This window comes from Humulus lupulus, chromosome 5 (assembly GCF_963169125.1).
Source record: "Humulus lupulus chromosome 5, drHumLupu1.1, whole genome shotgun sequence".
Taxonomy (NCBI): domain Eukaryota; kingdom Viridiplantae; phylum Streptophyta; class Magnoliopsida; order Rosales; family Cannabaceae; genus Humulus; species Humulus lupulus.
In genome coordinates, this window is record NC_084797.1 from 160,662,991 (window position 1) to 160,735,079 (window position 72,089).

The window sequence follows — 72,089 nt, forward strand, 5'->3', positions numbered from 1 at the left end:
TGGACTGGATCCACGGGGGGTCTGACTTGAAGTAGTGAGAACTGTTTATCGTTGATTATAACCCCAGTTTCATGCCTCGGTACGGGGTTCTTGCACCCATTGAGATGATCCCTCAGATCTGGGTTTGATGGATTATCATTCCCTCGGTTATGGTTCAGGTGTTCTCGTAAATCCGGGTGATCCCTTCGATTCCCAGTATTTCTATGTCCCTGGTCATATATACTGACCGATCTAGTGTCTCTCGAGCCTTCATTGACATGGCTCGTTGCATGGTTGTTTCGAGATGGGTTCCTTGCTAGTTGCCTCGTCTCAATAGTGTGAGACCGAGACATTTGGCTTCTCATGGGTTGGGTACCTCTATGCTCCCTAGCAGTCTCCCCATTTCCGCGCCTTCGCCCAACTCGCCTTTCCCTATCACCCTGGGTCGGTTGTGTGTTTCTTTGAGTTGGTGAGGGATACCTTATTGGCGATGGTGGGTGCCTTATGGGTGATGGTGGCTGCCATCCATTACAAGGCCTAGAAGTCCTTGAGTTTGTTCGATCTAGTTCAGGAACGTTCTGCCTGTTACCAGGATTTTAGGTCCGAGCCTCTGTGGGGGCTCGATTATTCCCTACTCTGGCTGGTACCTCCGCAGTTGGGTTGGCAGGAGCTCCAGCCTGGTTACTTCTACGGGGTATTGATGGAGCAAGCTGTTCTACTGGCGACGGAGGTTTCTTCGTTCTTCGGGTGGCAGCATTTTTACGTGGTCGCCCTCGAGGCCTACGTGGTGGAACATGAACATCCCGCAGAGGCGGAGCCTGGACCTTTGGCGAAGGTGGGGCCTGAGCCGCCTGTGCCTTAGCAGCTAATCTGGCAAGCTCCTCGTTACGTTTCTTGGTTTCTGCCAACTGCTTATGCAGTTGATGATTTTCGAGCTCAACTATCGGGACATATCGTTCAGAATTGTAGTACATGTCCACGTCGTCCCTGGGGGCTGGTGGTCCCCGAGAGTCGGATGATCCACTCCTCTCATCAGGGTCCGAATTTACCATAGGTTGCTTTTCAGGGCGTCGGGGGTAGTCAACTTCATCTAAAATTTCCTCCTTAGGAACATTGGGATCATTCGCTGCCATTGTTGATTTAGGGAGGCTTTTTTTTTACTGAACAGAATCACGCATGTACTGCTTAATGCTCTCAATGAAAGCACCAAACTGTTGACGCTGTTTTTCGTCAACTTAAATTGTAGAGCAATTAAACAATAAAACAATGAAGCAAATGAATAATGAAGAAAAACAAGAGGATTTTTACGTGGTTCAGCAGTTAATTCTGCCTAGTCCACGAGTCTATGTTATTAAGACTTAAGAGTTTTCTGGAAATTCTTCAGAGATGAATTCCACAGAATTTTTCTCTCCAGAAATCAGAAAGTCGGTCCTTTACAAGTGGTGATTCCTTCTCTATTTATAGAGAAGGTTGCAAAATTCATTCCCACATATTTCGGGAAGATATTCTGTAAATCAATTGAAATAATGATATTAAATGCATTATCTCCTATATACACGGAAACTTCCCATGAAGTTCGGGAACAGATAACATATTAAATGATATCCCTTAAATATTGGGATTGCATAATAATAAACATGTTCACACGCAATGGGCTATCCCAGGCGATTCATCAGATCTTCGAGATCAGCAATTGGCATTGAGTCTGTCAAGACTTATGGGCCAATCACGAGCTTGTCACCCAACTTCACGCTATGCTCGGGATAGGTAGGTGCTGACGAGGCTGTCACACCCGAGCTTGCACTTCCCGAGCTCGAGCTATCCCGCCTGAAGGCAATTGATGAAAAATATATTTAACTGTCATGCCATTGCCCATCGCGAGCTCAGAGAATATTCGATGTTACACATCCTCGAGGTTGTAGTTTTACTTCAGAGAGGTTTAACGGTTGGACCATACGATGTCTTCATACATTTCGAGCTCACACCTGACGAGCCCAGTTTTCGGGGTCATAACTTCTTATCTCGAAATCTAGGTGTAACAACATAAATGTAAAATTACATATCTGAAGGAAATAAATGAAATGTTGCGACCAGACTGGTCGCCCATAAAATATGATGTATGTTGAGTGGATTCTCTTCTGGTCGATAGTCGAACAAATCATACTCACTTAAACAGTCACGTGTATCCCACATGTATGTTAATTTTGCCACATCATCAGGTAGTCCTTTTTTGGGTAAACTGATACAAATTTAATAAAAATAATTAATAAATTCTATAAATAAAACTAAGCAAATGTGCATTGCACGTTGTTTGTATCTAATATATATATATATATGAAAATTTGGTTTAAAATTTTAATTATTTTTTTTTATAAAAATTCGGCATAAATAAAGGTTCCAAACATTGGAAGGATCCAATATGATCTAATAGATTAGTAGGGGGTTGCATCCAATGATAAAGTCGATCCAATCCAATGAATAATTGGATTGGATTGGATCGATTGAGTCAAGTTAATTGGATTGGATTAGTTGTAAAAGATAAACATCGAATTAATAATTAGATTGAATCAGATAAGCCTAAAAGCATTAGATGTGAATCGATGAACACCCCTAACAGTGGTTATCCAATAATTGTTAGCCACTTGTCACCATCTCAATCAATAACATACATCCATCAAGTTTGAGCCTTTGTGAAGCTCTAGGACCCCACGTGCATATCACGCTCTCAAGCTCAACTGCACACAACTATTAGGATTGGTTAAATACAATGCCCAAGTTGTTTTACACAATGTGGTGTAAAACATTTAACGTTTTCACATAATGAAGGTGTGAAATTTGAGTTTTTGTTGTATGCATTGAAAAATTAAATTTTTGGGTCTAATGTTATACAATGAGGTATCCAAGTATCCCCAAAAATTTTGGGAACATTTGAAGTTAATTTGAAATGAAAACGAATATTTGTCCAAGCCTAGTGGTGACGTGTCGCCTGTGGTTTAAAAGAGGCGACACATTGCCACCTCTATACGGGCAGTCCCATATTTTTATAAAAAATTATGTGTTTTAAAGCTGTAATCCTATTGGTTAAGCCTAATAACAGTGCTTACACTATAAAATAAATAATTGAGGGTTGTGATGCCTTGATCACACTTCTCAACTCTTTCTAGCTCTCCAAGAACTCTCATTTTCTCCAAAAGACTCATCAAAAATTGCTTGACTTGCATGAATTTCCACGCTTGTTCAATCCTAATTCTCGTATTATCTTTGTAGAAGCTTCAAGAAACGTGGGAAGGCTTGGAAAAGAATTTGGACAATGATTCTCATCATGTACAAGATTTGATTATAACATTTTGGTTTTAAGACTTCAACACATTTGGTTTTGGTTTTTGATTTTCACATCATTTTTTGTAATTTCTTTCGTGATCTATTAATGTATTTAATTCTTAGATTTGTATTTTCATAATGTTGTAATCTTACTTTTCCAACAATTATTTGTGGTCTTCATCATGCCAACTGTTTGGTAATTGCTCGGGACTATGTTCGAGTATCTGCTCAAGGCAGATCTCCCACGTGCTGCTATGTGCAATTGTTGCCAACTGCTTATGCCTATGTGCAACTGTGTGCGCGCACACATGCACATGGATTTTCCTCATAGCTCGAGTGCACTTTTCCCAAAGGTAAACTTCCATAGCCTAAGGAAACATCCTTCACACATGTCTATTCGACTTCTTCATCAATCGTACGTGCAACATACTACAAAGCCTTCTAGCCATATGACCTTAAGAACAAGGCATGTCATTGAATCTCATCAATCCAATTGCACCATAACTTCTACGAGACCATTGGACAACCCTAGAATCATAGACTTGTGGCTATGGTTTTTGTTATAGAATATATTATTCAAAGAAAACAGGGAAAACCAAAATACAACTCTATGCAAAAAATACAATAGACAAGGTAATTGATTAAAGAAATGTTACAATTCAATTGCACAAAATACAAGTAAATAAAAAGATGTAGAATAAGAATATTACAAACTCAAAACAATGATAATACAAGTAAAATAAGAACAAGAAGAATAAAGGAATGAAATAGGAACAATAGAAAGAACATAAACTCTCACACAACCAAAGTGTAGAGTGTAGAGGAGATCACCAACTTGAACAAGGTTCAAGACCTTTGTCCAAAAGCTTATTTCCCTTATTCTCTAAGCGCTAAGGGATCTCACAAGGAAATAATTCTTTGGAATTATCAAACCTCTACGGTGTATTTTCCAGCCAAGTGCTTTATGGATAGAAACTTGTGTGTCTTACAAGTGAGCATTCTATTTATAGAGTTTTTGAGACATCCTTTGAATTTAAAATTCCACCAACCTCATGGTTGTTACCAATGTTTAATTGGATGTTTATGGAATTAAAATGAAAATTTGGGAGTTACTTGGGATGTTAAAACCGTTCAATTTGGAGAAAAGACAAAATTGGATTTGGCTGCCAGCACCCAGGCCGCAGCTAGGGACATTAGTAGTCCTGGCCGCTGGTCCCAGCCTCCCAATTTTTCCAAAAACGTCCCATTCTCTTCCCACATGATTTTGTAACCTCCATACACTTAATGAGAGTTAAAAAGATATCTTCAACAACCATATCACATAATAACTTTGTGAAATTCAATCTCAAATGTGACTCTCAATCTACACATTATTGGGTAATATTTGGGAGTTATAAATTTGTAACTGATTTTATAACTCCATAATATGTTACACTTGGACACAAACAAGAACTTAGAGATCAAGCATGTCTAGATTTATTCATTCTATACCATATATAGCTAATGTAATTTAGAATGTGTAATTCCAAATCACATAACTTGTATCTATATATTTTAGTAAGATGGCCAAATTAATCAATCATTTTCAACAAAATGAATTGATTAATTTTGGATCATCACCCCCACATTTCTCACATAAAGTGATATTGTGATAATAAAATATTACTTTAGAATAGAAATCTCTTCATTTCTCTTAAGTCATTTATCCTTCAAGATAAATTTAGAGTTATTTCCAAACTTCATCATGAGTCATTAAGCCACATGATAAACTATCAATAGATCAAGATAAAAAAAAGCCTCAATGTTAGTTTACTTGCAAAACCAAGACACATCCCTTAAAAAGTGACCTTCACTTGGTTTGCTTTCTTTCATCTATTACACAAAATTAAATATTTGAACACAAATACCATGTGAAAATTAATCACTAATTTTCACTTTTAGTTGTATAAATAATCTCAAAATCACTTAAACAACTTTTGGGCATTTTCTAAAAGTCTTTGAGATTCTTTTGAAAAACACAATTTTGACATTCATTGATTTTGTCATCAAAATCAATTTGAAGATGTCAATTTTAAACACTTTAAATGAAAGAAAAATAAACCTCACTGATTTATTTAAATGCTTTGATTACTCATGGTTTACTTTAAAATTATCTCCTCATTGAGATTAATTTTAACATATCATCATCTTTAACCATAATAAATAAAATTCTCTTCAATCTATTTACCATTGGTGTAAAGATTCAAAATTGCTTCTCCAATTTTGTAATGTCTCCTTATCGAGACATTGAATGTTTAAGAATTATTGTCACTATATAATTCTCAAATATTTTACTTTTTGACCACACTTTAGACTCCAAGCCTTATAGGTCAATATGACATCCCATAATTTTGTTGGGGTTTTATGCCACAATTAAAACCCAATTTCTTTGCAATCTCATTTTATTATCAATAAAAGAATATAAATCAATTTTTGACATTGTCAATCACTTTGCTCACATGTTTTATTTTCATGATTATTTGTTTAATATAAACTTCTATTAAATTCCGAGCATATCGCTAATCATATTTATAGTGACATAATCATAGTAGAATATAAATATGATTATATGTTCAAAATAAGGTAGTCCTAAGATTTGTCAGTTCACAGGATTTACACTGTAATGACCCACTAATCTAGACTATTTGGACCATTAACGAAACTATACATAAAATCCTTAAAAGAACTTACATTTGCGAAAATACCATAATTTTATTAAGTAACTTATAAAAATAAGAGTTACTTACAAAGTAAATACCAAAAAGGATATGGGATCCCATTGTCTTTAAAACAAAAACATAATTTAAAATAATAAAACATTACATAATTAGTGCGGAAAATACATATAACAAAGACATAAAACCGAAACTACATCCTCGAATCGATTAACGCTCGGCCCCTTGACTCCATTCATCATCGATACACATCCTCCAAGTGTCACGAATCTTACCGCCTCTAAAGCTTATTTTCCTGCACATAAAACAGAAAGGAATGAGCCTAATGCCCAGCAAGGAAAATCTAACACATAGTCATACACATAATTTCATAAGAAACATAAAGACTTAACATAATACATATAACATACACTTATTATAATGGCCATTATTACTTGGGGTCCCATAGACTAAACAAGCATATGCCCATGGGATTAGTGGGGTCCTACTAGCTAAGTAGGTCATATGCCCATAACCCATTTGGGGTCTTGTTAGTCATATGGGTCATATGCCCAAGCCTACAAACATACACATATACATATCATAACACTTTTAATAACATAAAACATATAGATAACATAAGCACATAACATATTGATTCTAGCCTATTTTCCTTACCAAAGTTACCGGGATTATGGACTGAGTTGGGACTTTTGGAACACTCCTAAAACCATAAGAAAGAGTGAGTCTAAAGAAAGGAGATGAAATGAAAGAGATGGAAAGACTAAACCATAAAAAAACATACTTACCGACTTATATGCTTAAGAGCTTGGATTCCCTAACCAAAATAAGAATAAGGTTAGGGGACTGAGTAGAAGGTTTTGAGAAAGGAAATAACATAAAATACAGAAAGGAACTAGAGTTTTGGGTTTACCTCAAAGATTGCAAGATCAATCTAACCTTCACCAAAATACTATAGAACTCACTTCCCAAAGTGTTTGATAAGCTTATGATGTTTAAGCTTATAGTTTTTCCCCAAACCAAGTGTTTACACTCTCACACTCACTTAACACTAGCAACTTCTGAACTTAGAGCAAATGGTGAATAATGGCTGGGTACTAGGTCCTGTTTATAGAGTTTGGGAATGAAAATATCTTGATTTTACTTGAATAAAAATAATGGCTTTTTAGGTGAAAATCATTTGAATAATCGTTCAGCAGAGGCTGAAGACTCGTTCAAAAGATGCTGGACTGTTGAAGGAGTTTGAATGGCTGAAAGGAAAAGAATTCAAAAGTATTTGAAAACATGCTGGTGGAGGCGATATATCGCCCCCTATAGGCGATATATCGCCTGGACCTTTGTTCCCGAGGCGACCGTGCATCGACTCGTGTTTTCCGTATCTACGTGCTGCGATATATCGCCCCCTATAGCTGCGATATATCGGCATACGCTGAATATTTAAACACGAATTTACACATTTTTAGCTAAGTTTGAATGGATTAAATAGCCTTGACTAAGCCCTCAACGTACTCAAAGCTGCTGACTGACCCTATAACATTCAAACTTTACCCTTATTTAATTTAATCCTCAAAAATACTTAATCCTTAATTACCATTCATAACATGTGCTTAAAATCCTATTGGTTGATGTCTAAACCTTATAATATAATAATATAATCCTTAATATCAGTCACATTAATCAAACCTTAGGTTATACTTAATATTCTTAAACTATAGGTTAAACTTAGAAAATCTATAAGTACTACTATGAGTGTCCAAATAATTCCCGGTCTGAACCAAAAATCCAAAGTAACAAAGATAACACTAAATATACTATAATACTACTAACAATTAGCTAAGTAAAGTTCTTGGACTCTACATACACTGACTTGCCAATCTATGATATGATCTACTTAAACATCGCAGTGTTATGTTCTTTCTAGAACATTAGCAAAGTAGATAAGATTGGATGTATTTGTTACATCGGACTGGACCGATATTGACAGTAGATAAGATAAGTAAACATACCATCATTATCTATTCTAGTCATATCATATAGTTGACCATATGTCAATTCAATCTCAATTCTGAGTGGTTAGTATTCTAACTGATTGTATTATTTGAGTTCTTTGACTTGTTCGTTACCATCATACGCTACGGACTAGCCCTTACTTACATCTTGGGAACTCGTTAGTATAATTGAGTGAGAGTGTTAATCATAGATATGAGCATCTACAGCTTCTGATGAAGAAGTGAAACGATGGTTTCCTTTTAGTATGGTTCAAGGTACTAAATGATAGAGATCTCATTTCAGTAATTAATATTAGTTTATTGAAATATCATTTACAAGGAACTAAGTGTTTTAAGGATAAAATACAATGAGGGGTAAAACTGTATTTTAGTCCCATCTCATTGTAGACCGTCTATAGAAGATTGAGTGAAAATTATGGTTGTAACAATAGATAATTAATAACGTATCTATATTTGTTATAGAGCATTCTATGAATTCAAGAGTGCAATTATGAGTCTTTAGTGGAGTCACGAGGAATTAATAAGTTAGTAAATTTATGATAACTTATTGGAGCTTGATTTCATAGGCCCATGGTCCCCACTGTACCTTGGATAAAATCTTATAGATAGTCTCAATTAATTGATTTAATTATCAATTAGAATTATCAAAGTTGACCAGGTCAATTTTGGATAGTTTCACAGAGTTATGTAGTTTAGAGAAGAAAAGAGAAATTAGGACAGATTTATTAATTAAGATAAATTTGTATCTAAATTAATAAATAAGTTTAAATCAAGGTTCAAATTATAAATAATTAATTTAATAAAGGATTTAAATAATTATTTATTTAATTAATCAATAGAAAATAGTAGATGCCTTGATTTTAAGCCCAATGGACTTATAATTAAATGGGAAATTTCACGGGACTAAAACCTATGAGAAATTCGACTTTATGGTTGATATTATCTATTATTCTATTGATTTTTTAATTAAAATAAATGACCTAATTGAGCCTATAAAATAAATGCTAAGTGAGAGTTGAAATCGGATTTGTTTTGAGAAGATTAGAAGAACTAGTCTTGATGCTATAGGTTTTAGATTCTCTCTACACCATAAGTCATTCTCTAAGCCTCAAATTTTATCTTCTATTCTTCTTCTCTTTGTATCTATCTCATGTCTTGAGAATTTCCCACTCTAGTTTTGGTGATTCTAAGGATACTTTGGAAGGTTGTGAAGAAAATTGAAGAATGGTTCAGTTTCTTGGTAATACCCTGCGACAGAGAGGATACAAGGGTTAGAGAAACTGAAGGAAGGACTCAATCATTCCGCTGCACAATAATCCCGTATGAATTCAATTTTAGAAACATGTTCAAGGTTTTTTTTATATTAATTTGTTTAACATAAGATTTACATGAAAATAAACAAGATCCTGCATAAGTTTTCTCAACAACTGGCCTCAGAGCCTTTGGTAATCTTTATTTTCATGCATGAACATGGTAACATTGAATTATTTGATGTGTTAAGTAAGTGGATGGATTTCATGATTTTTATGATGCATATTGAATTTTATGTGATTATTAGTATATTTGAGTTATTTTGTTGTGTTTTCTTTGCAAATAATTTTTTTTTATATATAAATGCTTTATTTGATGTAAAACATGGTAAAAATTATTGAGAAAACATTTTTGGGTTGAAAAATTATACAAATTTTATTGAAATAAATTTTCTTTTGGGCAGTGGTCGCAACCTAGGTAACAAAGGCTAGTGGCCGCGACCAGGACGCAAAAAATGCCCAGTTTTGTCCCGTGGACGCGGCCTGCGATAATTTTTTCTTAAAATTTGATTTTTGAATGTGTTTTTCAATATGTGAATATAAAAATATCAGATCTTTTCTATTATTTAAAAATATCTTTCTTGAAGTATGATATTTTTGTTGTTTGATCTTTTAAAAAATAGATATTTTCTACAAATATTCAAATTCAAATTTAAAAATAGGTTAACTTATTAATTTTAAATATTTAATTTATTAAATTATTATTATTAAGTTATCAGATATTACATATATTTTTTAAATACTTGATATTTTTTTGAAATCTTTTATTTGAAAATAATAATATCTTATTATTCTATAGATTTTAATATTTAAATAATTTGAAATTTGAAAATTTGTTGACTAGATATTTTTATAGATATTTGAATTTGTTTATCTGTTTAAGATATTTTTATTCAAAAATAGCAGATGATATTTGTTTTAAAAATTTATAACTGAATAAATTTTTAATAATATCATGTTTTTCAAATCAATTAATAAAATATTTTTTAATAAATGAGATTTAAATTAACTTTGGTTAATTGTTGATAAATCCTATTTAAATTAAATTAATATTTTTCAAAATGACCTAAACTAAGTTGATTGTTGATAAATGAAATTTTAAATTAACTTTTGTTAATTGTTGATAAATTTCATTTAAATTGATTTATTTATTTTTGCAAAAATTTAATTAATTAGAACTTTTGGATAAATTCTAGAAAATTAATTGTGGTATTTTTGCATAAATTCATAGACTTGCTCATATAGTAACATGATTAGGCCCATCAAATTATAACATGTCTGTTTGCACTATATGTGATATATTTGCAATTGGGCCTAGATGCATATAGTGGCCCATATGTTTGCTTAACATATGGATTTTGCCAAATAAAATATTCATAAAATGATAGGTTTTATTTGGGTCCATTAGAAAATGTAAAGTTTAAATTCCTCTCTTGTGGGTGGGTCCACTGGTAAAGGCCCATTTGCTTTACTTGAGTATAGTGGGTCTAATCAATTAATAAAATAAATGTTTAAATTCATGTCTTTTGGATCTTGTATGGAAGTAAGGGGACTGAACCCAGCCCTTCTCCATGCAAGCCCAATTGTTAAGGCCCATTTGCTTAAGTTGGACTTAATTGTATAAGTTCATTATATTAGTTAAACCTAAATATTGATTAGAAACAAATTAATTCTAATTTAATTGAATTTGTTTCAATGTGACACTTTAGAATTAATAGAAAATTATTAGAATTTGTTTTTAAAAATTTAATTTTACAATTTTTTGGAGAACCATAGTCATTAATTTTCGAATAATAACATTAATAAAAATATTATTTTTATAATGAGCTTATAGATAATTATATGTCAAATTCTACTAGACTGACCCCTACGGTGACTACTAGGACTAAATCTATTCATTATTGAAACCGTGGGTCTAGCTCATAAAATAAGAGATTTTTTTCTTATTTTGATCGAATAGTAGGTTGTTAATAATGGTGCCCATTATTAAATGAGTTTACAACTCTATTTAACTAGTGGTATTTTTGACTCTCGCCAACCAGGACAAGGATAACATATATTAGTTAAAAACCTAAAAAAATAGAGATATGATAGATTTTTGTATTTTTTTCTCATATCTTACATATTTTTGGTATATGTTGTGCTTTTTCTTGAAATTTGTGTGAATAGAAGTTTTATTGAGCAAAAGTGATTGATTTCTATTTTATTGATAATTTGTAGTATCATTATGGTTGTGTCTGCTCCCATCCTTTCTCAACTTTCGATGGAGAAACTCACTGGAGAAAACTTCCTTAAATGGAAGCAAAACATCAACATTGTGTTGATTGGTGACAACTCCAAGTTCATCATTATTGAGGAATCCTCGGAAGCTCCAGCTAAAGGAGCTATAACAAGTCTGTGAGGGATAAGTATAAGCGTTGGTATGCGGCTAACAATAAGGCTCGGTACTACATGTTGACTAGTATGGTCGAGACTCTCAAGAAAAAGATGGAGAATGTCGAGAAGGCCTATGAAATCATGGATCAGCTCCAAGACATGTTTCGTGCCAAGTCTGCACAGAATCATTTTGAGGCCACCAAGAAATATGCCAATGCTCGGAGGGCACCGTCTCAACATGTTCGTGATCATCTGATCAAAATGACAAACTACTTTCAAGAAGATGAACTGAATGGAGCAATAATAGATGTGGAAACTCAAGTCTGTTTAATCCTCAATAGTCTCTCTCTAGATTTCCTTCCATTCACCACCAACTATGTGTTGAATAAACTCAACTATGGTCTGACACAACTCATGAACGAGCTTCAGACTTTTGAGTCTATCATGGGTGGACCGAGTAAGGGAGGAGAAAAGAAGACAACTACTACCACTGCTGCTGATTCAGCTAAGGCTGAAGCTAACCAAGCTTCATTTTAGAAAGCCGGAAACAAGAGGAAAGATGGACAAAACAAGCCTGTAAAGGCTGCAAAGATGAGTGCACAACAAATTATTGGAAACAAGATTTCCCCAAGTTTCTAGTAGCGAAAAACAAAGGTAATGATTATAGTTCATTTATCTTAGAAACATGTGTTTTAGAGAATGATAAATCTGTTTGGATTATTGATTCTAGATCTACTAACCATGTTTGTAACTCTTTACAACTTCTTGAATCGTGGGAGGAAGTGGACGAAGGCGGCTTAAAACTTAGAGTAGGGAATGGAGTGTTCGTTGCAGTCCAAGCTAGAGGAAGGGCTCGTCTGAAGTTCGGAAATAAATTTTTAATTTTGAATGATGTATTTGTTATTCCAGTTTTTTGTAGAAATTTAATTTCAGTTTCCATGTTGCAATTAGAACAATTTTTTATGACTTTCACAAGTTGTAATATATCTATTTCTTTCAATGGATCACAATTGTGTATTGCATGTTTGGAAAACAGACTTTATATTTTGCAACCTAACGAACCCCTCGCTCTTAACAATGATTTATTCAAAGTAGCTAAACCTAGGACCAATAAATGGCAAAAGACCAATAACGATAGCATGATGTATTTATGGCGTTTGAGACTAGGTCACACTGGCTATGATAGGACTCAAAGACTTACAAAGGATGGGCCTTTGAGGGAACTCACCTTAGGTGAATTACCTGTCTGTGAATCTTGTCTAGAAGGAAAACTGACCAAGCGTCCATTCTCTGCAAAGGATGATAGGGCCAAGGAACCACTTGGACTTGTTCATTTGTGGACGTTTGAATGTACAAGCCAAAGGTGGTTTTGAGTATTTCATCACTTTCATTGACGATTACTCTAGATACTCATGTCTTTATCTAATGCATAGGAAATCTGAAACATTTTCAAAGTTTCAGGAATTCTTAGCTATGGCTCAAAACCAATTAGGTAAAATGTTAAAGATCTTGTGATCTAATAGGGGTGGAGAATATTTGAATATGCAGTTTCAAGATCATTTAACTGAACTTGGGATTTTATCACAACTTACAACCCTAGGTACTCCGCAACAAAATGGTGTAGCGGAACGCCAGAACAGAACTTTATTGGAAATGGTTAGACGCATACTTAGTTACTCAACTCTACCAACTTCATTCTAGGGACATGCAATTGAAATCGTGAATGACATTCTCAATGTTGTGCCATCCAAATCAATCCCCAAAATACCTTTAGAACGTTGGAATGGTCGTGAACCTAGTTTACACCATTATTGTACCTGGGGGTGTCCCGCCCACGTCCCGAGGAAAAGGGAAGGAAAGATAGAATCGCGAACCGAAGTTTTCATGTTTGTTGGCTATCCTAAAGGTACTCAGGGTGGACTTTTCTATAGTCATTCAGAAAAGAAAGTGTTTACTTCTATGAATGCTACTTTTCTAGAAAATGACTATGTCCAAAACTTCAAACCGTGCAGCAAAGTAGTTTTAGAGGAGATGGTTGAAGAATCGACTCCAACCAATGTTCCATCATCATCAACGTGAGTTGATGATGAAATTCCTACTCTTCATGTACAACTGACGCAAGTTGATTTAAATGAAGAAAGTACCACTGTTCCTGAGCAAACAATCACAGAGCCTCATCGTAATGGGATGGTTTCTAAAAACCCAGTTTGCTATGGTTTGGATGGTGAAATCAATATGGTTGTTGGTGACACTGGTGATGATGATCTGCTATCTTTTATACAGGCAATGGCTAGCCCTGAAAAGGAACTATGGCTCGAAGCCATGAAACATGAAATAGAGTCCATCTACTCAAATTCCGTCTGGGATCTTGTGAAATCACCTAGTGAATTTATGGCCATTGGGTGCAAGTGGATCTACAAGATGAAACGAGGTGTTGATGGAAATATCAAAACTTATAAAGCTTGATTAGTGGCAAAGGGTTATACACAAAGAGAAGGCATGGACAATGAGGAAACTTTTAGTTTGGTATCCATGCTCAAGTCCATTCGCATCCTCCTATCCATAGCAACCACTATTGACTATGAGATATGGCAAATGGACGTCAAGATAGCTTTTCTTAAAGGGAAGCTTGATGAAGTCATTTATATGGATCAGCCAGAAGGATTTAAAGTAGTTGGACAAGAAGGAAAAATTTGCAAGTTGAATAGGTCCATTTATGGACTTAAGCAAGCTTCTCGTTCCTGGAATCTTAGGTTTGATGAAATATTCAAAACCGATGGCTTTAAACAAAATATTGATGAGCCTTGTGTTTAAATCTGAAGGCAAATCAAATAGTGGAATTCCTGGTTCTTTATCTAGATGATATCTTACTCATTAGAAAAAATGTTAAGAAATTGTCAGTTGTGAAGAATTGGCGGAACACTCAATTCCCAATGAAGGATTTGGGTGAAGCAAGTTATGTTCTAGGTATCCAGATCATTAGGGATAGAAAGAACAAAATCTTAGCTTTATCTCAAGCAACTTACATCAATAAAGTGCTTGAACGTTTCTCAACGACAAATTCCAAGAAAGGACGTCTACCATCCCACCATGGAATTCATCTTTCAAAAAAGCTTTCTCCCCAGACTCCTGAAAAGGAAGATGCAATGAGACAAGTTCCTAACGCATATGCAGTTGGAAGTCTGATGTATGCTATGTTGCGTACTAGACCAGATATCTGCTATGTAGTGGGAGTAGTGAGCATGTATCAGTCAAACCCAAGACCGGAACATTGGATAGTAGTTAAGCATATCCTGAAGTATTTAAGGCAAACTAGGGATTATATGATAGTCTACAAGGTGGTGTTTTGAACCCTGTAGGCTACACCGATTTAGATTTTCAGACTGATGTCGATGATAGGAAGACTACTTCAAGAATGGTGTTTACTCTTGGGGGTGGAGTTATGATATGGAGAAGCGTAAAGCAGTTTTCAATCTTTGATTCCACCATGGAGGCTGAATTTATAGCTGCGTCAGAAGAAACTAAGGAAATAGTCTGGCTAAGAAAGTTCTATTCAGATCTTGGTGTTATTCCAGAAATGGCCAGGGGAGATGTGAAGGTCATAAAGATTGCATCTGAAGACAATCTTGCAGATCCATTTACGAAGACACTACCATAAGCTACATTTGATAAGCATATCAAGGAAATGAGATTAGTAGAATTAAGACATTAGTTTCAATTAATGCAAGTGGGAGTTTGTTGGGGTTTTATGCCCTAATTAAAACCCAATTTCTTTGTAATCTCATTTTATTATCAATAAAAGAAGAGAAATCAATTTTTGACTTGGTCAATCACTTTGCTCCCATGTTTTATTTTCATGATTAATTGTTTAATATAAACTTCTATTAAATCCCAAGCATATAGCTAATCATATTTATAGTGACGTAATCACATGGAATATAAGTATGATTATATGTTCAAAATTAGTTAGTCCTAAGATTAGTCAGTGCACATGATTTACACTGACTTACCAATCTACGATATGATCTACTTACACATCACAGTGTTATGTTCTTTTTAGAACATTAGCAAAGTAGATAAGATTGGATGTATTTGTTACATCAGATTGGACCGATATTGATAGTAGATAGGATAAGTAAATGTACCGTTATTATCTATTCTAGTCATAACATATAGTTGACCATAGGTCAATTCAATCTCAATTCTGATTGGTTAGTATTCTAACAGATTGTATTATTTTAGTTATTTCACTTGTTCGTTACCAGCTCACCCTACGACCTAGCCCATACTTACATCTTGGGAACTCAGTAGTATACTTGAGTGGGAGTGTTAATCATAGATATGAATATCTATAACTTCTGATGAAGAAGTAAAATGATGGTTTCCTTTTAGTATGGTTCAAGGTGAAAATTTATAGAGATCTCATTTCAGTAATTGATATTAGTTTATTGAAATATCATTTACAAGGAACTAAGTGTTTTAAGGATAAAATACATTGAGGGGTAAAATTATATTTTAGTCCCATCTCATTGTAGACTGTCTATAGAGGATTGAGTGACAATTATGGTTGTAACAATGGATAATTAATAACGTATATATATTGGTTATAGAATGTTCTATGAATTCAAGAGTGTAATTCTGAGTCTTTAGTAGAGTTAAAAGGAATTAATAAGTTAGTAAATTTATATGTTAAATTTATGATAACTTATTGGAGCTTGAATTCATAGGCCCATGGTCCCCACTGTACCTTGGATAAAATCAACTATATATTCTTAATTAATTGATTTAATTATCAATTAGAATTATCAAAGTTGATCAGGTCAATTTTGGATAGTTTCACAGAGTTATGTAATTTAGAGAAGAAAAGAGAAATTAGGGCAGATTTATTAATTAAGATAAATTGGTATCTAAATTAATAAATAAGTTTAAATCAAGGTTCAAATTATAAATAATTAATTTGATAAAGTATTTAATTAATTAATCAATAGAAAATAATACATGCCTTGATTTTAAGTCCAATGGGCTTATAATTAAATGAGAAATTTCACGAGCCTAAAGTCCATGAGAATTTCGACCTAATGGCTGATATTATCTATTATTTTATTGATTTTTAATCAAAATAAATGACCTAATTGAGCCTATAAAAGGAATGCTAAGTGAGAGTTGAAATCAGACTTGCTTTGAGAATATCAGAAGATCTAGTTTTGATGCTCTAGGTTTTAGATTCTCTCTACAGCATAAGTCATTTTCTAAGCCTAAATTTTTCTCTTCTATTCTTCTTCTCTTTGTATTTATCTCATGTGTTGAGAATTTTCCACTCTAGTCTTGGTGATTCTAAGGATACTTTCGAAGGCTGTGAAGAAAATTGAAGAACAGTTCAGTTTCTTGGTGATACCCTGCGACAGAGAGGATACAAGGGTTAGAGAAACTGAAGGAAGAACTCAATCATTCTGCTGCACAATAATGTAAGTGTTCTTCTCATTATCTCTGTATTAATTCAATTTTAGTAACATGTTCTAGGTTTTCTTATATTAATTTGTTCAATATAAGATTTACATTAAAATAAACAAGTTCCTGTATAAGTTTTCCCAACAAATTTTGGATCCACCTTGATCCATTTTTCTTGCAATAGCAAGACACAACCATTAAAAGATGTAACCCCCTTCGGTTCATCTTTTCTTATCTCATAAAATGAGATGCTCAACACTTAAATGAGAAAATTTAAATTCCCAAATAATTTTTTCTTCTTACCAAATAAATGGTAACTTATCACAACATAATAGTATAAAAACATTCATATTACTTTATTTATCATATAACACACTACATTAAAATAATAACTCACATATATACATATGGTTAAAACCCATGATGCTAAAATATCTTCTGATCTAACCACTTTATTTGCAAAAGTAAAGGAGATTAGAAAAATCAATAAAATTGCATGAACCTCATTCATTAAATTTTCTTCTTCCGATTTCTATCACCATATGAAAGCCATTAGATCTTCTAAGAAAAAACAAAGAAGAACATTACCTTATCTTACCACTTTTTAAAGTTGGATCCTCACAAGATCTCTATGGTTTCTCCTTCCATTGAAATTGAAAAAACTATATTATTCAATGGAAATAGAGAAAACCAAAATACAACTTGTTGTACCCTAAAAATACGAGTGGAATTACTCAGCACGGGGTACAGCTGGCAGACAAGTGTATGAAGAAAGCGTACAGTTAGAGCATCTAGCTAACTCTGGAGTGAGCAGATTGAGTCAAAATTGACAACTTATGACAACCAGATAGTCTCCAGATCGCCTTTTGTGCCAACAACTTAGTTCGAGATGTGCGAGAGCCAGATTGCCTTCGTGAAACTCTGAAAGTGACCTGTGTCAGTTCAGATTAGTTCTTCGACACCCAGCTCGAAGGAAGTGTTCAGCTCGTGGAAGACTGATCATGATGCAAATTGAAGGATCCCGAAAGACTTGAAGATTCCTTATACGCTTATTAATGCTCATATATTATTTTGTATTTATTGCCCGATATTGTGGGCATAGAATCAATAGGTATTAATGTATTTATGTAAATGAGATGTTACCCAAAAATGTATGTTATCATATTTATGCACAGTTACACAAAATTGTCCAAGCAGAATTCCCTATAAATACAAGGGGAAAATGGATAGAAAAGAGGATCAACATTTTGTATGCTGAAACTCTAGTGAAATTATCACAAACAATTTCACGGTGAGAACAAAACAGATTAATAAGAGTGACTCGTGGACTAGGTGAATTTTAACCACTGAACCACATAAAAAGTGTGTGAGTGTTCTTGATACTTTTTATTTGTCAAATTACGGTTTAGGAAAAGCCTAATATCTCTATTTTTAGATTTCTTAATCCACTGTTGGCAAAAAACTGCGCCAACACAACTCTATGCAAAAATACAATAGGCAAGGTAATTGATTAAAGAAATGTTACAAATCAATTGCCACAAAATACAAGTAATTAAAAAGATGTAGAAGAAGAAGATTACAATTTCAAAACAATGATAATACAAGTAAAATAAGAACAAAAGAATGAAAGAATGAAATAGGAACAATAGAAAGAACGCAAACTCTCACACAACTAAAGTGTAGAGTAGTGGGGATCACCAACTTGAACAATGTTCAAGGCCTATTCTCTAAGCACTAAGGGATATCACAAGGAAATAATTCTTTGGGATTATCAAGCCTCTATGATGTATTTTTCCAGCCAAGTGTTTTGTGGATAGAAAATGGTGTGTCTTACAAGTGAGCATTAGACTCCTATTTATAGAGTTTTGAGACACCCTTTGAATTTTAAATTCCACCTACCCCATGGCTATTAACAATGTTTAATTGGATGTTTATGGAATTAAAATGAAGATTTGGGAGTTACTTGGGATGTTATAACAATTCAATTTTGAGAAAAGAAAAAAATGGATTTGGCTGCCAGCACCCTAGGCCACGGCCAGGGACATTAGCAGTCGCTGGCCTTTTCAGCCTCCCAATTTTTCAGTTTTTCCAAAAACATCACAATCTCTTCCCACATGATTTTGTAACCTCCATACACCTAATGGGAGTAAAAAACATGTCTTCAACAGCCATATCACATAATGGCTTTGTGAAATTCAATCTCAAAGGAGTAACTCTCATTCTACACATTATTGGTTAATATTTGGGCGTTACAAATTTGTAACTATAAATATGTTACACTTCGACACACATATATGTACAATTTTGTAACTCTCAATGTTATCTTACAAGGTGTGACTTCACATTTTGTCACATTATTTCATCTAACATTATATTATATAAAATAATATTGCAGTGTTTTCCATCACCACACCACGCCACCCAGTCACTTAAAGCAGTTTTAACATTATCACTGTTATGACATGTAATTACTAGTTACAAAATAAGCACTATGATAATGCACACATCTGAAGCTAATAAAAAGTGATGATTTGATATTACAAATTTTACTGCGGTGACCTGATTAATAAAATATTAATCAAATTGGAGTACACATTTTGAGTTATAAGAGAGAGAAGCTCTGCTAGGGTTTATGCTCTCTCACGTGAGAAGAGCCTATACCATTGTTTGTAGTCATTGCCTTCTGAAATGGACGAGTTTTTAGTCAAAATGATGGACCTTAGGGATCATGATGAGGGTGATTTGGAAGCTGATGTTGGTGTTCTAATCTTGGAAAAAACTGGAAGAGGAGATGAATCTTGGGAGCAGAAATTAACTATTTTCCCAATTTGGGGAAGAGTTTTAGGGGTTCTAACGGAATTCCTTACAGCAAAGAATACAGAGAGGTTGGTATCTATGGTAGGGAAAATCATTGAAATTCATAATAAAGTTGTTACCCGAATAACTCTAAATGGGTTCTTTAGATTCAAAGTATGGATGCCTATTGATTTACTAGTTTGCCCTTGGTTCTCTTTGCCGATTTGAAATCAATGAAAATAGATACCTTTCAAATATGAAAGGCTTCTATATATGTGATTTACATGTGGGAGAATTGGTCATGACCAAAAGATCAATAAGGAGTCAATTCAAATGGTGAAAGGTCTGAATGGAATAACTGCTCGAGGTTATGGCGAATGGCTGAAGGTTGACAATGAAATTTGAGATGGGTTTAGTGTAATTTCAACTACTCAACAAAGGAAGGATGATCAAGAGAGTTTATTTGATCAGGAAAATGGAATTTCTAATTTGATAGGAGGCAAGAACAAGGAAATAACAAAAGAGACAACTCTGGTTTCTACTCCACAGATGGTGAGTAATGCAATCACAAAACAGCACCCGCCCTCTCCTTTTGTTTCTGATGATTTGGGTAGTCAATCGAAGAAAAGAGCAGGGCACTCTTTCTCCATGGAAGAAAGTAACTGGACTATGGTAGGCATTAAGTTATCAAGGTCAAGATATGCAGATATGGGTACCAAAGAGGACGAAGTAGTGTCAAGTGAAGAGGAATTTCAACAAAGCAGTAGCTCCTTCATTTTGGGAAGGACTCAGGAGGGGGAGATGGGAAAGAAAGTGGCCAGAAGAACCGTCTCTATTAAGAAACGAAATAGATTCAAGAGTACCAAGGCCATTCCAAATGAAGGAAGAACAGGTGACCATGATGAGGTACTCAAGGAGGGCGTTTCTCTGTAGTGTTCCAGAATATTTACTTAACTAGCTAGATAGTAGTAGTAGTTAGTATTAGTTAGTAGTATGTTAGTTACTGTGGATTTTGGTTCAAGTCAGGACTTAGTTAGAAACTCATAGCAACAGTTGTGGATTTTATAAGTATAACCTATAGTTTAAGAATATTAATTATAACATAAGGTTTGAATAATATTGTTGGTCCTAGATATATTATTTATTATAACCTATGGTTTAGATAGAGCCAATAAGAGCATGACACTTGTCATAATCATGATTATTAAGGAGTTAAGTATTTTGATGAATATTTTTAATAAAAGAAAGATCTAGAAGCTCTAGAACCTTCCAAAAGCTGTTAGAATTGTATTATGACTTAGTTAAAGTTGTTTATCCAATTCAAATTATTCTAAAAAAGTGCAAAGACGTGTTTAATATATCTATGTATGCCGATATATTGCAGCATAGGGGCCGATATATTGCCTATGGAAGATACGGAAAAAACGTCGACTTTGCATGAACGATCGAACAAACCTCGGGAATACAGGGGGACGCGATATATTGCCTGGGGTGGGCGATATATCGGCTCCATGAGTATAGTTTTGAAAGTTTGACTTTTTGAATTTTAAAAATAGCCTTAACCACTTAGACCTGCCTTTGAACGATTTTGACCGAGTTCTTGGTGTTAGTTGAACGAAAATTCAAATATTTTTCATTTTATAATAATTTATTTATTCAAATTAAAAGGGGTCAGTTTCACTCTTTGAACTCTATAAATAGGACCTAGTGCTCAGCCATTTTCTTCATTCTTCACGCATAAGATCAGAGCCTCCAAGGTGCTAGTGTTACTATAGAGAGATACACTTGGGTTTTGGGTTAAAGCTTTATAATTCTAAGCTTTTATAAACACTTGGGAAGTGAGAAATAGTGAGATTTCGGTATTGAGGTTTAGACCAATCCATAAGGTCATTCAAGGTATTCCTATTCCTTAAGTCTAGTTCTTTATAATTCTTTAGTTTCTTTTATTCAGATCCTAACTCTTGTTATTGATTCTTGATTAGGTGTTTAAGTTATTGAAACTTAAGGTCCTTCTTGGTAAGTTTCTTTTGGATGGTTTAATTCCCATATTCATCTTTATTTTTTAAAGGTTCTCACCCTTTTCTACTGTTGGTTTATAGGAGTTTCCAAATCCTGTTCTTGTTCCCAAATATCCCGGCTTTTGGTAAGGAAAATAGGATAGACTTTATGTGCTTATATGTTATGTTTATGTTATGTTATGATATGTATATGTATAATATGTTTTATAGTCCTTGGGCATATGACTTGTCTAGCTAGCAAGCCCCAATAATTTATGGGCATATGACTTGCTTAGACAGCAAGCCCCACAAAACTTATGGGCATATGACTTGCATAGTTAACAAGCCCCAAGAAGTATGATGGCCATTGTAGTCCTATATGATATATGTTTTTATAGTATATGTTTATGTTATAGCCTTATGTTTATGATTTACGTTATATGATCATTAGTAGATTTTCCTTGGTGGGCATTAGGCTCACTCCTTTATTTTTAGTGTGATGTAGGAAAATAGATATGGAGGCGGAAGGATTCTCGGTGGCTTGGCTTGTGTGTTGAGGATGAATAGAATGAATGGACTGCGTGTCGATCGAGGACGACGTTATTTATTTTTTAGTCTTTTAAATTATGATTTCTTAATGTAATTCCACAATTAGTATTTAAAATTTTGTTTTATGTTTTGTAAACAATGGGATCCCATACCCTATCACATTTTATTTTACACTTTTATGTTATTGATAGAATATTATTTTAGAGTTTCAATAAAGTTATGATTATTTCTTATGTATGTTTTATTTAAAATAGTAGCTATGTCTAGTAGTTTTTTAATGGAAACTGTCCATTTGCATGAAGTTCTCCTTGATACACATGCTCAAGCTCCAAATCTATCCGCCAATGTAAGTGTTTATGCTATAGTTATTATGTTTATGTGTTTAGCTAACGTTTTAGCCTTATGTCACTACAAGAAAAAACAATATTCATAACACTTAAAAACTGCTGACCGGGAGTATTGATAACGCTTTTGAAAAGGCTAACATAGCCCCTGTTATTAAAAGTCTTGTCTTTTCTATAACAGTATTCGAATGTTATGTTCGATGTTATCTTACACAATTCAATAACACCTTTTTAATTGCTATAATATTCAAATAATAACATTTAGTTAGAGTATTTGGTTATAAATTTGAAGTTTAATCTTAATACTTTATGCATAACACTTTCCAACTGTTATGAAAATTGTTATATTTGATCATTTTATAATGTTTTTAGTTCATTCGATTATATAAATCATAACTTTTGTCCCAATTATAATATATTATACAAAACAACCATAATTATTGTAAATTCTCCCAACAATAACATTTTGTTATTTTGTAGTATGCATTTTTAATTGTTGTAAAAAGTTTTTATTATTGTATTTTGATTAAAAAAATCACAATTGATCACAAGTGTAATATTAAATAGATCAAAAAATCTAAAATATTCAATATATATGATGGACCATGAGTATTTTTACATTTGAAGACGAAGTACTTCAAACCATGACACTGTCCACTTCAAAAGTTCTTAGTTCTAACTTGAGTTTGAAAGCATACATAATAAAATTCTTTAGTCTTGCACATCTTTTCCTTCAAAAGTAAAAAACAAAAACATAACAAGATACACAAAAAGTAAACCATGAAGCTCGCTCCACCCTCCAATTCATCATCCATTCCATTGTGCACTTGTCTTTGTTGTGAGGTTGATTTGCTTAGCTACACAAGAGTTTAAATAATTAATGCTTAAACTTAGAGTTAATAGTAAACTAAAAGAGTACAAAAAGAAAGAAAGTTAATAACCTCATTACGACTTTATAAGCTGGCCATGCAATTACACTAACTACAGCACATAGGCATGAAAGATTGAAGATTTATGCTTGGTAAAATACTCATTAGAAAAGTTAGCTCAAACACTTTATGATTATGAAATGAAAATGCAAATGATACACCAACCAAACATATAAATATATATATATATATATACAATACAACAACTAATTTATAAAGAAAATCCAATAACATAGACACATGAACTAGAATTAGATCAAATATAAAGTTCCAAATAACAAGAGTAATGAAACACCACAAAGAGTACAAAGCATAAACTAAGCACAACGATAGAAGTCAAAGATAAATGTATTTCTAAGAATGAGACAAATTAAAAGAATTTAACAATATGGTATTTAAAAGAAAAGGAAAGAGACTTGACAAGATGCTCATTCAAATAAGCATAGATTCTTTACTACAGCAACAAAGAATCTACTTCACTAATGTAGTAAACATAGGACAAATTATATCCTCAACCAGAATACCAATATCAACATCATGGAAACACAATATAAAAAAAAAATATATATATATACAGCAAGCTAAATCTGAATATAGCAAACATGGCAGCACAATGTTAGAAAAATATACAACAAACTTTGAAAAAGTAATGTGAGTCTGCAAAGATTTACATAGAATGAGAAATTTAAATCTACAAAGGTGTTCAATAACTTCAGCACTGAGAAGAAACATAAATAGATTGTTAGTAAATAAAAGCCAAATAATGAAATCTTCCAATCCAAATTTTAAATCACACTAGGAGATGCAATTCACCCTGAAAAATAAAATCAACCCTTTACCACATCATTGTGGCAGTCATCTTTTTCATATTTCCACACTTACTACAAGGACAACAAATATAGTTTGGATCTTTGGCATGATCCAAACTAAATTTAAGAAACTCATCGACCAATTTTATATATTCCACTAACAACCTATCGGCTGACAAACATTCCTTTTCCATATTGTGCCTATTTGTTTTAATAAAAGATTCAAATTATGAAAATAAAATAAGCATACAAAACAAAACTAAGTATAAAAAAATCGACTAAAAATCGGACAGCATATTCCCTAATTTACTAGCCTAGCCATCTGTCACAATCAACACCAACAATTCAAACAAATCAAGCAACACATAGGTTTTCATCCATATACCACTGCAACACACAGAATTCTCAAAACCTACTTCACTAAGACATGCAAGTTTTAAACCTTCCGTTATCACCACAGAACACAGAATTCCCAGAACCTACTTCACTATGGATGAATATCTAAGATATTCAAACTCCACTAAAGTTATACAAATTCTATTCAAAATTATAAAAGATTGAAAATTAAAAAAAAAAATCAAATACAACATACCTCTTGCCATTAGCTACCAATCCAATGCTTTACAAGAATCACCAAAGCATTTATAAATCATAAACACATTATAAAAACTACCACTAAAAAATCTTCCACAAACAAAATATAAATTTAAAGTAACTGGATCCTAACCAAAAAAAAAAAGAAGGGAAACAAGGCAAAGGATAATCAAACAATCACAAAGAATATATATATATTTATATGGAATTTTAACAAAAGAGTATTGTTAATTCCCATTACAATTACCAGCTAGCAAAATGTACTTAACAAAGAGTTGAACACCCTCTCTCTCTCCATTTCGTGTATGATAAAAACAAGAAGAAAATCAGAAAAAAAAAAGTGAATGCCATCACTTTTGAACAAAATGAAAGGAAATGAATGCAAACTTAATCAAGAAAATTATGACATTTAAACTATTCATATCTTATACTCACATCAAAATCAAAAAAAAATTTCGATCTTGCTTTCTTGAATTATCACATATAACTTCTCAGCATCTCAAGTCCTAGCAATAGGAATTTATTCAATAAATATCAATACTATAAAATTAAAAAATCATATGAGAACTTTTATCAAATAGATTGTGTGTGCTCTTCTATACTAAAAATATGACCAATAACTAAATCAAACAATAATGCATAAATACATCTCAAACTATACACGATCATCAATTAAATATAATTTTATCTTAGAGGAACCTTTCATCAAACAAATTCAAGACACACAAATAGTACTTATTTTCACAATGATCCTTTGTGTCAAGTAAAGCTTCACCAATCAATATATGAACTAAAAGTGGTTGAACATGAACATAATCCAGAAATTCCAAGAGCTAATAACCAAAAACATATTCTCATAGCTAAGAACATCAAAATAAAAAGCTGAGAAAGAACAACAAAGAGGCATAATTGGGTGTAAAATGGATGTTTATGAAGCTGGTACATATTGAGGCATTTTAACAAGCATGTTATGTGCAAACCTAAGAAGTACAAAGGAAAGAAAATATTCAAAACATCCCTAAAATCAGTTTGGAGATGTAGATTCTCCCTCAAAACATCATTATGACAAAGCAGAACCATAAATCTAAATAAAAAAACATAAATAAAAATCCCCAAATTATATAACTTAATAGACAAAATCAATTCTCAGTCACAAGAAATAGATATTAAAAACATAATGTTGAATATTATACTTTAAAAAGATATAACAAGAAGGGATATCACTAATAAATAGAAATAACATGTGATAATAAAAAAATAAACCCAAGTCAAGTTTTCATAAATACAAAACATGATATACAAAAGAACAGTTGTAGTTATGGCCTTTGACTAGATATTGATGATGTAACGACCCAACTATTCTAGACCTTGGACCATTAATAACTACTATACTAATCTTAAGAAAACGTACATATGAAATAACCATAACTTTATTTAAAAACTGTAAAGTAAAGGTTAAATACATAAAAATTCATTTAGGATATGGGATCCCATTGTTTTGAAAATAAAACAAAACATAACTTAAATAAATTGGTTACAAAATTAAGTGCAGAAAAATAATACAAAGAAATCATAACTAAAAGACTAACAAAAAAAAACTTCATCCTCTAATCGAACGCTCAGTCCATCGATTCCATCCTGCCTCAGTACACATCCCCAAGCTGCCAAGAATCTTTCTGCCGCCATAACTATTATCCTGCACATATAAAACATAAAAGAATGACCCTAATGCCTAGCAAGGAAAATCTAACACATAATTCATATACATAAAATTCATAACGTAGCATATAATAAAACATATCATAAACATATGTCACACATACTATAATGGCCATTATTACTTGGGGTCCCATAACTAAACAAGTCATATGCCCATTAGATTTGTGGGGCTTGCTAGCTAAGCAAGTCATATGCCCATAAATTTATTGGGGCTTGTTAGTGTACAGGTCATATGCCCAAGTCTACAAACATACATAACACACAACACATAAATCATAAGATAACATACGGCATAACACATAATATCCTATCCTATTTTCCTTACCAATATACCGGGATGATGAGAACAAAGTCGGGATTTTGGAACACTCCTAAAAACCATAATATAGAGGTGAGTATTCTAAAAGAAATCGATGAATGAACTAAAAACCACCGAGAATATTCTTACCGACAAGAAACCTCAAGTTCGAAGAACTTAGATGCCTAACCAAGAATAGAGAAGACTGAGTTAGGACTATAAAACTAATGAAACAATACTGAAAGGAACTAAGAATAGGAATACCTTTGAAATTGCTATGATCGAACTACACCTCGAAACCGAAATACACACTATGAACCTTACTTCCCAAGTGTTTATTAAGCTTATAATGTTTAAGCGTATAACCCCAATCCAAGTGTTTATCACTCTATAGTCTCACTAGCACATGGAAGGCTCTGATCAATGCTTGAAGAATGAATGAAAAGGCTTGGTGCTAGGTCCTATTTATAGAGTTCTAAGAATAAAAATCTTCTTTTTGGCTTTGAATAAAAATAATAAATTTAATTGAAAATATTTGAATATCCTTCAGCCAAAGGCTTAGGAATTGGTCAAAATTTTCAGAGAGATTTAAGGATTCAAAGCTTGATTTTTAAAATAATAAAAACAAATGGAATCCTAACTTCTAACTCCCTAAATCTCGTAACTCTAAACTCCCCTGCAGTAAAATCAACATATCTAGAGCTGTAGAACTTCAATTTGGACTCTCTTTATACCGTTAGAAAGATAATTAAATTATCTACAACTTTCTAGAAATAATCTTTTTCGAAATTCATAATATAACTGGGTCAAAAACAGGTCAGAAGTTACAGTACCCTAAAGTTACGAAAAATCTATTTACAACCTAATCCACAAATAAATAAAATTGTGACAAATATCATGCTCCTATCACATTTTGGTGAAGACTAAGTCTTATATTTCTCTTATTTTATCATTAAAATAATAATTCCTTAATAATCATACATATGACAAGTGTCATATTCCTATTGGCTCTATCTAAACCTTAGGTTATAATAATGATCATATTAATAACCAGCAATATTAATCAAACCTTATGTTATAATTAATATTCTTAAACTATAGGTTAAACTTATAAAATCCATAACTATTACTAGGAGTTTCCAACTAAGTCCCGGCTTGAACCAAAATCCATAGTAATAAACATACTATAACTACTACTACTACTACTACTACTACTACTACTACTAACTAGCTAAGTAAATTCTGGGACTCTACAGATGATGAAAAAAGATGTTATGACTAGAAGCTTTATTTGTGATTTTATTTTAATTCTTTTGTTGGTAACAATTGGTGTAACTTTCGTACTTACTATCTATGGGATGAAATAAAGGGAGCACAACACGATGAGATATCAATTCCAACTACCTCCATGGCATGGCAATTGCACAAAAAAAAAAAAAAAAAAAACTCAAAGGAAAACAATTGCAATACCTTCATCAGGTTATATAGATTATAATATGAGACAAGTTGAGATCACATGGCATCTACTTTCACAAGGCAATGCATGAATGCTATACTATAATTTTTATAGACTTATAATGAAATATCAAAGGATAAAGTTGCAAGTGGAAATAGTAATTATATGAAAACATAAAGAATTACTAGGAAAAAGATATATTAAAGCATAAATAAGACCACATCAACAAAGAAAACGTCAAATGAAGAGCCCAATATCATGATAAACTCTCAAGTCATGACTACTAAAATATGTAGTATCCTGAGGAAATAAAAAAAGAAATAGCACTACTACAAAAATTACATGATAAGTCGGTTAAAAACTGACATATGAATGTTCATAAGTCGGTTGGGAACTGACTTCCCATGCAGTGACTTATGATGTAAAAATGTGGTAGATCAGTTGGCGCCAAACCGACATCTGGTGTAAGACATGGTACGTCGGTAGAAAACCGACATCTGGTGTAAGACATGGTACGTCAGTTGCAAACCGACCTCTAGTGTAAGACATGATATGTCGGTTCACAGCCGACTTATGGTGTAGATATCTATTGTTAGTTTTAGTAGAACCGACTTATGGTGTTTTTTTCTTAAAAAGTGTATTACGCCCAAAACAAATCATGTTTTTTATACAAACAAACTGAACAAAACAAAACATATATCACAATAATATAAAATACTAGAATTTGAACTAAGTATCTAAAATAACGAGTCTTAAGTTAATTACAAAATGACTCATATAAGCATTGTAAACTATAGTTGGACAACAAAAGTGTGTATATCTTCAAGAAAGTTTAAGTTAACATTGTAAGTATATCTCATTAAAAGTCTAAGTTAACAAAAGTGGGTGGACCTATGTAGTACTCATCAAATCCATGACGCATTGTGCCCATTCTTCACGTACTTCATTGATCTCATCCTTTGTGTAATAGTTCTTCCCGCCACACTAAAACAAAATTCATTGCATGAGTTGAATTAATATACTTAATCTTAAGGTAAAGCTAGAACTTTAATAATGAATATTTTCACTTACGTTACTAGTTAGCCATCGCATTGAAAACTCATTTGTCACGAAGTCCTTCATCATCCTCATAACATAGAACCCACATTGTACTGATTGTAATGGTTGACGAGGACACTTAACTGTTCTCCACGCGACTTCTTTAGTTTTTGCATTATTTGTGCGTAAATGTTGAAAGACACTAAATAATAATAACATAAACATTTAGATGTTAATTTTAAATGAATTAAAGAGTATGCAGTTAATTGGTTAGATTTTTACCGAGAAATGAGAGATTTGATTTCATCTGGTGGAAAATTGTGAAGAGAATCCAGGAAATAGCACAATTGGTGATCAAAATCAATTATTATAAGCATCCAATGCTTTCTAACATAAACACAAAAATATTTCATTATTAATATTATATATATTCACTAACAAAATACTAAAAGTAAAAAACTTACCCCTTATGATATGGCAACAACCACATCTGACCCCGATTTGAATCAATCATACACTTTGATACCCATTCAACTCGTTCTTCTTCAGTGGATCCAACATTTGATAACCACATTGGCTCAACAAAACGAAAAAAGTGACTGATCTCTCTTTTCACTAATTGGAAGTATAAAATCCTACATAAAAAATATATCTCTGTTAAATTTATAAAATAAGTTATGAATAAACTTATAATTATTTTAAAAATATTTGATACCTGATATATAACGATACACATGATGCTCCAATCTCTTCCATTAAGCCAACATGGACTATATCTTCTTGTAAGATATATAAATCATTCTCAATTAAAATAAAGAGATATAGGAATGATGGTTGAATATAGAGTAATAAGAGTGAACATAGTAAGAATAGCAACCTGTATACCAATAAACATAATTTAGCAGGCAAAATAGAACAAATTGTCAAGCGAAGTAGCAACTACCAACAAAATATCATTCTATAATATAGTTCATTTCTGTATAAATATGTTACCACAAAAGGTTTTTGAGGATTGAACTGATCTTCTACACCTTCATTTAGACCCAAGTAGAAGTACTTGCGATTGATGAATACACCGCTGCAGAATATCAAAAGCATACATTTTCAAGCTGGCAACTACATATTAAACAACAATGAAATATAGTCTAGTGGGCATCAAACCTGCCAATAGCTCCAATGAGACACATGAGAAAGAGGGTTCCAAAAAGTGTAAGTATAAGTTTGTCAAGTTTTCTCTCTAGTGTACTTCTTTTGGAAGGAACATTCATGGCATTCATCATTACCTGCAAAAATTCAATTGAAAGGTAAATCAAATTGGCAAGTGACAGAAAAGAAGAATAAGGAAGAGGTACCACAGAAAGAAAACAACAGTGCAAGTGATAAATAATTCTAGAATTTCATAACCTCTAGGTGCAAAGGAAACAAGTACAATGAAGAACCACCACCACATGGCAGAGGTACCACAGCAAATAATAATAAAATAACAGTGCAAGTGACATATAATTCTAGAATTTCATAACCAGTTGCAAAGCAAACAAGTAAAATGGACACATGGCAGCAAACCTAATTTTATTTAAAAGGCCAATGGAGCTCAAAATCCACTCAATCCTATCCCAAGTAAAGAACACATTAGCACCACTTCTAATAACCATTTATACAAAGGCCTTGCTACAATAAAACAGTTAGTATAGGCTTTTATAGCTCACAGGAATTCTTGGAAACGAACCTTTGTTTCATGACCTGAGAACATAACAGCCCCAACAATATACTCAGTGTTCCTTAGACTGCATCCCTGATTACACATGATAAAGTCCCAATGTCAATTCATAGTAATTATATTAAATTAAACTCGATATGGATAAAACTCTGGGACAAAGAGACCAACAAGGTATTGCTTTCAGATTAATGACTGGCTTATATAAACCAAGATAAAGTATCTTCTACGTTCTACCAATATCAAAAAATTTAGAAGAATTTGCGAGCAACATGGTGCTGCTTCATAAATTTTCCTGTCCATCATTCAAATACATTTGCAACAAACATTGATAGAATTGTAAGCAAGGGCAAGAACACAATCTTAATTAACTTTCTAAACCTCATATTGAAAAGAAAAAAAAAATGCAAGAGGAGAAATTAATCATGTCTTACTCTCAGCAGGAGTTGGTTTGGGGTGAGAGGTATAGTTTGCTTCTGAAAAATGAGATTGCCTGTGAAAGTGTATAATGAATTGTTTGGCTGCTCACACTGCACTTCACCTGCAATTTGGAAAAAATGCTTGTTTAAGTAGGTTGGTTGCACATGACTATAATTAGTTATATATTAAACCACTACAAAAATTAAAATCAATAGTAAAATCTACAGGTCTCATGGTTTTGTGATTGCCATTTTGTTTTTCTTTGTGATCAAGATTTATATAGCTAGCTTTAATGATTTAAGTTTGTAGCAAAATCTGGTACTATTGTCTAATTATGTGGGTACTTACAAATTTGCCAACATAACAGGCTCCAATATCACAGGTCTTGCTGCTGTATGACACTGGTTTACAAGAAGAAAATTAAAATAAGTACCAATTCAAATGTTAAGCTGGAGGAGAAAGCAAGATAAAATAGAATACAAAATTACATATGGTTGTCACAATCAAAATACAAAGACTGCATATAAAAGAACCTTTCTAAATGCATATATTGCAGCTAACTCTCCATCTGTTAAACATATACAAATATTTTCAACTAGTGTCCAATTAATGACCCCCTGAGCACATAAAAGCAAAGACCAATGTGATCCTTTTTAATATATACTGAATCCTTTTTAATTTAATAGACCACATGCATTAATAGTACTAATATAATATAATATAGATTTGATAGAACATTTTCTTTCCCATAATTATATTTCTGATGACAGTCATTATCAGCAAGTTTATGAAGAATAAAGTCCACTCTAAATAGTAATCAAGTGGTAAAACAGTCCAAATTCAACATGTTATACATATGATGTAAGCTATTGTACTTAAATGTATACTCTTCACTGTTATAACTTTTTGTTTTAGCAGTTATAGGTTTCTAACAATCCATTCTCAATTGGTATATTCAACTGGATTATAAATATAGCAAGCCTCTGCTGTTCAGCGCCGACCGTGTCAGTTTTTTAAAACACTTCATTTTCTCCAGATTAGTCTTCTCTCATTTCTCTGTTTTTCCTCTGTTCTAACATAGGACCACCGTTGAATCTATTAAGTATATATATACTAATTACATTTGCCTTCTCTATATATATATACAAAAAGAATATGTGTAGATGTTTGTCCTCATTATGATTATTATTATTAGACATAAAGTGAGCATAAGAAATAGATGTTATAAAGACTCTTCTAGAAGTCTCTACCTTCTTTTCTACGTATAGGTATATAACAACCAACTTTTATGAGTTCTATTAGCTAAATATCTATATCAGTATCTAAGCATATGAACATGTGACTTTGAAAAGATTATTTGAGATTAAAGACAAACATAATTTGTTAAATAACTAACTAATAATTAATATTTATCCATATATGTTGATAGTTTGTAAACAAAATCCCCTTCTAAAGTTCTAATTATACAAGTAAAATTCTGTAGAGAGAGAGAGTGGAAAAACTAGAAAGCTTCATTTTCATCACATCTTAACTTTTTTCTATCCTCCATAAGAAAAATAATTTGATCTCTAGATATTAGTGATTTTTATAAAACATAATAATAAAATCTGTGATATTTCTGGTAAAGAACAATCATGCATATCTTAATATACTATATATCGAAATGATTCACATGTTCATATGAATATATTCATATATATATATATATATATATACAGATCGATATGATAATGATGTGATTCAGTATTGGTTAATTTCGACACTGAATATCGACCAGTACCACACGTTTTTCTTTCCTAAAGAAACGTCAACATGACTTTTGATCACTACTACTTATCCTTTGGAGGGATCCAAAGGACAAAACTTAATGATGGTAATACATATCCTCACAATCAAAATCAAAATCAAATTCATCTCCATATATATAGACAAATTAAGAACAACCCAGAAATAAAAAACAGAAATAAAATGGATTAATCATTAACATAAATCTCAACATTAAAACTTATTTCACGCTTCCAACACTCTGCAGAATGATAAAAGCAATCAAGAGAAGCTATTTAAACTATCCATTTCAGTATCTAAAAGTTAAAAAGAACCATAATATTGTATATAAAATATAGATCATATAAACATAAATAAACTAAAAACGAATTTAGAACTCACGTACCGAACTCAATCTCTGAACTCAATCTCTTAATCCAAATCTATGTACCGAACCAACAGATTTTCCAATATCTAAACCAAAGCGCACCTTTGCGATTGGCCTTTTGTTATGCCCAAACCCGTGCGATTGCCGAGGATGCCGAAATTTGAAGAAGAAGGAGGCGATTCTAGAGAGGTTACAGTGAGAGTTGATGCCGAAGGGAGCTGAGATGATGAGATCGTGAAGCTGAGTGACCGGAGTTGGGGAGGGAGAGTCGCTGCAGTTTGGGTTGCTGGCGGAATGAAGAAGACGAGAAGAAATTTTTTTCGCGGGGGTGTACAGTGAAGAATAAGAGCGCGGGATCTTAATTTTATTTTCCACCCTAATTTTAACGTCTCCAATACCAAGCGACATATGATGTAGCATCATAAATCATTTGTAAAAGTGACTTATGATATTAAAACTAAAAATATATAATTTTAACATGGTAAGTTAGTGCATTAGCAATTGACATATGATGCAGCATGATATGTCTGTTCTAGAACTGACTTATGATGTTAAAATTAATAAATATATAACTTTAATATTTTATTTTAAAATTATAAATCTCCAACTTATTTAGTTTATTTTTTTTCAAATATTTATAAATATGTCATTTATAAATTAAAATATTTTCTTATTAAAAACTAAATTAAATTTTTTTAATTCCGAATAATTAATTAATTAATATTTAAAAAATTATAATATATGTAATATTAATAAGTATATATTTTTTATACTTATTGCATTCACAAATCAATTACATATATGTATTGTTTAATAAAGTAATATATTTTAAAATTCAAATAATACAAAAACAAATTAGACTGTCTTTAATAATATATTTTTATAATGACATGATAGGTCAGTCCATAGAACCGACTTACCATGTCATATGAAAAGTCAGTTCCTACACAACCGACCTTCCATGTCATTTAAAAAAATATTAATTAAATACATTAAAATATTTATAAAGTTTTTTTATTTTAAATTATAAATACTATATTCAATTAAAATATTTTTTCATTATAAAATATAATTATTTTTTATATTATAAATAATTGATTAATTTGATTCATCTATTTATATTTCAAAACATTATAATGTAGATTGACAAATATAAATTTTTTACATTTATTTCATACACTACTAAATAAATTATTGTATTTTAAAATTCAAATAATTTAAAATAAATAAAAATGTGACATGATAAGTCAGTTCATATAGTACCGACATACCATGTTAGAAATGTAGGACATAGTAAGTCAGTCCACACAGAACTGACCTCCATGATTAACATGGCAGGTCAGTTTTGCAGGAACCGACTTACTATGACATCTTCAAGCATGGGAGGTCGGTTCCTGCGTAACCGACCTCCCATGCTTACCTTTGTTATACACGATAAGTCGGTTCTGTGTAAACCGACTTATGAACATGTGGTAAGTCAGTTTAAGCAGAACCGACCTCTCATGGTCGATGACTGATGTCCAGATTGTAGTAGTGTAGAAAAATAAAATACCGAAAGCTTTTTCACAGAGCTTTTTCATCAATAAATTGAAATGAATTAACCAATTACTAGTCATATAGTCGCTGGTCTTTTGAGATAATTTAGTACAAATATAACAAAATTAAGGTGGGAATAAAACAAAAAATGAACTGGAGTACATTACCAACCATATTTAAAAGTAATATGATTTCAAAATGCCAAAAGCTTATTGATACAATTCCATGTAAGACAAAGTCCTGACATATCATACAGAACTCTAGTACTAGCGCTAGTTATAATAAATAAAAGTGAGATCAAGAAAAAGCTCAATATGGAATATAATAATATTTTCTAGTTATAAATTAAAACAGATACAGCTAGTAAAGACAAAGAACTAAATCTAAACATCTCACAAAAGTGTATATTATACATGTTTTTAATAATTTAAAAAAGTAGAAGCAGCAACACACACATGGTTCTTTGAGGTATTTTCACAAACACATGGTTTACATTGTATCAGTTTAATGGAATAATTACATATGATCAAAACTTAAATATCATCAATAATGAATACATTAATATATACCCAATAATAGAAAAGAACAAGAAATCAAATGCACAAAGTAAGATCTTTTGGAATTGGCAAGGCTGGGTACCAACATAAAATGAATAGCATATCAAAAAGAGAAAAATCTCATAAATCAACATTATGAACACTACCCTAGATATGAGATGCTTAGAGAGAGATACATACCTACAGGTTTAATGTGATGCTACACGGTAGACTTGATGGCAGGGTTCTAGTTCCAGCACTAACTTCCTCAAATGATGGTGTTAGTGACTTTCAGTAGCTGGGTTATGTACTGCGACCTGTAATGACACCTTAGAACAAATAATAAAACTTATCTAAAACTAAGGAAAAACAATTAAACAAAATGTTATGCACAAAAACGAATTAAGAACAAGAAATTTTCAAACAAGTTCTTCAACACGCAGCAAACCAACACTTTCACAACATTTGTTCTCTCAAAAGTTTCTCTCTTAACACATAAAAGCTCTTTGCTCTTTCTTGTATTCTAATGCTTACAACCTCTCTAATTTTTCTCACTATATCCTCTCCATTAGAAACAATTCCAACACAAACAAATATATGTATTGATATATTCAAAATGTTTTCATGATATTAAACTGAAATCTAAAAAAATAAAAGGAAAAGAAAACTCACAGAGACAAACGGCTTCTTCAGCAGCTGGGTTGCTTGGGTTCTTGCTTCAGCAGGGGCGTTATCATGTGTGCTTCAACGGCTCAACAGAAGAGAGTGACGAGAGACTAAACTGTTTCAGTAGGCTTAGTCGTGGTGTTACATTCAAACTAGAGAGTATAGGCATGAAGGAGAGAGAGCCGAGAGAATATGACAAATAAAAAACTTGCAACCTACAAATTTGCACACTTGTACATATATCAATAGTGGAAAAAACTTGTTAGACATATGAAAAATAAAAAAAAAATAAAAAAAACATGATCAAAGCTTCTATTCTAGTAAATAGAATATCTGCATAACATAGTATATGATCTATTGTTCTATCTCAAGACTGTATTTATACTCAATCAAAAGTTGAATGCATGAATTCAACCAAACAGACCATTCTATTATTACAGAAAAATTGCATAGTAAATAAAAAGCAGAGCAACCCCATGGCCACAAATGAGGAAAAACTAAACAGAAACCAAATGAGAGACCCAATAAATGGTCAACCCCATGGACAAGGCAAGCCAAAATGACAACCCATGCAGTAACAAGTTCCTGAAATGCCAGAAAATCATCTAGCAAAGAAATATCAAAATATAAACTAATGTCTTCATTTCATCTGCACAAGATCATTTATGTTATAGTTTATTATTATTATTATTTGGCTAAGTTAGTACCTGTCGAAGTTTTAGTTCTTTCTCCACCACCAAAGAACTTATCTGAAGTACAAAACCAAACATTACAGTTGCAATAAAAAATGGTGGTCCTACGGTAAACATTGCAGGGAGACTTTGCATCTTAGGGTGTGCAAACTCCTTAAATGAAACCATCCAGCTAAAGTTTGGATCTAACAATGAAAAAACTCAACACAAAAGTAACACATTTATAGACCAAAGTAATTGTTAAAAGTCAAAGCTTCTTTTAATTTATCATGTAACCAGACAAAAAAAAATTTCTATCAAGTATCTATAACATTGATACCTCCAATGAGAGACCTAGCAATTTCACGCTCTGCTGCAATCTGAAGTGGTATTTGAAACTTGAATGTGGGGTCTTCATAGTTCCCTTTTTTTTTTCTTTCTAATGGAGTTGAATTAGTCTGTATACTATAGCTAATTACAGTAGCATTTAGATCAGCAAAATGTAAGGCTCTGGGGGTCAGCATAGGATTAGAAAACAACCACTCACCCAAAAAGGGATGGTACCAACACCAAGCGACACAATGCATAACCCTGTCAAAAGGAAAACTACACTAGCAAACCAGAAAACAACACCAGACATCAATGAGAATAACTCACGACCCCAATACCAAAATCAAAATGTTAAGTTGCTCTGACACATAGGGATCGATTACAAGATTCAAACAAATAACCCTTTTAAGATTTTCACCAGAAAACCACATTAGAGTAATGATGCTATTGATCTAGAACCAGACGAGTATCCTAAAGTAACTGAAAAAAATGCTCAATAAAAAAGGTAGACAAAGACAAGTGTTAAAAAGGGTGAACTATCGAGCTAAACCATTGGATGTCCTAACCATTGTTGGCCTAAGCGGAATAACGACACTCAGTATATATATTTATAAATATATGATATAGATACATAGCAACGTAAGGGAAAAATCGTCAAAAATCTAAAACTAAAAGTGTAGAAACTTACCCACCCAAAGAAGATGTCGAAAGTTGGTGCTAGTGCATGGGGGTTTACGGAGCAGCAGTAGGTGGGAAAATTTTAGGGAATATAACAACTTTAGTTTCAGTTGTGAGGTTTTGAAGAAGAAAGAGGGAAAGAAAAAACCCTAATTTATGAGAAGAGCACACTTTCAGAATTGAAGAGAGAAAGAGGGAAAGGGGAAAGAGGTTCAGATGGAATGAAGGGGTTCTTTCCATAGGCAGGAGACTCCTGGGTCCTTGCTTCTAGCAGGAGAGATTCCGTGAGGGAGAATCACGTGAGGGAGAAGAGAGTCGATGGAGTGAGTGTGAAAGAGAGGGCAGAGGAGGCCAATGGGTTAGATAGAATTTTCATTAGGCGTCAACTATTTCATTTGGCGCCTATGTCTTTGAAAAAAAAGCATGTGTTTTTCTTAATTTGCCCATTAATAACGCTTTTTAATATATGTCATTTTTTACTGTAATATATAGTCAAAATTCTTGTAGTGTGTTTTCAGTTAAGAATGGATGGAGCCTTAACCTATGAGGATATTTGAGCCATTAAGGCCTTGAAAAGAATTATAATGCCAAGAAATACAGTAGGAGTGCTAGAAAGTATCACTCGGAGATTACTCTTATTACACAATGAGATAGGTCACCTCCAAACAACTAAGCAAATAATGATGGGAGCTACGGAACGATATGTTTTAGTGATTAGACTTTTTAAAGATTATCCTACTGTAATTGCAACTTTAGAAGAAATATGGGAGACAATAGATGATGAAGATGAATTACTAGTAGCTATGAGATATGATTTTCTCATACTTAGGTTCACCTCTAAGATGGAATTCCAATTCACAAATGAGCAAAAACATATAATCTGTACGAATCTTCCTAGAGGAAATTTTGAGGCTCAAGATAATGATGATTATGAGGAGATAGATGATGATATGTTAGATGAAGGGTCGGATGTAGAAGATCCTGGTTTTTAGATTAGAGTAGTTTCCTTATTTATTTTATTTATTATCCTTGCATTTATGATTGTATATAGTGAAAACCTTTTTCCAAATAAATATCATTGTTATTTTTGAATGACATGTATGAGTTTGATTTTTTTTTACAATCATAATAAATAATAAATTTAATAAATAATGACCAAGTTTGGTGAGGGTGGATACAAATCAATGGACCAAGTTCTATATTGAGAGTTTAGGGGCCAGTAGTGGGAACGATTTTATTGATCCCAGCCCTCCCTCAATATGGTTAACTTTGGAACAACGACGAGTTTCGAGCCTGAGAATTAAGTCATATAGGATGAATAGAAACACACTTAGAAAATAATAAAGATGGCTTATTTTTCCTAAGTATAGAAACACACCCTAATTATAAAGAAGGTTTATATAACTTTTTCATAAGAAGGCATAATTAATAGGTCTGAGTTATGTTTGCTTCGATTAAGTTTTGTTTTAGAGCTTATTAGGGTAAGTTCTAACATGTTTTTCTCGACTGTTAGAACTATGCTAAAGATGTCGCTCAGAAGGTCTGCACGCACCAATGTCAATGCCTCCAGCGTCGCTCCTAAGACTAATGAAGCCCCTCCAGTTCGCAGAAGGGGAGCACGTGCTACCACTATTGTTGCTAACTGAAGTGCACCGCCGCCGCTGATTTATAACACTGCAAAAATTTCCAGACTACGACAGCAAGTGGAGGAATTACTGCTGCAACAACGACAACATGCTTAGCCTCAGACTCAGCCTCCACCACAGCCGTAATCGCAGCATCAGCATATGGCTCAAGCACCCCATCAAGTAGGTCCGTATGGGGGATGGCCAATGGAAAACTATGCGCCATACCCTGCTCAGTACGTGGAGCCAATCTACGAGCGGTTTCGTAAGCAACACACTCCAAGCTTTGAAATGACAACGGACCCCTTCGAGGCGGAAGAATGACTCAGAAATATATAGCCGATCCTAGCACACATGAATCTTGGCAATGCGGACCGTATATCCTGCATTTCGTCTCTGGTTAAGAAATATGCTAGAATATGGTGGGACTTAGTTTAGCAGACTCACGACGTCGCCACAATGACATGGACCAGATTTGTGGAGCTGCTCCACAAGAAGTACTACAACTCGACAGTCATTGCCACAAGGGTCGAGGAGTTTACTAGTCTGAAGCAGGGCACCTTGACAGTAGCAGAGTATCCTCGACAGTTTGATCGATTAGCCAAGTTTGCACTGGAGTTGGTTCCAATTGACTTTCTGAGGGTTACCAAGTTTGTTAGAGGACTTAGACCAAAGATTGAGCTAGGGGTTGGAATTACTATGTATGTCGATGTTCTAGAAATGACTATAGAAGTAGAAAGGCTTTAGGCGAATGTTAATAAGGAAGAGGCCAGTAAGCCTGAGCCTAAATAGCAGAGTCAACCTCAGAATAGTCGAAACAACAACAACCACAACATCCATCCTGACAACAAGCAATCCGACAATGATAAAAGAGCACGGACGAACAATGGAGGTAGTAGCTTGGGTTATGTAGAATACCTGCAGTGCTCTAAGTTCCAAAAGAACATCCTGGTGAGTGTCGTGCAAACACCAAGGGATGTTATAATTGTGGTCAGGAAGGACATCAGAAGAGAGAATGTCCTGGCTCAAGCCAGAGGAGAAAAAGGACAAAAAGATGGTTCCTGCTAGAGGCCTTAACCCAGGGAGAAGCTGAAGCTAGTAATAAAGTGGTCACAGGTCAGATTCCTATCCTCAATAATGTATGTTCAATATTATTTGATTTGGGAGCCACTTAATCGTATATCTCGTTAAGAATGATAGAGAAATTAAAAAAACCTTGTGAAAGATTTAGAACTAGGTTTGTGACAGAATTGCCTTCGGGTGAAACAATCCTATCATCACGGATAGTACGAGGCGTACCGATCAAAATTGAGGACGTAGAACTAGAAGGAGACCTGATAGAGTTAGAGATCAAAGACTTCAACGTAATACTGGGAATGGATTAGCTAGCAAGACATGGCGCAACCATCGACTGCAGACGTAAGCAGTGATGTTCGAGACTCCTGACGGTCAGAGACTATGCTTTATGGGAAAGATTACAAAACTGCCTACACTGATTAGTTTGTCCCTCAAAGCTCAGAGGATGATAGAAAAAGGATGTCACGAATTCTTAGCTAGCGTCACAGATGTGGTAAAGGAAACACCACTAAAGGTTGGAGACGTCCGCATTGTAAAGGAATTTCCAGAGGTATTTCCTGACAACTTACCAGGGTTGCCGCCGACTTGGGAAATTGACTTCACAATCGAACTAGTACTGGGCACCGAGCGTATCTCCAACGCACCATACCGGATGGCACCTACCGAACTCAAGGAGTTAAGGACGCAGTTGCAAGAAATCATAGACTTGGGTTTTATTAGATTGAGCCATTCGCCATGGGGAGCACCAGTTTTATTTTTGAAGAAGAAGGACGTAAGCATGCAGATGTGCATAGATTATCGCGAGCTAAATAAGGTGACAATTAATAATAAATACTCCCTACCCCGAATTGGCGACTTGTTTGATCAACTAAGAGGAGCAACCGTGTTTTCAAAGATTGATCTACGGTCCTAGTATCACCAGCTCAAGGTACGGGAAGAGGATATTCCCAAGACAACTTTTAGAACTCGTTATGGACATTACGAGTTTCTAGTTATGTCGTTTGGTCTTACCAATGCTCCAGCCACATTTATGGATTTAATGAATAGGGTCTTTAAGGATTATTTGGAAAAATTCGTCGTAGTATTCATCGACGATATTCTAATGTATTCAAAAGATGAAGCTGAGCACGAGGAACATTTAAGGTTGACATTGTTATGACTGAAGGAGCATCAACTTTATGCCAAGTTCAAGAAGTGCGAATTTTGGCTTTCACAAGTAGCGTTCCTCGGCCACATAGTATCCAAGGAAGGAGTTGCAGTAGACCCATCTATGGTAGAGGCTGTGAAGGATTGGCCAAGACCTAAGGCAGCGTCAGAGGTAAGAAGTTTTCTAGGACTAGCAGGTTATTATCAGAGGTTTATAGAGGGCTTTTCTAAGATAGCCAATCCGCTCACCAACCTGACCGGGAAGCAATAAAGGTTCAACTAAATAGATAAGTGTGAAGAAAGCTTCCAGTTGCTTAAGGATAAGCTATGCTCAGCACCAGTACTTTGTGTACCGACACCCAACGACAAGTTTGTAGTCTACTGTGATGCGTCGAAGCAAGGATTGGATTGTGTGCTGATGCAAAATGACAAGGTGATAGCCTACGCCTCAAGGCAGTTGAAGGAGTATGAGCAACGCTATCCAATACATGATATGGAGTTGGCAGCGGTGGTCTTTGCATTAAAAATCTGGCGCCATTATCTTTATGGAGAACAGTATGAGATTTATATGTACCACAAAAGCTTAAAGTATTTCTCCACTCAAAAGGAGCTCAATATAAGGCAGCGCAGGTGGTTAGAATTAGTAAAGGATTATGACTGCAAAATCCTATACCCCGGGAAAGGCAAACATAGTTGCTGATGTGCTAAGTAGGAAGAGTTATGGAAGTATAGCAGCGTTCGCTGGAATAGAAAAATCGCTACAGCAGGAGCTGATCAATACTAGAATAGAGGTATTCATTGGTAAACTTGTTAACTTGTCCATCCAGTCATGTCTATTAGAAGATATACGGATCGAGCAAGGGCATGATGACACACTAGTAGCACATATGGATGCAGTTAAAAAAGGCAACGCCACAGATTTCTCTATCTCAGGACATGGGTTTTTAAGATATAAGGATCGGGTATGCGTGGGGAATGATCAAGGGATTACGATGAAGATTTTGGATAAAGCGCACAATACCCCATAATCAGTTCACCCAGGGTCGACCAAGATGACTCACGATCTTAAAGCACTGTATTGGTGGCCAGGAATGAAGAAAGATATAGCAGAGTATGTGCTAAATGCTTAGTATGCCAACAAGTGAAAGCGGAACATCAACGGCTTGCAGGCTTATTGCAACCACTTAGTATTCCAAAATGGAAATTGGACGATATAGCCATGGATTTTGTGATGGGACTTCCATGAACAAATAAGCAGCACGACTCGGCTTGGGTAGTAGTAGATAGACTAACCAAGTCAGCTCATTTCCTGCCTGTCAAGACCACGTACATAGCAGATTAGTATGTAGACATTTATGTTCAAGAAATAGTAAGATTGCATGGAATCCCTAAGACAATAGTATCCGATAGAGGATCGGTGTTTACATCGAGATTTTGGGGAAGCTTATAGCAAGCCATGGGTACCAAGTTAAGTCTTAGTACGACATTTCATCCTCAGACTGATGGATAGTCCGAGCGTACCATACATATTTTAGAAGATATGTTGCTCACTTGTGTACTTGATTTCGGAGGATCATGGAGTAAGTATTTGCCGCTGATAGAATTCTCCTACAAAAATAGCTACCAGTCAACGATCAGAATGGCACCCTATGAGCTGCTTTATGGAAGAAGGTGTCGATCGCCGTTACATTGGGACGAGGTAGGAGAAAGGCGACTTCTTGGACCTGAAGTTGTTTAGATAGCTCAAGATGCAATAGCACTGATTAGAAAGCGAATGCTCGCTGCTCAAAGTCGTCAGAAAAGTTATGCAGATGCCAAGCGGCATGATGTGGAATTCAAAGTCGGAGATCAAGTCTTCCTAAAGATATCAACTATGAAAGGTGTGAAGCGGTTCGGGAAGAAAGGCAAGCTTAGTCCTCGGTTTATAGGTCCTTTTGAGATATTGGACAAAGTGGGAGCAGTTGCATATAGATTAGCCCTACCGCCAACTCTAGCAGATAGCCATAATTTGTTCCACATCTCGATGCTGTGTAGATTTGTGTCAGACCCATCTCACGTCCTCAAGTATGACACGATAGCACTCCAGAAAGACTTGAGGGATGAAGGAATTACGGTCCAAAAGTATTCCGATAGTCAAGGTCCTATGGAGTAATAGTTCTGAACGGGAGGCAACGTGGGAGTTGGAGGAGGACATGTTAGCCCGGTATCCAGAATTGTTTGGTAAGTAAATTTCAGGGACGAAATTCTTTTAAGTAGGGGAGAATTGTAGTGTTCCAGAATATTTACATAACTAGCTAGATAGTAGTAGTAGTTAGTATTAGTTAGTAGTATGTTAGTTACCATGGATTTTGGTTCAAGTCGGGACTTAGTTGGAAACTCATAGCAACAGTTGTGGATTTTATAAGTTTAACCTATAGTTTAAGAATATTAATTATAACATAAGGTTTGATTAACATTGCTGTTCCTAGATATATTACTTAGTATAACCTATGGTTTAGATAAAGCCAATAAGAGCATGACATTTGTCATAATCATGATTATTAAGGAATTAAGTATTTTGATGAATAGTTTTAATAAAAGAAAGATCTAGAAGCTCTAGAACCTTCCAAAAGCTATTAGGATCGTATTATGACCCAGTCAAAGCTGTTTATCCAATTCAAATTATGCTGAAAAGTGCAAATACGTGTTTAATATATCTATGTATGACGATATATCGCAGCATAGGGGCCAATATATCGCCTACGGAAGATACAGAAAACACACCGACTTTGAACCAATGATCGAACAAACCTCGGGAATACAGGGGGAGGCGATATATCACCTAGGGTATATTGGCTCCATGAGGACAATTTTGAAAGTTTGACTTTTTGAATTTTAAAAATAGCCTTAACCACTTAGACCTGCCTCTGAACGATTTTGACCGAGTTCTGGGCGTTAGTTGAACGAAAATTCAAGTCTTTTACATTTTATAGTCATTTATTTATTCAAATTAAAAGGGGTCAATTTCACTCCTTGAACTCTATAAATAGGACCTAGCGCTCAGCCATTTTCTTCATTCTTCAAGCATTTGATCAGAGCCTCCAAGGTGCTAGTGTTACTATAGAGAGATACACTTGAGTTTTGGGTTAAAGCTTTATAATTTTAAGCTTTTATAAACACTTGGGAAGTGAGAAATAGTGAGATTTCGATATTGAGGTTTAGACCAATCCATAAGGTCATTCAAGGTATTCCTATTCCTTAAGTCTAGTTCTTTATAATTCTTTAGTTTCTTTTATTCAGATCCTAACTCTTGTATTGATTCTTGATTAGGTGTTTAAGTTCTTGAAACTTAAGGTCCTTCTTGGTAAGTTTCTTTTGGATGGTTTAGTTCCCATATTCATCTTTATTTTTTAAAGATTCTCACCCTTTTCTACTGTTGGTTTATAGGAGTTTCTAAATCCTGTTCTTGTTCCCAAATATCCCGGCTTTTGGTAAGGAAAATAGGATAGACTTTATGTGCTTATATGTTATGTTATGTTATATTATGTTTATGTTATGATATGTATATGTATAATATGTTTTATAGTCCTTGGGCATATGACTTGTCTAGCTAGCAAGCCCCAATAATTTATGGGCATATGACTTGCTTAGATAGCAAGCCCCACAAAATTTATTGGCATATGACTTGCTTAGTTAACAAGCCCCAAGAAGTATGATAGCCATTGTAGTCCTATATGATATATGTTTTTATAGTCATATGTTTATAGTATATGTTATATGATCGTTAGTAGATTTTCCTTGCTGGGCATTAGGCTCACTCCTTTATTTTTTGTGTGATGCATGAAAATAGATATTGAGGCGGAAGGATTCTTGGTGGCTTGGCTTGTGTGTTGAGGATGAATGAAATGAATGGACTGCGTGTCGATCGAGGACGACGTTATTTATTTTTTAGTCTTTTAAATTATGATTTCTTAATGTAATTCTGCAATTAGTATTTAAAATTTTGTTTTATGTTTTGTAAACAATGGGATCCCATACCCTATCACATTTTATTTTACACTTTTATGTTATTGATACAATATTATTTTAGAGTTTCAATAATGTTATGATTATGTCTTATGTATGTTTTATTTAAAATAGTAGCTATGTCTAGTAGTTTTTTAATGGCCCAAGGCCTTAGAAATAGTTGGGTCATTATATTCTGAGGCTAAAGATTCAATCTCCGATACAACTAACGAATCGGCAAACCTTGCTGGGCAAGGTCGTTGGACACCATGAATATCCTTTTTTGGAATGTCCAAGGAATTGGGAATACTTGGACATTGAATACTCTCATTTCCCATTATCATGAACATATGGCTGAAATTAAATTTTTTTTTTGTTGGAAACAAGATTAAAATCTAGTCAGCTAGATTGGATAAGAATTCAGTTGGATTATGATGGCTGTGTTGGAGTGGATTCCGTAGGGAATAGTGGGGGTCTGGCTTATCTTTTGAGAACCACTATAGAGGTCTCTATTCGCTCATTATCTTTTGGCCATATTGATGCAGTTGTTAAAATTGGGTGGGGACCTGAATGGAGATTCACAAGATTTTGTGGCCATTCTAATCCCTCATTAAGGAAACACTCTTGGGGTCTTCTTCGCAAACTGCATGATTTGTGCATGATGCCTTGGGTTTGTGAAGGGGATTTTAATGAAATTTAAGATTCTGTTCAGAAGAAGGGAGGTGGGTTTAAACCTAATTATCTAATAAGGAATTTCACAAAGTTAATAGATGATTGTTGTCTAAAGGAGATAGACTATGAAGGAGGTAAGTTTATGTGGTGTAATGGAAGGAAGGAAAACTTGATTTTGAAAGATTGGATATAGTTTTGTGTAACAAAGATTGGGATCAGTTGTTTCTGGTTTCTAAAGTTTGTCACTTGTGTCGTTGGAACTCAGACCATAGACCTCTTTTACTCATGTTTAACTTTACTCCTCCTCAACTTGCTCAGTCTCAGCCCAGTTGGAAGTCTAGGTTCAACTTTGAGCATGCTTGGACTTCTATTGAAGCTTAGCAGGAAGTCGTTCAAGAGTGTTGGCAGCGTTCAGAAAGTATCTTTACAGCTAGGGATTTATGCCATAAAATTCTAGTTTGTGGTTCCAAATGTCATTGTTGGAATAGAAACTACAAAAAGGAGTTGAACAAAAAAGAAACAGAGTCTTCAGCTGGAGATAGAAGCTCTTTCAAGCTCATGGGAGAGAGCTGATTGGCTACGAAATAATTGTTTGAGTAAGAGCCTTGATATGGTGTTGGAAAAGGAATAACTAATTTGGCGCCAACGAAGTAGGGCCTTTTGGCTAAGGTGTGGAGACAAAAACACAAGGTTCTTCCATAACAAAGCCTTGGGTAGCAGAAATAAAAGGTTTATTTAATAGCAATATTGTTTGGCAGGACTCAATTGAAGGTATGGAAAATTTCTGTTGTGATTACTTTGCTAATCTTTTTACTTCTCAACTTCCTCATTTGGATGTTCTTCAAGAGTTTGCTACTTGTATCCCGAATAGGTGCTCACATACATGAATGAAGAACTTCTTCGCCCTTTTTTTTGAAGATGACATCAAAACAACTATGTTTATGATCCACTCTTTAAAAGCCCCTAGTTCGAATGGTCTTCCTAGGTTATTTTTTCTATCTCATTGGGACTTGGTTGATCTTATGGTCAAAAGGGTTTGCCCAGATGTCCTTAACAATGACGGGGACTGTCGTGCTCTTAATGAAACTCTTATTTCTCTCATTCCAAAGAAAGAGAAACCAATTCACTTAGTTGATTTTCACCTCAATAGTCTTTGTAATGTGGTGTACAAAGTGATTTCCAAGTATCTTGCCAATCGGATGAAGGAAATTTTGCCTCTTGTTATCTCGAAAAACCAAAGTGCTTTTATTGGAGGTCGGTTGATTCAAGATAATGCCATCATTGGCTTTAAAAGTCTCCATAATATGAAGAAAGGGCAGTTCGGTAATGGCAAAAAGATGGCTTTAAAATTAGACATGTCTAAGGCTTATGATAGGGTGGAATGAAAGTTTGTTGAAGTAATGATGTTTTGTCTTGGGTATGAGGAGGATGGGATCCGCAATATCACGAATTATGTTAACTCCATCTTCTTTTCCATCCTTTTAAATGGTGAGGTTTGTAGTTTGGTTACTCCTCAACGGGGTTTAAGACAAGGAGACCCTCTCTCTCCATATCTTTTCCTTCTTTGTTCTGAGGGGTTGTCTTGCCTTATTCATGAAGTTGAACGTCAAGGAAAGATAAGTAGTGTTGTTTTTGGAAAAAATTGTTTAAGAGTTTCTCATTTATTTTTTGCCGATGATAGCTTTATTTTTCTTAATGCTTTTCCTAATGAAGGTACAACAATAAAAGATATTCTTGATGTTTATGCTTCAGTTTCAAGTCAGAAAATTAATTTGGAGAAGTCGGAAGTTTGTGTGGGAAAGAGCATTTCTCAAGCAGAAGCTCAGAACTTGGCTGCTTCTCTTGGAGTTACTCTTTCTGATTACCACTCTAAATATTTTGGCATGCTAGCCTTTGTGTGGAAAAGAAAGAAAGAAGTGTTTTCTATGATTGAACAAAAAATTTGGAATAAACATAGAGGATGGAAAGCCAATCTCTTTTCTCAAGCGGGTAGAGAAATCCTTATCAAGGCTATTATACAAGCAATTCTTGGCTACATTATGAGCTGTTTTCGTATTCCAAAGTGCTTAATTAAGGAAATTCATGTCATGGCTGCTTGGTTTTGGTGGGAATCCTCTCTCCACAAGAAGAAGATTCATTGGGGAAGTTGGGAAAATGGTGTAACGAAAAGAACAAAGGTGGTTTGGGGTTTCGAAATTTGGAAGCTTTTAATCGTGCTCTTATTGCTAAATGTAAACAATGGTGAAGAGAATACTTGTCTTGTTTACTTCATTGAGAAAATAGCATATATTTATACACAACTTAGGGAAGCTATTCTAGGAAATTAAGAGAATAAAGGAAACTAATTAGCCTAATTTCTACCTAATTTTACAGCTAACATATTACAACTAATATACATATCTAACACTTCCCCTCAAGCTGGAGCATATATGTTAATCATGCCCAGTTTGTAACAAAAATAATCAACATGCACCCCATTAAGAGATTTTGTGAAGATGTCCCCTAGTTGTTCTCCAGTCTTCACATATCCTGTAGAAATTAAATCTTGCTGAATCTTTTTGCAAGCAAAATGACAATCAATTTCGATGTGCTTAGTCTTCTCATGAAACACAAGATTAGATGCAATATGAAGAGCAGCCTGGTTATCACACCACAACTTTGCTGGTACTGAAATTTTGAGTCCTACTTCAGTCAATAGCTGATATATCCATATTACCTCACACACAGATTGTGCCATTGCTCTATATCCTGACTCTGCACTAGATCGTGACACAACATTTTGCTTCTTACTCTTCCAAGAGACCAAAATACAGTAACCTGAAGTGGTTATTCTATCATCCTTATAACCTGTCCAATCTGCATCAAAGAAACACTCAATATGAGTGTGCCCATGATCTGTGTACACGATGCCTCGTCCTGGTGCTCCTTTCAAGTAGCACAACATTTGCTCTAACGCTGCCCAATGATGAATTGTTGGAGATTACATAAACTGACTGACCACACTAACAGAGAATGCAATATCTGGACGAGACACAGTAAGATAATTCAACTTTCCAACCAACCTGCGATACTTTTCAGGGTCTTCAAATGGTTCCCCATCTCTTGTAAGGTGCACCAAATTCATTGGAGTACTATAAGGCTTAGCTCCCAACTTTTCTGTCTTAGTCAGAAAATCAAGTCCATAATTTCTTTGGGATAGAAAAATACCTTGTCTACTATGAGTGACTTCAACTCCCAAGAAATACCTGAGCACCCCCAAATATTTCATGTGAAACTGAGTATGAATGAAAGATTTAAGAGATGAGATTCCTCTAGTATCATTTCCAGTAATAACAATGTCATCCACATATACAACTAACAAAATGATACCAGTAGTGGATCGCTGATAGAACACAGAATGGTCTGACTAATTCTTCAACATTCCATATTTCTCAACAACATGACTAAATTTACCAAACCAAGCATGAGGACTTTGTATAAAACTATATAAAGATTTTCGAAGACGAAAGACTCTCCCTGAGCAAAAAAATAGGAGGTTGCTCCATATACACCTCCTCCTGAAGATCTCCATGATGTAAAGGCCAATGGTGAGTAACGACCATGGAAATAAACAACCGAACCGAGGTCAACTTAGAAACAGGAGAAAAAGTATCACAATAGTCCACTCCATAGGTTTGAGCATAACCCTTAGCAACAAGACAAGCCTTTAAGCAAGCAATTGAGCCATTTGGATTGACCTTAACAGTGAATACCCATTTTCACCCTAAGGCCCATTTTCTGGAAGGAAAATCAACCAAGTCCCGAGTACCATTTTCATCTAAAGCATTCATCTCTTCTACCATTGCATTATGCCAACCAGTATATGGCTTCACAAACAATTTTAGGAATCGAGATAGAATCAAGGGAGGCAATAAAAGAGCAAGAAGAAAATGACAAGTGATTATAAGAAACAAAAGAGGAAATAGGATAAATGCACTGGCGTTTACCTTTTCGTAGTGCAGTGGGAAGATCATCGCTCGAGTTTGGATCTGATGATGAAGAAGTAGGTGCGGGACATGAAACAGGAGGTGGACTCCTGATAACTCTATAAAATAGAGTTATTTTACCATCTTTTATGTGCTAATTGTTGCCTAGTTCTTGAGTTTTTAATTGATTTATTGAGTTTTTAAGTAATTTTGAATTTATTGGGTTTATTTAGATTTTCTATATTTTTGTGTGTTTTTATAGTTATTTTGTTGTAAAATGTTGTAGTTTAATTATGTAAAATTAATATTGTTAAGTTAGGAGTAAAAAGATGTAATTTTAAGCTTAAATGTTTAAGTAAATTAAATTTTAAATTAATATTTTCATGGAACATTTGCTGTATATTTTATTATTGAAAATATTTAATTATTGAAAATATTTAATTTTAATTTAATTTATGTTTGTTTTATAGGGAATTTTTTGAATTTTACTTGCTCTTGAAAAGCAAGAACGATGATGAAAAAAAGTGGCATTTTTGTGAAAAGCAAAGAAAATAGGCCTTTTGCCCAGCTGAAGGCCCGCAGCCACAGGCCCAACACAGGCCCAACCAAGCATCACATGATACCTCCACACGTCCCTGCTGCCTCACCCAACTTCAGCACCAAATCGCCCCCCTCCAGCTACACCCATTTCGCAGCAGCTTCACCTGCCAGCCCCCAGGCCCACCGAAATCCACCTTCGGCCAGCACCTTCACACCAGCAGCTTCCCAACTCCTGAAGCCACTCGGGACCAAAACAATTCTGCCCAGACTAGGCCCAACGCCACTTGCCTCCCAGCTGCCTGAACCATCCCCAGCCACCCAACCAGCCACCAACAGCCCTCTTGAGCCCACAATGTACTTTTTTGTCTCCTATGTCTAAAAATGCCAATTTTTTACCCAAAATGTTCTACACTTTTTACCACAAAACCATTATCACTCCTACAATTTACCCCTATTTACCATATTATTATAAATTTAATCAATTTAAATTTATTATTTTAATAATCTCATTTTGGCTATAAATAAGGGTTTTGAAGACCATTTTTGGGGTGCTTAATTTTTGGTTACCATCTTCTTTCTACCATTTTCTCTCTTACATTTTGGGTTTTTCAAGAGCATTTTCAAGTATGTATTTAATTTATTTTGTAATTTCTATTCTAGTTATGTGCTTCTAATCTTTTTCATAAGATTAAGATCATGATGAAGCAACTTGTAACTAGATAATATTTATGTTGTATGTTGATTTTCATTGTAATGCAACAAAGTTTATGGATTTTTCTTCTTCATATATGTCTTTCATCTTTAATATCTCATATTTTGGATTGTTGGATAATATGCACTTTGTTCTTCATTTTGCTAAAACATAATATTCTTTGTGTAAGATGTGTCATTAAATTGTACACATCCATGCTTAGAACAAAAATATTATGTTTTGCCTTATAAATAATGTTATTTGATTTTTTGTTGTTTCATTAGGTTGATTCACATTAAATACTTTGAAATTATAATTTTTGAAAAGTGAAGAAAAATCCTATCTTTTTAGAAGTAATTTGTGCTTAAAATTATAAATCTATTTGGAAAATGATAGTTTGAATTATTTTAACTATCACTAAAACTTGGGAATCAATATACTAATAAATATTATTAAACTTACATTTTGTGCATTCTAGTATCTTAATAATCTTTTCTTTTAACACTTATTTTCAAATCATTATTGGTTTATTTTTATTCTCTTAAATAGCTTTATTTTCAATCTTTTATTTTATGTTCATAACATTAAAACTCATCAATCTTTGGAGCTAGGTTAGAGTTTATTAATTTTGGTTTAAAATAGTTTTCTTTTTTATTTTAGACAGCTCCTTTGGGTTCAATCTCGTGCTTACACAAAAACTATATTCCATATACGATTCGTGCACTTGCGAGTATACTTTTTAAAACATACCCATTTTGGGTCCATCAAGTTTTTGGCGCCGTTGCCGGGGAGTTGCAAGAAGAAAAGAAACAAAATTTATCTCAAGGTTAGTAAATTCTTCTACTAGTTATTTTAATTTTTGCACTTAAAAAAAAGAACAAAAATATAAAAAAAAATATATTTATATAAAACTAAAAATAAAAAAATATAAAAAGAAAATTTGGGACGGTTCTACCACCCATACACAAAAAACTTACTTATATATTTATATTTATTATTTTTTTTTAGTTGACGGCACTTGTGCCTCCTATCTATCTTTTTAATTTTTATAGTTCATGGCACTTGTGCCTCCTAATTTTGTTGTAATTTTCTTTATTTATCTTGTTGTTATTTTTATTTAATTATTGCAAGTTACTAGTTGATGGCAATTTTGCCTCCTAGCTAGTTGATGGCAATTTTGCCTCCTAGTCCTTTATCTTATGTTTTAGTTGATGGCACTTGTGCTTTCTAATTTTTACCTTATTTTTGTTATGGTTGATGGCATGCTATGCCTCCATATTCTTGCCTAAATTTTAGTCTTATTTAATTTTTGTCTTATTTTTGTCTTTGTCTTTTATCATATTATTCTATAATTGTGAAAAAAAAATACTTGAAAAAAAAACCTAAATCTTATCATTTCACCATAAGCAATTTTTGCTTAAAGGAAATTTGAACAAAATTCTCAATCTGCCTCTACTAATTAACCTCGAGGAGTTGTTAGTGGTGCGCGAGTAAGTGGAATCAAATAGGCCTGGGGACAAGTAAACCATAAAAATTATATTGTTGTGAAATCTCTAAAAACATTTTAAGTATGCTCTGTCGTTGCGGTTTTAATTGATCTTCCACATCAGAAAATTGCTTGTTTGAGATTATCCTTGTTGCCTTGTTTGTGAAAATTGTATGCATCATTGGGAAGGTAACTCTAAAAATCGATTCGTAAAAAGACATCTATCTTTGTTTGAAATTGAAAGTGTTTGTGAAAATTTGAGCACCATGGAACCAATTGCTAATCCTGTTGATGAAAATGTTGTGCCTGAAAAAACTTTGCGTGAATATTTTGCACCTATTTCATCTAATACTCCTTCATGCATTGTTTTTCCTACAACTTCTGCTACTCATTTTGAGCTTAAACCAACAATCATTCAATTGTTGCCATCTTTTTATGGGTTAGATAGAGAAGATCATCATGCATGTAAAAGATTTCTTAGAAATTTGCTCAACATTTAAATTTCAAATTTTTTTTGATGAGTCGGTCAAACTAAGATTATTCCCTTTTTCATTAAAAGTCAAATAAAAAGCTTGGTTAAATTCCCTTCCAACAGGGTCTATAACTATATGGGATCAACTTTATAATAAATTCTTGCTGAGATTTTTTCCTATGTCTAAACTGATAGTCTAAGGAGAGAAATCTTCGAGTTTTTTCAAAAAGATAATGAAGAGTTTTATGAATATTGGGAAAGATTTATTATTAAAAGGTCATCATCATGGTTTTGAAAAATGGAGACTCGTAAAATATTTTTATGATGGTTTGACTCCCTCTAATCGTCAAATGATTCAATCTATGCATACTGGAAATTTTTTAAAATTTCAAGGACAAAAGGTGTGGGACGCCCTTGAAGATTTATCTGTCAATTCACAACAATGGAATTATTTTGATCCTAGGTCTAGGTCAACTAATTCACCAAAAAGAGGAGGAAGGTATGAAGTAAAAGAAGAATTAGACTTAAGAACATCCTTAGACAAATTAGCAAGAAAAGTAGAAGCTTTAGCCATAAGCCAAACTATAAACTCTCCAATACAACCAAGAAAAGATGTTTGTTCTATATGTTCTAGTTCTTGTCATAATGCCCAATCATGTCCTTCCTACCAAGAAGCATTTTCTGAGGAGGCCAATGCACTTCATGCTTATGGGAAACCAAATGATAGCCCATTTTCATCCACCTACAAACCAAATTGGAGAAACCATCTGAACTTTTCATGGAGACAAAACCAACCCCAAATGAATCAAGGGCACCAATACAACACACAAAACCAAACTCATGCCCCACAAAATCAACCATATCCTCAACAAAGGAAACCTTCCTTAGAAGATACTTTACAACAATTTATGCAATCCACTCAACAAATCCTACAAAATCAATCTCAATCAATTACCAAACTCGAGACACAAGTAGGACAACTCGCCGCTGCTTTAGCTGATAGAGAAAAATGAACATTCCCTAGTCAACCTATCCCTAATCCAACAGGTCAATATGAGATAGGAAAGTCTAGTCATGATGGAGAAGTCAAATCAATTCCAACTCTTAGGTCCGGAAAAAACATTGTCAAACCCGATTACATACCCGAGGTTGAAAAAGAAAAAGAAAAGAGTCAGCCTTCTAGTTCTAATGCCAAGGACTCTTCAAACAAGGAAACTCCAATCCATCCTTTCATTCCAAAAGCCCCATTCCCACAAGGATTACTTCCAATTAAAAAATGCGGCCAATACAATGACATCTTAGAAGTTTTTAAACAAGTTAGTATCAATATCCCTTTCTTAGATGCCATTAAACAAATTCCTGCCTACTCTAAATTTTTAAAGGATCTTTGTACTGTTAAAAGAAGCACTAATGTTCCTAAAAAGGCATTTTTAACTGAACAAGCTAGTTCCATTATTCAATATTAGAGTCTTGTTAAATATAAAGATCCTGGGTGTTCCACAATTTCATGCATTATTGGTGATCATTTTATTAACAAGGCTTTACTTGATTTGGGTGCTAGTGTGAATTTATTGTCTTATTCTGTTTATAAGCAACTTGGTCTTGGTGAACTAAAACCTACCTTTATAACTTTTCAATTAGCTGATCGTTCTGTGAAAATTCTTAGAGGCATTATAGAGGATGTTTTGATAAAAGTTGATAAATTTTATTTTCTTGTTGACATCATTGTTCTTGATACTCAACCTGTGAAAAATATGCATGCTCAAATTCCTATCATTTTAGGTAGACCATTCTTAGCTACATCTAATGCAATCATAAATTGTCGTAATGGTGTTTTGAAATTATCTTTTGGAAATATGACTGTTGAATTGAATGTATTTAATGTTGTTAAATCTATTGAGTGTGAGGAAGTGCATGAAATTAACATGATAGATAGTATTTGTGAAGATGATGGAAATGACTTACTTAACTTTTGTGAAAAATACTTTGGTATGAACTTGCATGTTGATGACTCTAATGATGATGTGAATTCTTTGCTAGAGCCTATACCCTTAATTGAAACCAAAGTTGAAAATTTTTCACCCTTAGATCATGTTCAATCAATTTCCAAGTCTCTTAAGTTAGACCTTAAACCTTTGCCGGAAAATTGAAAATATGTTTTTCTAGGAGAGTTTGAAACATTGCCTGTTATCATAGCATCCGCCTTAGATAAAGAACAAGAAGATAAATTGTTAGATGTCCTTAGAAAATATAAAGAAGTCGTAGGTTGGACCATTGGAGACATTAAAGGAGTTAGCCCATCCATATGTATGCATAGAATCCATCAAGAAGAGAATGCTAAAACCTCTTGGGAATGTCAAAGAAGGTTAAATCCAAATATGAAAGAAGTGGTTAGAGAAGAGGTCATAAAATTATTAGACGTATGTATCATCTACCCTATTTCTGATAGTCAATGGGTTAGTCTAGTTCAAGTTGTACCTAAGAAGTCTGAGATCACAGTTGTTGAAAACGAAAAAAATGAATTAATCCCTACTAGAGTACAAACGGGGTGGAGAGTGTGCATAGACTATAGAAAGCTGAATAATGTTACTAGAAAAGACTATTTTCCATTACCTTTTATTGATCAAATGCTTGAATGATTAACTAGCCATGCATATTATTGCTTTCTTGATGGGTATTTGGGATATAACCAAATCCCCATTGCCCCAGAAGATCAAGAAAAGACTACATTTACATGCCCTTTCAGAACTTTTGCCTATCGTCGCATGCCTTTTGGATTATGTAATGCACCTGCGACTTTTCAAAGGTGTATGATTTCAATTTTTTCTGACATGGTTGAAAGATTTCTTGAAGTATTTATGGATGATTTTTCTGTGTTTGGTTCCTCCTTTGATGAATGTTTGCACCATCTTTCACTTGTTTTGATTCGTTGCAAAGAGAAAAACCTTGTGCTTAACTGGGAAAAATGTCATTTTATGGTTAAAAAATGAATTGTTTTAGGTCATGTAATCTCATCTGAGGGAATAGAAGTTGATAAAGCAAAAGTTGATCTTATTTCAAAACTTCCCCTACCTAAAACTGTGAAAGAAATTAGATCATTCTTAGGCCATGCCGGTTTCTATAGAAGATTTATAAAAGACTTTAGCAAAATTTCTCGTCCTTTATGCCATTTACTTGGAAAAGAAAATGCTTTTGTCTTTAATAATGATTGTCATGTTGCCTTTGAAAAATTGAAAAATTTGTTGACTACTGCACCCATTATTTGACCTCTGGATTGGAAAATACCTTTTGAAATAATGTGTGACGCTTCTGATTATGCTATAGGTGCTATCTTAGGACAAAAACTTGAAAAAAATACCTCATGTAATTTACTATGCTAGCAAAACTTTAAATGATGCTCAATTAAATTATTCCACAACCAAAAAAGAATTGTTTGTTGTTGTTTTTGCATTAGAGAAATTTAGGTCTTATCTAATAGGATCTAAAATTATTGTCTATTCTGATCATGCTGCATTAAAATATCTCTTATCGAAAAAAGATGCTAAGTCTCGTTTGATCCGTTGGATCCTACTTTTACGAGAATTCGATTTAGAAATACGAGATAAATAAAGGATATGAAAATGTTGTTGCTGATCATTTATCTAGACTAGTTGTTGAAACTATACATGACTCCACTCTTATCATTGAAACTTTTCGTGATGAACAATTGATGCATGTTTCTTCCTTGCCTTGGTATGCTGATATTGTTAATTATTTGGCCACTAAAGAAATACCATCTCATTGGTCTAAGCATGATAAATCTAAATTTTATTCTGAGGTGAAATTTTTTATTTGGGATGATCCTTACTTGTTTAAATACTGTCCTACTCAAATAATTAGAAGATGCATTCCAAATTGTGACCAATCAAAAATCATATCTTTTTGTCACGATCATGCATGTGGAGGACATTTTAGTGGTAAGAAAATAGCTGCTAAAGTTTTACAATGTGGTTTTTATTGGCCTACTATCTTTCATGATACATATGTTTATTCTAAAGCTTGTGAACGTTGCCAAAAGTTAGGAAGTTTAACTAAAAGAAACATGATGCCTTTAAATCCTATTCTTATTATTGACATATTTGATATTTGGGGCATTGATTTTATGGGACCATTTCCTAACTCTTTTGGTAATCTTTATATTCTTGTTGGAGTTGATTATGTGTCTAAATGGGTTGAAGCTATTGCATGCCACACTAATGACCACAAAGTTGTGCTTCGGTTTTTGAAAGAAAATATATTTTCCCGTTTTGGTTCACCACGTGCTATCATTAGTGATAACGGTACACACTTTTGTAATAAGCCATTTGAACATTTGATGAAACAATATGGCATTACACATAAAGTCTCAATACCATATCACCCACAAAATAGTGGTCAAGTTGAAGTGTCTAATAGGGAAGTTAAGCACATTTTAGAAAAAACTGTGAATCCAACTAGGAAAGATTGGTCCATAAGACTCACTGATGCATTATGGGTGTATCGTACCGCGTACAAAACACCCATTGGCATGTCACCCTACAGACTTGTGTATGGGAAGGCGTGCCATTTACCTGTTGAGTTAGAACATAGTGCCTTTTGGGCAATTAAGCAGTTAAACTTTTCTTTAGACAAGGCAGGTTAGAAACGAAAAATTCAACTAAATGAACTAGACGAAATTAGGAATGATGCATATAACTATTAAAAAAAGTATAAGGATCGTATGAAATTTTACCATGATAAAAATATTTTGAGAAAAGATTTTTCTCCAGGTCAAAAAATCCTTTTATACAACTCTCGTTTGCATCTATTCCCGGGAAAGTTACGCTCTAGGTTGTCCGATCCTTACATTGTTCGTATTGTTTTTCCACATGGAGCTATTGAAATTGAAAATCCTAAAAATAGTGATATATTTAAAGTCGATTGACAAAAATTAAAACCAATTTTAGAATTGAAAACCGATGAAGTGGATGAGATCCTCCTTGAGGACCGTGTTTACCAAGCTCTTTGATTCCTATTTGATTTGCTAACTTGTGTTTTATTTTTTTTGTTTATTTTATGTGTGATTTAATTTTTGGTTGTTGTGTCTTTTACTCTCTTGACGTTGCACCACGATGAGGTACGACCATTCTAAATTCTAAACCTTTTTATATCACCAATTAAAAAAAACAAAAAATGTGTGTTTTAAATTTTCTTTTGCTTGAAGACTAGCAAAACTTTAAGTTTGGGGGTGTGATAACTCTACAAAATAGAGTTATTTTACCATCTTTTATGTGCTAATTGTTGCCTAGTTCTTGAGTTTTTAATTGATTTATCGAGTTTTTAAGTAATTTTGAATTTATTTGGTTTATTTTAATTTTCTATATTTTTTGTGTGTTTTTATAGTTATTTTGTTGTAAAATGTTATAGTTTAATTATGTAAAATTAATATTGTTAAGTTAGGAGTAAAAAGATGTAATTTTGAGCTTAAATGTTTAAGTAAATTAAATTTTAAATTAATATTTTCATGGAACTTTTGTTGTATATTTTATTATTGAAAATATTTAATTTTAATTTTGTTATCCAATAAATTAGCATTGGTGACGTGGCAAATAATCTCTGGACACGTGGCTGATACCTGGAAACGTCTGCTAGAATATCGACCAGGAGACACAGTAAAAGCAGGGAAAGCCTGTCTTACCCGCGACCAGTCTGGTCGGTAGTTCCGCATACAAGGCAACATTTATGGGAAGATCTTTATGAATCCCGAATTTATCTCATACAATCTTTTGGATATCTGATTATTCAGGGAAGAATATCTGTAACTATCTCTTGTAACCCACCTTGAGCCTATAAATAAGAAGAGACAGCTCAAAGGAGGGGGGCTTTTTGGCTTTCGAATCATAGGAAACGATAGTAATTCTCCAAGTAAATCTGTATTGTTCTTTAGAGGAGAGTGAAACTCATTGAACCCTGGTTCTTTGATCACCCTTCTAATTTTATATCAATATAATTCTAAGTAGACGTAGGTCATTACCAAATCCTGGGGCCGAACCACTATAAATTACTGTGCTTTCTTTACTTTTGTCATTGCGTTCTTCTCTATACATTCGTCCACATCAATCATGTTTTGACTCCGTGTCAGTTGGCCAAATCTTGGGTCAACATTCTGGTGCTTTCATTGAGAGATTAATTTGTTGCTGTTAAGAAAACCAATGGCGAAAGCGGAAGGAAAACTGGGCAGGCGACCGCTGCTGCACCGTCGAATCCACCACCGTCGAAAAATGGGCCAAAGCTGAACCACTCGCAACCATCACAACCAAAAAAGTTCTTGAATTCGTCATCAAAAACATTGTATGCCGGTATGGATTACCCAGGAAGATAGTTTTAGACAACGGGACCCAATTTGACAGTGATTTATTCACCGATTTCTGCGAAAGGCATGGGGTCATTAAAAGTTTTTCTTCAGTCGCACATCCCCAAGCGAATGGGCAAGTCGAAGCCGTGAACAAAACTCTTAAGGACACCCTGAAGAAAAGACTTGAAGAAGCTAAAGTAGCGTGGCCAGAGCAGCTGCCTGAAGTCCTCTGGTCGTATAGAACATCCCACCGAATAGCAACAGGGCATACCCCATTTTCCCTAGCCTACGGATATGAGGCCATGTTACCTGTCGAGTTAGATCCCCCCTCACATCGGCATTTGACTTACGACCAGGACATGAACAGCTAGCTGATGATGGAGTCCCTAGACTCGATCGACGAGATGTGAGAAAAATCTCAACTCCGAGTTGCTGCTTACCAGCAAAAAGTCGCCCGGTACTTTAACTCCAAAGTTAAAGAAAGAAAATTCAACGTCGGAGATTTGGTGCTACGACGAGTTTTCTTAAATACCCGCGACCCCACTGCTGGAGTGCTCGGACCTAACTGGGAAGGACCTTACCAGATTGAAGAAGTCCTTCACCTAGGCACCTACAAACTTGCACGCTTAAACGGAGATCTCGTTCCGCGTTATTGGAATGGAGAACACCTGCGCAAGTATTATCAATGAACAGTCCTTCTTAAAGGACTGGCTTGTTTAAATTTTTCTTTTTTTAAATTTTACAAGTTTTGCAAAGAGTGTTAGCCACGTTGTATGGCTAACTGCTCGTATATGTAAGATTCTACTTCAGAATCACTCGTAAAGACATGTATAGTCCATTTTTAATACGAGATTATAAGGGTCTGTGCTCAGCCAGTCATTCTTGCCAACCTTTGTGAATTTATATTTACAAATGTTTGTTCATTACGTGTGTTGTTTTGCTGTATTACAAGTATCAGTTTTAATACGAACAGGAATGTTCGAGCAGGTTATGGTCAAGGCAAGTGACCCAGGACCTAAAGCTCCTCGATCACTTGGGGGGCATATAAGGCACATCGATAGCAAAGCATACTCTCAAGGTATGTAAACACATGAACAAAATAAGTGAAAGCATGCTACAGTACTTAGAGTATTTTTCAAAATTTGTGTTTTGTTAAATCATGGCAAAGTACTATGCTAAGTTCGGTCATACGGACAAATGTTATAATAAGTAAAGATATTATAGCATCAAGAATTAAGCTTTTACACCGCAATCATCGCAGCTTGGATGTAACTGTTCAAGTAAAAAGATTTGCTGCCCGTGCAGCAAAGTTTAAAAAAGAAACTATTGTCTTTACATCACGACCCTTGGGTCGTATATCCAAAAAGAAGAAAAAATAAATGAGAAGAATTCACGAGGCATTCGGGGTCGGAGGGTCCTGAGAAGCATCCTGGTTAGCCACGTCCTCAACAGCAGCTTCCTATTCCAAACCAGCGACGCTTGGAGTGGTAGGGGTCGCGGTTCTTGCGTCCTCTTTGGCCAGTTGGGCAGCACATCGGGCCAACTCCGCAGTTCTGACTTCCTCTGAAAGGTAGCTAAAGTCAGCACCCTGATTGTGTTTCCAGAAATTGTAGAAACATCGGAGTGTTGTCCTCTTGTACTTTTCCAGATTCTTGGAGTTGTCAAGCTCCAACTGCTTCACTTTGCCCTCGAGGGAGAGAATAGCCTCATCCTTGGTCTTGAGTACCTCCCCCAGATGCTTGATTTCGCGGAGATGGGTTTTGTTGAAGTCTTGGTACTCCTGCCTCAACTTGACCGCAACTTCCTTCGCAACTTCAGCCTCGGACAGCTTACTCACCGCTGCATCCCTCTCTCGGACCACTGCCTCCAACTCCTTGGCATGCTTAGCCTCAGCAGTCGAAAGCTCCTCGGCCGCCTTCACCTGATACCTCTCGATGGCTTTTGCCTCGGCCTGCTCGAGGTAAGCCTGGGCTCGGGTACGAGCAGTAGTGGCAGAAAGTAAGGCCTGTGCACAAAGAAAAAGGAGTTAGAACTTATCACGAGGACTAAAAAACTAAAGACTCGAAGAATAAAGAAACACTTACGCTGGAGATTTCGTTCAGAGCCCTGTTCAGGATCTGGTCGACTGGCAGCTCTTCAGCTTGGACCATTGCGGCCCTAACACGGTCGCCTTTGCCGATGCGATCGAGGCGGTCCCTGGCAGATCGAATGGCACGGCTCATGAGTCTGGCCCCATGAGCCTCTTCATGAGAAAGCTGCTCCCTGGCAGGCGTAGCTGGAGGATTCGGCCGAACATGAGTAGTTTGCTGTTCAGAAGGAGCTGGAGGAGGAGTAGGAGTTCGCCCAGTGGGCGCAGGACTTTGCCCAGTAGGCGTACCCTGAGGAGGATCTTCTGATCGACCCTTCTTGGCTGGAGGGCCTCGACTGGATTCACCAGTTCTCTTCTTAGGCTTCCGTTGGAGTTGAGGAACTTCCTCTTCCTCCTCGGCCTGGTACATGTCAAAAATGTTGGGAGTTGACATATCTGCATGAAGATAAACATAGCAAGTTAATAAAAAGGAGGCAGGTGAAAGTAAGTTAGACAATTGAAAGGAGGTAGTAAATACCCGAGCTACAACTACTGGTCGCTACACTATTGACTCTATTAGTCATATACTCATTATCTGGCATGAAGAAGTCTGACCCTAAGTTTGGAGCATATGTAAAGTTACCATCCCCGTCAAATAAGTGACAGGGAATCAGCAAACCATTTAAAAGCGAAATAACTTTACCATTATCATCGGAAGATTCTCCCAAGTCAACAATAGGCTCTTTGGCCTTTTCTTTCCCCTTGCCTTGGGGAGCAGAAGGCCTTTCTGCGGAAGGGCTACCCGTGGGTTCCCTGATCGTAACTCCTGTTGGCCTCCTCCTAGGAGGAGGCACAGGAGGTTGCTGCTCGAGAACCCCCTCGGCAGTGGTTTCGTCCACCACGGACCCTCTATTTTCATAGCGAGGAGCCAGGAGGCCAGACGACCTCAAGTTCTTTTCGATTATTAGGGTCTTGACACATTTTGCTGCATCAGACATCCTGGCCAGAGTGTTAGACCTCAACACCATGTTTGGTGTTGGGGTCGGACGCAACCAAGGGCCTGAAAAACAGATTAAGTCTGAGAAAGATGAAAGGAAACACTCTATGTTAAAGTATCGACCAGTCGAAGACAAGTTCTTACCTCCCCTCGCGAAGGCCAAGTTGTTACTGGTTATGTCTGGAGTAAAGAAGTACTCCTTGTTGTAGTGCCCCACATTTGATATATGGGTAGTGCCACTCAAGAACGTCCGGCCGGTCTCCTGGTGGCAGAAGTGGAAAAAGCCCGTCCTGTTGTGCTGTGGGTTGGACTTGAGGTCAAAAAGATAGTTGACCTCGTGGGGTGAAGGTTCTGGCCATTTGTTAAGTTTGTACAGGATATAGAGTGCGGCCAGCATCCTATATCCGTTTGGAGTTATTTGGAAGGGAGCGACGCCGAAATAATTGGCCACCCCCACAAAGAAAGGATGAAGAGGGAGATAAGCTCCCGCCTCAATATGATACCGGGACCAGGCGCTGTTCGCCCCTCCTAGACGGTTAGCCCTCTGGTCCGCGGTGGGACGTATAATGGTTACCCCCGTGAGGGGGAATTTCCTGAAGCAGTTAGCAACCATTCGAAGGGTCACTGAACTGGCTGGGGAAGTATACCACTCGACATCAGGCGGATTCCGATGACGAGGACGAGCCCTAGTTTGGATATTAGGGTCAGGAACAAGATTTTCTCGACCGCTGGTCGAGGGGGCCCTAGCCTGCGAATCAGGCTAGGCAGGAGGAGTAGGGTTGCTTTCAGACTCGGGCCTTTTCTTGCCAGAAGACTTAGAGCGGGCCATTGGGGAGGAAGGACGAGGTCTGGAAGAAGATCGCGAGAAAGGAATCTCGTGGACACGTACAGCTGGTTGTTCTTCCCCCTCGAGCAGCTGGGCAAGAAGGTTGTCGTCGATGGGTCTTTCACCTCCCCACAAATCTGGCATTAAAGTCTGCAAACAGAAGAATGGGGAGGTGAGGATATAGAACTTTAAAAAGCTTTTTAGAATAACGCTGGTCGAGTATAAAAGTTAGGCTTTTATACAACAACATTCTATCAAAAAGCTAGTTTTTCTACACGAACAGTTTGAAAAGCGGATTAAAGGGTGAAAGTAAAAAGTTTTTCTGTGAAAGCTTTTTCAACTCCCCTTAGGGCGGGAAAATTTTATTTTTCAACTGGCTTAAAAATCGAAATGTTACTTCGGTTTTACGTCCTAAAAAGCATGGTCCTGGATTTTAAACTAACTCGTAACTCTACTGCGCCTACAAAACATTCTGTCTACAAGCATTTTAAACGAGAAACAGAAAGACTTAAACAGTATACCATCAGAAGCATGCATCACGAGAGATTAGAAGCATGGGGTTTCGAAAACTTACCAAGAAAAGTGATCGTGAAGGTGGAAGAAGGGTCTTCAGAGATTAAAGAGTCCGCGGTCTGAGTCTTGGAAGTGCAGGAAAACGGTCTCCGAAGAAGATTAAAGCTCTGGTTTTTAGGGTTTTCTGCAAAGATAATGACGTGCGTAAAAAGAAAGAAGAGGCTCCAGCGGTCTTATATAAGTTTGTCTCTGATATTAAAAAAGTATAATCATTAGTTTTCCTTTTTCAAAGTATGGGGAAACGTGATGGCCGTCGAAATTGTTTCTGGGGAACTGAAAAGACATGATTAGACGGAAGTGGGTTGTTTTTTTCAAGAGCACACGAAGGGTTCTGACACGTCAGGAGGGGTTACCGAAGAGTCGTTCGTTCAAAGTTTATTTACTGTTCGTAGTAAATAAACTTTGGGAGGCAAATGTTATCCAATAAATTAGCATTGGTGACGTGGCAAATAATCTCTGGACACGTGGCTGATACCTGGAAACGTCTGCTAGAGTATCGACCAGGAGACACAGTAAAAGCAGGGAAAGCCTGTCTTACCCGCGACCAGTCTGGTCGGTAGTTCCGCATACAAGGCAACATTTATGGGAAGATATTTATGAATCCCGAATTTATCTCATACAATCTTCTGGATATCCGATTATTCAGGGAAGAATATCTGTAACAATCTCTTGTAACCCACCTTGAGCCTATAAATAAGAAGAGATAGCTCAAAGGAGGGGGGCTTTTTGGCTTTCGAATCATAGGAAACGATAGTAATTCTCCAAGTAAATCTGTATTGTTCTTTAGAGGAGAGTGAAACTCATTGAACCCTGGTTCTTTGATCACCCTTCTGATTTTATATCAATATCATTCTAAGTGGACGTAGGTCATTACCAAATCCTGGGGCCAAACCACTATAAATTACTGTGCTTTCTTTACTTTTGTCATTGCGTTCTTCTCTATACATTCGTCCGCATCAATCACGTTTTGACTCCGTGTCAGTTGGCCAAATCTTGGGTCAACAAATTTAATTTATGTTTGTTTTATAGGGAATTTGTTGAATTTTACTTGCTCTTGAAAAGCAAGAACAATGATGAAAAAAGTGGCATTTTTGTGAAAAGTAAAGAAAATTGGCCTTTGGCCCAGCTGAAGGCCTGCAGCCACAGGCCCAACACAGGCCCAACCAAGCATCACATGATACCTCCACAGGTCCCTCCTGCCTCACCCAACTTCAGCACCAAACCGCCCCCCTCCAGCTGCACGCATTTCCCAGCATGCTTCACCTGCCAGGCCCCAGGCCCACCGAAGTCCACCTTCGTCCAGCACCTTCACACTAGCAGCTTCCCAACTCCTGAAGCCACTCAGGCCCAAAACAATTCTGCCCAGACTAGGCCCAACGCCACCTGCCTCCTAGCTGCCTGAACTGTGCCCAGCCACCCAACCTGCCACCAACAGCCCTTTTGAGCCCACAATGTACTTTTTGTCCCCTATGTCTAAAAATGCTAATTTTTTACCCAAACTTTTCTACACTTTTTACCCCAAAATCATCATCACTCCTACAATTTACCCCTATTTTCCATATTATTATTAATTTAATCAATTTAATTAATTTAAATTTATTATTTTAATAATCTCATTTTGGCTATAAATAAGGGTTTTGAAGACCATTTTTGGGGTGCTTAATTTTTGGTTACCATCTTCTTTCTACCATTTTCTCTCTTCCATTTTGGGTTTTTCAAGAGAATTTTCAAGTATGTATTTCGTTTATTTTGTAATTTCTATTCTAGTTATGTGCTTCTAATCTTTTTCATAAGATTATTAAGATCATGATGAAGCAACTTGTAACTAGATAATATTTATGTTGTATGTTGATTTCCCTTGTAATGCAACAAAGTTTATGGATTTTTCTTCTTCATATATGTCTTTCATCTTTAATATCTCATATTTTGGATAGTTAGATAATATGCACTCTGTTCTTCATTTTGCAAAAACATATTACACTTTATGTAAGAAGTGTCATTAAATTGTACACATCCATTCTTAGAACAAAAATATTATGTTTTGCCTTATAAATAATGTTATTTGATTTTTTGTTGTTTCATTCGGTGAAGGTGGAAACAAATCAATGAACCGGGTTCTCTATATTGAGAGTGAGGGGGCCATAGTAGTGGGAACGATTTTACTTATCCTAGCCCTCCCTCAATATGGTTAACTTTGGAACAACGATGAGTTTCGAGCTTGAGAATTAAGTCATATAGGATGATTAGAAACATACTTAGAAAATAATAAAGATGGCTTATTTTTCTAAGTATAGAAACCCACTCTAATAATATAGAAGACTTATATGATTTTCATAAGAAGTCATAATTAATAGGTCCGAGTTATGTTTGTTTAGATTAAGTATTGCCTTAGAGCCTATTAGGGTAAAAGTTCTAACATGTTTTTCTCAACTGTTAGAACTCTGCTGAGATTTCGCTTCGAAGGTCTGCTCACACCAATGGAAATGCCTCCAACGCTGCTCCTGTTAGCAATGAAGACCCTCCAGTACACAGAAGGGGAGTGCGTGCTACTGCCGACCGCAACGCACCGGCGCCGTCGCCGGTTGACAACACTGCAGAAATTTCCAGACTGCGGCAACAAGTTGAGGAATTATTGCAACAACAGCAACAACAGGCTCAGCCTTAGACTGAGCCTCCGCACCCGCCGCAACCACAGCCTCAACAAATGGTCCCAGCACCCAAACAAGTTGGTCCATATGGGGGAAGGCCAGTGGCGAACTATGCGCCATACCCAACTCAGCAGCACATGAAGCCAGTTTATGAGTGGTTTCATAAGCAACAGGCTCTGAAATTTGAATGGGCTACAGACCCCTTTGAGGTGGAAGAATGGCTTAGAAATGTGGAGCCAATCCTGATGCACATGAATCTCGGCAACGCGGACTGCATATCATGCGTTTCGTCTTTTCTCAAGAAATATGCTAAATATGGTGGGACTTAGTTCAGCAAACTCACGATGTTGCCAACATGACTTGGACATGATTTGTTGAGCTGTTCCACAAAAAGTACTACAATTCGGCAATCATCACTTCAAGAGTCGAGGAGTTCGCTGGCCTAAATCAAGGGAGTTTATCAGTGGCAGAATATGCTCAGCAGTTCGACTGATTAGCTAAGTTCGCATCAGAAATGGTTCCAACTGACTTTCTGAGGGTAACCAAGTTCGTTAGAGGACTTTGACCGAAGATTGAACTAGGGGTTAAGCTAGCAAACCCGGGAAATACTACCTATGCAGATGTTCTAGAAACGACAATAGAAGTAGAAAGGCTGCAGGCTAATGTTAGTAAAGAGGAGGCCAGTAAGCCTGAGCCTAAACAGCAGAGTCAACCTCAGACTAAACACAATAACAACAGCAGCAATCAGTCCAGCAACAACAACGGTCAGAAAATAAGGCATCCTGACAATAAGCAGTTCGATAACGATAAAAGGGCACGGACAAACAATGGAGGTAATAGGTTGGGTTATGTAGAATATCCACAATGAGCTAAGTGCCAGAAGAAACATCATGGTGAATGCCGGGAAAACACCAAAGGATGTTACAACTGTGGTCAAGAAGGATACCGGAAGAAAGACTGTCCCCAGCTCAAGCTTGAGGGGAAAAAGGAAGACAAGATGGTTCCTGCCAGGGTATTTTCCTTAACCCCAGGAGAAGCTGATGCTAACAATAAAGTGGTCATAGGTCAGGTTTCTATCCTCAATAATATATGTTATGTATTATTTGATTCAGGAGCCACTCATTCGTATATCTCGTTAGGAATGATAGAAAAACTAGAAAATCCTTGTGAAAGATTTAGAACTAGGTTTGTAACAGAGTTGCCTTCGGGAAAAGTAGTTCTATCATCATGGATAGTATGAGGCGTATTGATCAAGATTGAGGACGTAGAACTAGACGGAGACCTGATAGAACTGGAGATCAATGACTTCAACGTAATATTAGGCAGAGACTGGCTAGCAAGGCATGGCGCAATTATCGACTGCAAATTCAAGAAGGTGACGTTCGAGACTCCTGACGGCCAGAGACTATGCTTCATGGGACAAGTTTCAGGATTACGCACACCACTAATATCATCTCTCAAAGCTCAAAGGATGATAGAAAAAGGATGTCAGGCATTCTTAGCCAACATCACAGATGTGGCGAAGGAAACATCACTTAAGGTTGGACATGTCCGCATTGTAAGAGAATTCCCAGAAGTATTTCCCGATGACTTACCAGGGTTGCCGCCAACTTGGGAAATTGAATTCACAATCAAATTAGTACCGGGCACCAAGCCTATCTCCAAGGCATCATACCGAATGGCACCTACATAACTCAAGGAGTTAAAGACGCAACTACAAGAACTCCTAGACTTGGGTTTCATTAGACCGAGCCATTCAACATGGGGAGCACCAGTTCTATTTGTGAAGAAAAAGGATGGAAGCATGCAGATGTGCATAGATTACCACGAGCTAAATAAGGTGACAAATAAGAATAAGTACCCGCTAGCCCGGATTGACGATTTGTTTGATCAATTCTGAGGTGTGACTGTGTTTTCAAAGATTGATCTACGATCCGGGTATCAACAACTCAAGGTACGGGAAGAGGACATTCCTAAGACAACTTTTAGAACTCGTTATGGGCATTACGAGTTTTTAGTTATGTCTTTTGGTCTTACCAATGCTCAAACCGCGTTTATGGATTTAATGAATAGGGTCTTTAAGGATTACTTGGATAAATTCATCGTAGTGTTCATTGAGATATCTTAGTATACTCAAATGACGAAGTCGAGCACGAGGAGCACTTAAGGTTGATCTTGTTATGACTAAAGGAGCATCAACTCTACGCCAAGTTCAAGAAATGCGAGTTTTGGCTTTCGCAAGTGGCGTTCCTCGGGCACATTGTATCGAAGGACGGAATTGCAGTAGACCCATCAAAGGTAGAGGCTGTGAAGGATTGGCCAAGACCAAAGAACGCATCAGAGGTAAGAAGCTTTCTGGGATTAGCAAGTTATTATCGGAGGTTTGTAGAGGGCTTTTCTAAGATAGTCACTCCGCTCACCATCCTGACCCGGAAACAACAAAGGTTTAACTAGACTTATAAGTGTGAAGAAAGTTTCCAGTTGCTTAAGGATAAGCTGTGTTCAACACTAATACTCTGTGTACCAACACCCAATGACAATTTTGTAGTCTACTATGATGCGTCGAAGAAAGGGTTGGGTTGCGTGCTGATGCAGAATGACAAGGTGATAGCCTACGCCTCAAGGAAGTTGAAGGAGTACGAGCAACGCTATCCAACTCACGACATGGAGTTGGCAGCGGTGGTATTTGTGTTAAAAATCTAGCACCATTATCTTTATGGGGAACGGTGTGAGATTTATACGGACCACAAAAGTTTAAAGTACTTCTTCATGCAGAAGGAGCTTAACATGAGGCAGCGCAGGTGGTTAGAGCTAGTGAAGGATTATGACTATGAAATCCTATACCACCCAGGAAAGGCAAACGTAGTTGCTGATGCGCTAAGTAGGAAGAGTTATGGAAGTATAGCAGCACTAGCCAGAATAGAAAAGCCGCTACAGCAAGAGGTGACCAGTGCCGCAATAGAGTTAGTCATCGGTAAGCTGGCTAATTTGTTTATCCAGTCAAATCTGTTAGAAGATATACGAATTGGGCAAGGGCATGATGACACATTAGTGGCACATATGGATGCATTTAGAGAAGGCAAGGCCACAAATTTCTCAATATCAGGTCAAGGGTTATTGAGATATAAGGATCGGGTATGCGTCCCAAATGGTCAAAGGATTAAGATGACGATTCTAGAAGAAGGGCACAGTACCCCATACTCAGCTCACCTAGGGACGACCAAGATGACTCATGATCTCAAGGCAATATATTGGTGGCCAGGGATGAAGAAGGATATAGCAGAATTTGTGTCTAATTGCTTAGTATGCCAGCAAGTGAAAGTAGAACATCAGTGGCTTGCAAGCTTATTGCAACCACTTAGCATATCAAAATGGAAATGGGATGATATAGCTATGGATTTTGTGACGGGTTTGCCACGAACAAGTAAGTAGCATGATTCAGCTTGGGTAGTAATAGATAGACTAACCAAGTCCGCTCTTTTCCTGCCTGTTAAGACTTCATACACAGTGGATCAATATGCAGACATCTATGTCCAAGAGATAGTATGGTTGCATGGAATCCCTAAGAAAATACTATCCGATAGAGGATCGGTGTTTACATCGAGATTTTGGGGAAATTTACAGCAAGCCATGGGTACTAAGTTAAGTCTTAGTACAGCTTTTCATCCTCAGACAGACGGTCAATCCGAGTGTACTATACAGATTTTAGAAGATATGTTACGCGCTTGTGTACTTGATTTCGGAGGATCATGGAATAAGTACTTGTCATTGATAGAGTTCTCCTACAACAATAGCTACCAGTCAACGATCGGGATGGCATCATATGAGTTACTTTATGGAAGAAGGTGTCGATCACCGTTACATTGGTACGAGGTAAGAGAAAGGAAACTTCTTGGTCCCGAAGCTGTTAGAAAAGCCCAGGAAGCAATAGTGCTAATTAGAAAGCGAATGCTCGTCGCTCAAAGCCGTCAGAAAAGCTATGCGGATGCCAAGCGACATGATTTGGAATTCAAGGTCGGAGATCAAGTCTTCCTGAGGATATCTCCTATGAAAGGCATGAAGCGGTTTGGGAAGAAAGGAAAGCTTAGTCCCCTTTTTATAGGTCCTTTGGAGATATTGGACAAAGTGGGAGCAGTTGCATATAGATTAGCCCTACCGCCAACTTTAGCAGATAGCCACAATGTGTTCCACATCTAAATGCTACAAAAGTATGTGTCAGACCCATCTCACGTCCTCAAGTACGATACGATAGCACTCCAGAAAGACTTGAGTTATGAGGAACGACCGGTTAGCATCCTAGATAGAGGGATGAAGCAGTTACGGTCCAAGAGTATTCTGATAGTCAAAGTCCTATGGAGTAATAGTTTTGAACAGGAGGCAACGTGGGAGTTGGAGGAGGACATGTTAGCCCGATATCCGGAATTGTGTGGTAAGTATATTTCGAGGATGAAATTCTTTTTAGTAGGGGAGAATTGTAGAGTCCAAGAATTTTACTTAGATAGATAGTAGTAGTAGTAGTAGTTGTAGTAGTAGCAGCAGCAGCAGCAGCAGTAGTAGTAGTAGTAGTATAGTAGCAGC

At 35.3% G+C, this 72,089-nt stretch overlaps 2 protein-coding genes across 3 annotated transcripts; both read right to left on the bottom strand.

Annotated features, from left to right (window-relative positions):
• Window positions 1–29,386: 29,386 nt before the first annotated feature.
• LOC133777794 (uncharacterized) lies at window positions 29,387–30,415 on the bottom strand. Its single transcript, XM_062217535.1, has 5 exons — window positions 30,402–30,415; window positions 30,151–30,321; window positions 29,969–30,073; window positions 29,720–29,888; window positions 29,387–29,632 (listed from the first exon to the last, which is right to left on the bottom strand). Exons 2-5 carry the CDS (start codon window positions 30,258–30,260, stop codon window positions 29,540–29,542), a joined length of 477 nt encoding a protein of 158 aa, XP_062073519.1. The 5' UTR covers window positions 30,261–30,321; window positions 30,402–30,415; the 3' UTR covers window positions 29,387–29,539.
• Window positions 30,416–31,829: 1,414 nt separating this feature from the next.
• LOC133777795 (uncharacterized) lies at window positions 31,830–34,386 on the bottom strand. 2 transcript variants are annotated; one of them, XR_009868835.1, is made up of 3 exons: window positions 33,991–34,386; window positions 32,169–32,221; window positions 31,830–31,941 (listed from the first exon to the last, which is right to left on the bottom strand). XR_009868835.1 is itself a non-coding variant. In XM_062217536.1 (3 exons), the coding sequence occupies exons 1-3, from the start codon at window positions 34,378–34,380 to the stop codon at window positions 31,938–31,940; spliced, it is 363 nt and encodes a 120-aa protein (XP_062073520.1). In that variant the 5' UTR covers window positions 34,381–34,386; the 3' UTR covers window positions 31,835–31,937. The 2 variants fall into 2 exon arrangements, 1 of the variants encoding a protein (XP_062073520.1); XM_062217536.1 differs by having other exon boundaries at window positions 31,835–31,941; window positions 34,075–34,386.
• Between the last annotated feature and the right edge of the window lie 37,703 nt (window positions 34,387–72,089).

What these genes read in the sequence shown, in the direction of transcription:
- LOC133777794 (XM_062217535.1), bottom strand. Translation starts at nt 30,260, where the DNA reads ATGTGGTTATCAAATGTTGGATCCACTGAAGAAGAACGAGTTGAATGG. An exon ending in ATCAAATCTCTCATTTCTCG is followed by an intron (nt 29,889 to 29,968) that starts GTAAAAATCTAA and finishes ATTATTATTTAG; the next exon opens with TGTCTTTCAACATTTACGCA. An exon ending in TGCGATGGCTAACTAGTAAC is followed by an intron (nt 29,633 to 29,719) that starts GTAAGTGAAAAT and finishes ATTTTGTTTTAG; the next exon opens with TGTGGCGGGAAGAACTATTA.
- LOC133777795 (XM_062217536.1), bottom strand. Translation starts at nt 34,380, where the DNA reads ATGTCGCTTGGTATTGGAGACGTTAAAATTAGGGTGGAAAATAAAATT. An exon ending in ACAAAAGGCCAATCGCAAAG is followed by an intron (nt 32,222 to 34,074) that starts GTGCGCTTTGGT and finishes CTTGTAAACCAG; the next exon opens with TGTCATACAGCAGCAAGACC.